The 60,948-nt window shown below is 36.3% G+C and overlaps 4 protein-coding genes across 7 annotated transcripts; 2 read left to right on the forward strand and 2 right to left on the reverse strand.

The window, feature by feature from the left end:
* Positions 1-2,196: 2,196 nt before the first annotated feature.
* On the forward strand, positions 2,197-3,767 carry LOC147299755 (uncharacterized). Its single transcript, XM_086229286.1, has 2 exons — positions 2,197-2,347; positions 3,036-3,767. The coding sequence occupies exons 1-2, from the start codon at positions 2,333-2,335 to the stop codon at positions 3,510-3,512; spliced, it is 492 nt and encodes a 163-aa protein (XP_086085412.1). The 5' UTR covers positions 2,197-2,332; the 3' UTR covers positions 3,513-3,767.
* Positions 3,768-5,042: 1,275 nt separating this feature from the next.
* Positions 5,043-12,637, reverse strand: UPL5 (ubiquitin protein ligase 5). 2 transcript variants are annotated; one of them, XM_086228879.1, is made up of 4 exons: positions 10,508-12,637; positions 9,890-9,919; positions 8,940-9,532; positions 5,043-5,754 (listed from the first exon to the last, which is right to left on the reverse strand). In XM_086228879.1, the coding sequence occupies exons 1-4, from the start codon at positions 12,390-12,392 to the stop codon at positions 5,491-5,493; spliced, it is 2,772 nt and encodes a 923-aa protein (XP_086085005.1). In that variant the 5' UTR covers positions 12,393-12,637; the 3' UTR covers positions 5,043-5,490. The 2 variants fall into 2 exon arrangements, with proteins under 2 accessions (XP_086085005.1, XP_086085006.1); XM_086228880.1 differs by lacking the exon at positions 9,890-9,919.
* Positions 12,638-34,582: 21,945 nt separating this feature from the next.
* Positions 34,583-36,800, reverse strand: LOC147299757 (F-box protein CPR1-like). 3 transcript variants are annotated; one of them, XR_015119879.1, is made up of 3 exons: positions 35,546-36,800; positions 35,151-35,250; positions 34,583-34,970 (listed from the first exon to the last, which is right to left on the reverse strand). XR_015119879.1 is itself a non-coding variant. In XM_086229154.1 (3 exons), the coding sequence occupies exons 1-2, from the start codon at positions 36,733-36,735 to the stop codon at positions 35,211-35,213; spliced, it is 1,230 nt and encodes a 409-aa protein (XP_086085280.1). In that variant the 5' UTR covers positions 36,736-36,800; the 3' UTR covers positions 34,583-34,970; positions 35,174-35,210. The 3 variants fall into 3 exon arrangements, 2 of the variants coding, with proteins under 2 accessions (XP_086085280.1, XP_086085279.1); XM_086229154.1 differs by having other exon boundaries at positions 35,174-35,250; XM_086229153.1 differs by having other exon boundaries at positions 34,583-35,250.
* A 20,097-nt stretch (positions 36,801-56,897) lies between these two features.
* Positions 56,898-60,197, forward strand: LOC147299758 (tonoplast dicarboxylate transporter-like). The gene is made up of 6 exons (XM_086246113.1): positions 56,898-57,410; positions 58,295-58,772; positions 58,939-58,982; positions 59,073-59,168; positions 59,317-59,830; positions 59,935-60,197. The coding sequence occupies exons 1-6, from the start codon at positions 56,985-56,987 to the stop codon at positions 59,979-59,981; spliced, it is 1,605 nt and encodes a 534-aa protein (XP_086102239.1). The 5' UTR covers positions 56,898-56,984; the 3' UTR covers positions 59,982-60,197.
* Positions 60,198-60,948: the final 751 nt, after the last annotated feature.

Below are 60,948 nucleotides of genomic sequence, written 5' to 3' on the forward strand. Positions count from 1 at the left end.
ACAAATAACGAAATGAAATTTCTCTACCACAAATGTATTATTTTTACAGCAATCATACAAGGATGAATTTGATCACACGCAAGTCGAGGCATCATTTGGTTTGTTTACTTACTTCCAAAATTTGAGTTAAATCTGTAATATCATAGGGATCTACAATAACATACTAAATTATTGATGGGATCTCTCGTTGACGAATTTGCCCTTCACCTGGGTACGTTTTGTATGGTGTGCCTCAGTTCAAAATCATTATTTTTTAGCAAATTAGCATTCAACCCGATGTAGATTTTACAATTTAATCCGATACAATCTGCAATTAGAATTCTATCAAATTTCATTAACATTGGATTAGATTGGGTGATATGTTTTGTATTAAAAGATAAAATTATCATGTGATAACAAATTTTAATAGAAATATGTATAATTAATATGCCTTCCAAAATTTTATCAAAGAATTAAAATTATTTATTATTTTTCTGCTTTAAATGCCTACAAGATCAAAGAATTATAAAATCAAGTTACATTGGATTAGATTAAATTTTTTTGAATTTTCACGAGTAAATCTGTTATCCAATCAAATCATGTCGGCTTTAAATTAAGAGATTCAATTTAACCGGGCAAAATAATTAAACTAAACAAATTAATTTAAAATGGATTAAACCAATCGTTTTGAACCGATTGAATTAGATTTTAAACACACCTAATTATATAGTTTGGCACACTCAAAATTAAAATCAGAAAGGGTAGTAGGGTACATGCCCTTGAGGATACGATCAGAGCAATGAGTGTAATCCAGCAGGGCAAATCGGACGGCTGCAAGTGGGTCCAGAGTCACGAGCATCCGACCTGGAAAGCATCAACAGCATGGCCCACTGGGCCCACGCAGCCCTCATCTTTAGTAAGGGCGGTTCCCAAAGCCAAGCGCAATGGGCTGAAACTTGAAAGGATGCAAAAGTTTGCCACGGCACCGTTTTAAACTTTTTTGGTGTGGGCCCGATCAGATGGAATGGGATGATCGTAGTTAGTGATGGGTGGGTCCCACCTGAGGCACCGGCCTAGAGACGTTGTTTTCTTTTGTTTGGCTCACGTCCATTGATGGATGATCGACCGATCAATCAACTTGTTTTTTTATTTTGGGTTCAAATTTAAGTAATTATGATTATGAATGAAACCTTAAAATTCGTACACAATTTGACTATAATAGTAAAAGTTGCCTCCCTCTTTTTAACCACTCAACAACAATGTCATCAAGCTTAAACCCTTTTCTTTTTTACTAATATAAAGCATAGCATTGTATATTTGTATGTGAACATTTTTTTACCCTTAAAATGTTGATGAGTTTATTTTTAATTATTAAGACACAGATTTTTTATCATTGTATATTTGTATGTGTTTGAATACAATACGTGTATATTCTATCAAAGACTGACTCCTAATTATTTTGATTTTATATAAATTAATTTTATATATCTCTAGTAATATAATTGAATTATATTGCAGATTCCGTGCATGGACCATGCCTTGCTTTTTAGGCATTGAGTAGAAAAATAAATAAAAAGCCAAGACAGGTATACTGTTATTCATTGATGGTTGCTCAAATTAAAATTATATTCATGAGGTGGGGTTCATTTTTGTTTAAGAAGAAGAATACTTTTGAATCCAACTTTTTTTCTTAATACAAGAAAGTTGGAATACTCAAACTATATTGAATTTTCAAAAAAATTTACCTAAATTTTTTATGCAAAGAGAAAAACTTTTAACCCAAATTAAGTTAAATTTATTTCTACTAGGGCCTACTAACACAAAAATTAGTGGCAAAACAAATGGAGTTACAAGAACATGAGTGCATGATGGCCAGTCCCCTACATGCCCTACTGCACAAAACACAGAAAAACCCACTCAAAAGATACATATGATGCTGATATGAGAAATGGCCTCCACCATTTGGCATTCTAATTCATTGTCTACAAATTAAAGCTAGCCATTTGCATTAGAAAAATCTTATACAAATATACTTTAATTCTTAAAAAGAAAAAAACAAACCAAAAACATTTACAACTAGACAAGTTAATGTCCTTTAATTTGTGTCAGTGACATGAGGTGTCAAATTGCATGCTAAAAGATTCTTCAAGTGCTCACACTTACACAGTTACACTCCCCCTCTTGCTTTCTCCTATTCTTTTAAATAGATTGAAGCACTCACACATCTATATATAGCTCTCACATTGATCATTTCTTCACTCACTAGCAATTGCTCTTTACTCCTTCCATCTCTAATCTTGAAGCATCTATTTTCCCAATTTTCTGTTCATTTTCACTACCCTTTGCTCTAGAAATGGCCACTGTTGAGGTAATTAGAGCCATATTGGTATTGTTTTTGTTTTGGTGGTCTTTGGTTTTAAAACAACCTTTCTGTATTTAGGTGGTGACAGTTCATAGTTCAGTCCACCATTATACTGGTGGTGATCTAATTAAGCAGTGTAGAAACTTACTTGCTTTAATTGTCATTTGATATATCAGTTCTGTTCTTGTTTATACAATTTAAATCTGGTCTGCTTCAATTGATAAATCAGTGTCTTCTTCATGCTTGTGATATGTGATCTGCCTGTTTAAGGCTCATGCAGTGCCACCTGTCATTGTTCGCTTAGCTGGTGATCCATCCATATGAGAATAGTGATCATTCAATTTGTAATTAATTCTTTCTTAACTTCACCGTGATTGAGGAACAATCAAATTAGTACATCAATAACCAGGAGCATCAATAATTAAGCAGCATGTGGGGTGGTGCTGAATTTTGTGACGAACTTTTGCATATATCAAACTCACTTTGGACCTTTCAATCAATCTACCACCACTATTGTTAACATTATGTTATATGATCTAAGCTAGCTATGATGTATATGAATGTCAGATCATCTTAAAAACTACTAGCTTAATTCTGTAACTTTTTTTTTTTTTTTTTTTTTTCTTGTGGTGAGTTAGCTAACCAATTAAGATTATGACTGATCATTGTTTGACAAAACTTGGTGGGGTTGAAGGTTGCACCAGCACCAGCTCTACAAGAGAATGAGGCACAGACAGTTGAGGTGACCAAGACTCATGAGGAGACTGAGACAACCGTAGAAGAGCCTGTGGCTGCACCAGCTGCCCCTGAGTCTGAGACACCAACCACCCAAGAGCCAAAGGAAACAACACCAGCAGAGCCAGAGGCTGAACCAGAGACAGAGGCAGAGAAAGCCGCTGCCCCCAAAGCCGAAGCTCCACCTGCTGAAGTTGAGACCAAGGAGGTGGCAGAGGAAGCCAAGGCTGAGACAGAGGAGGAGGCAGCAACAGAAGCAGAGAAAACAGTGGAAGAAGAGGTGAAAGCAGAGGCTGCTGTTGCAGAGGCTGAGACCAAAGAAAAGACCACTGAAACTGATGAGGCACCAGGAGCAGCCCCAGTTGAGGAAGAGAAACCAGTTGAAGCAGAGGAGGAGGCTACCACAGAAGTTCCAGTTAAGAAGACTGAGGAGTAGAAGAGAATTTATATTATATGATCAGAGATTCAGACATGTTTGTGGGGGGTTCTCCTTTTTGAGGTTGCATGTGTCAAAGTTGGTCGGCTTTTTAGTTACATTTCTATTTATTTTTTATTTTATAATTATGGTAAGGCTTTAAATTTAAATGAATGGTGTTTTGGCATTTGGAATCTACACTTGTAGCAAGCACCTTGGTCTATCTATAGGTCTGTATACATGCTATAAGGTTAATAATGATATGTTTGAGGATGTCTAAGAGGGTCTGATGAGCTGTAATTGATATGGTGTGAAAGGGGTGTGATTTATGTTAGTTTTGAATAATATTATTGCTCTTATATATTCTTGTTTTGGTATAGACCACTACATTTCCTATGTTAAAAACTTTTCTGACTCTCGCTCTTGTTGGCATTTTCTAAAATCCAGTCACGGCTCATATAAGCTTTGGGCATAATACCAAACATGCAGTTTTGTTGGATGAGGTTTGACATGTTCCTTTTTCATTGTTCATAATACCATCTATATTTAGTGTTCCAACAATGGAAACCCAGGACTCATACAATGTGGTGGTTCCTAATCCCAAGTTTTCAATTTACTTCTTACATGCATAAATTGTAGGGTAGACCTAATTGGCCATTTCATAAGCAATCTAGACAATTCATTGAGAAAATGGTGTAGAAGAAACACAAATATGTTCAAGCCCTAGGAATTAATCAAAGTGACGAGGATGAGTGGGATAAAGGTTAGGTTAGGATTAGAATAAATATAGGGTTCGATTCCCTCCTAAATAGCTGAAAAATGAAACACAAATCTGGTCCAAAACACACCAGGATTAATAGATCATTGCACGTTAAGGACTGCTCCTACAACATTTCTCAAAAGAAAATGCAAACAATAGAAGGAACCCACAACATATTATGAACTCCAGCTGCTCCAGAAAAAGCTGCTTGAATAGTTGAATTGATTATAATAATATCAAAGCATATGATAATACAATCATAGTATATTACTATTTCATGTCAGAGACCTAACAAAGGAGAAAACAGGGGGTGAAGGCCAGGGGGGATTTCTGGGATCTTCAGCTTTTGGAGATAACATCCATATAATGTGATGATAATCCCTATAATGATTGAAGGCCTTGGTAATGCCTATGCTACCCATGGCCCAAGCCACAATTTCACATACGGATACATGGAATTAAAAAAAAAAAAAAAAAGTGGGAATAACAAAGTCGGAAGGTATTTATCCATAAATTGTGTAAATATTTTATCCAACATATGTTTCTCCCAATAAAATCCTTGAATAAATCTAAAAATTCAAAATGAGGTAACAGTACCACTGTTGTGAATCTGTGTTTTTAAGAAGCATGTAGGATCCTGTATATGCATGCATGCTGTAAAACCTGTAATTGTAAGGGCAATGGGGTCCCAAAAGCATTGGATTCAACTGTCGCACAGGAAAAATGTGATGCCACTCGGACAAAGAGCATGCATTCGATACACAAAATGACATACATATATTACAGCAACATTTGCAGACAAACTTAAAAAAGATAATTCATATATATAAATAGCCAGAGACTAGAAAGTACATCAATGAGGGAAATAATTACCATAGCATAATATAGTAGGGCAGAGATGGGTAAATCTTTGTATAGATTTGCTATTGGCATGTCATTGCATGATCTGTGTGTACTAAACATGTCATGAAAAGCAACATCCGTTGAGCAGAGAAATTTTTCTTATTTCCTGCCTCCTGATTTATTTATACTATACCTATATAAACAGTTGACAAAAAGGGCAATGACATTGCAAACCATCAACAAAGAAAACACAACTACAGCACCTTCTAACATAATCCAATGTCAAGAAAAGTCGATGACAGTATCCTACAATCTGTACAAGCTGAGTACGAACGAGTCTTTCTATGTGCAGTCAAATCCCCCTTTTTACCCCAAAATGCAGATGCAACTAATATATTACCATGTGCCAAAGCTACTGCCAACATGCTCTTGGGTGATGATGTTAAGGCGACCCTGCATCACAGCCATAGATGGATAAGGTGGGAAACACAACCGGTAAAAGCATGTGTGAGATGAAGGCAGGCGACTGAAAGGCTCTGAGGACTTGTAAATGTAAAGCCGAGAAGCTAAACCACGGAAACCCTCAACTGGAAGATACTTCACAGAGGTCCAAAAGAAGAGAAGAACCTTTCTCTGCTCTGCAGACATTTCCCCAACAATCTGCACAATGAAGGAGATAATTTTAATTCAACCACAAAAACAAAGAGGTGACAACTAATGGATTCATATTACTATCAGCTGATAATAGAGCATCCAACTACTGCCACATCAACAGCGCCAATTGTATTAGTTCTACACTCAAAGCTTTACTAAAACAAAGCAAGTTTTGGCTTGCTTTTGCTGTCTTTCTATCACGCTTATATCAACATCGTAGTATAAAATGATGACCAGTGCAAAAAGATGCTGAGACCCTGATCTTCTGATCAGCCAGATCCATATTTCCAATGTGGAGTGTGGGAGTTCAGGTCATGCTTTCTTATAAACCCTGTACCTTCCTGGAAAACATACTAGGGAAGAGAGATAGAACAGATCAGGCCAGATAAAGCTTGAATGTTTGCCAGCTCAAGGAACTTTAACCAAAACCTTACAACTTCAGTGGGCATATAATGTTGTGTCATCTCCATTCTATTTTACTTTGTTCAACCTTATCAAATTTGAACAATTGAAAAAAATTAAGGTTGTGGACCTGATACTAGAATATCTAAAAGCAGTGTTGAATACCTAAGTGAGTCAAGTATGAAAACTTGATTCAGAAAGCTTACATAAAATCTAATGTCCAAGCACTAGCAGAAGGAACAATAAGACAATTCATCGTGTCCGCACATTGTGAGTTGAATTTTGATTTTCTTGCATGAATGATGTATTTCGTTGTGCCTTCTCACATTCCATGATATTACCTCTATGAAGACTTAGAAATCTAGATATCAGAGACAAAAGAGGAAGGGAGAAAATATGCAGAACAAAGGCGATCTTCCAACTCCAGGCAAAAGAAAATAAAATTACACTATGCCTATATATACACGTGTATATATACACAATGATTATGTGACCCCTGAATAATGCCTACCCAACATGGCCTGACAGAAACAAAAATTTACCTTACAAGTTCCTCAAATGAGAATTAAAAAAAATTGGCTTCATAACTTCCTTGTAAAACTGTAATATTTAGAAAGTACATTTCTGACCATCTAAACAAGTATAAAGATGCAGTCTATATGTCTGTTGTATTTGAAAACTAACTCCTATCCCCTCAAGTCCCCAGCCAACTAAAGTAACACAGTTTCAGCAGAAACGTAATAAACAAACTAGACTTATTAGTTACCCCACCGTTATTAAGTTGAAAATCACATCAAGCATACAAGCAAAAGCTTCCGTGTTCAATTTCTATCATTAATGATTAAACCAAACTAGTTCGCTAAGACTATTTTCTGTGAATAAAGATGCTTGTCAGTCTGTCTTCAAAATTCTAGTGTGATTAATATCTATGTATGAATACTAGATAGCTGGACAATGTCAATAAATAATAAAATGATACATAGATAAATTAATGAGAGAAACAAGAAACAAGACACAAGTTCTATTTCTTTATTGGATAGTAGTTGGTTGATTCAACTAATAAAGCCAAAAAAGCCAACCACCATCCTGAATAACATATACACATCGACATCATAACCCAAATACCACTAGGTCAACAAACTTTCAGCCCCAAAAGTTTCACATACACACACTAACCAACCTCCTTCAGAACTTAATTTTGTAAACCATGACTTTCATCATTCAGCATTCATCGTACTAAAAAAGAAACCCTCAAACTCTTCTTTACCAACAAAGGGGTACTCATCCTTGTTCAGGCTATGCCATATTGAAGGTATAAGAGGCAATATACAGACAACCAAGTAGAAAAGATAACATTTAAGTTTCATTTGGAATGTGAGATTTCAATCTAGGAATTTTAGTTAATTCTTATAGTTAAATTGCTTGAATATAATGTTATCAATAAATTAAATATATTATTTGTATGAGAACAAATGAAAGATATGCATGGATTTCAAATGATTCATTATAACTAGTCATTTCAAGTTCACAATATTGTATTATATTATATCATATCATATCTAGTCATTTCAAATCCAATTCAAATACATTGTATCTTGTATTTTTATGGTTCTTCCAATCAATATCAGCTTATTGTCAAAATCCAAACCCATTATTTAAAGCCTTACATTGTGATTTGTAAGAAACTTCGTCTATCTGAAATATGCAGCATCTGACATCCAAGGACACAAGTTAAACAACAGTCTGATACAGTAGCTACAGCTTGGTTAGAAAAGGAGTATCCTCTTTGGAAGCCCAAGACTAAGCTCATTGGTCCAACTCTAAAACTAAAGCCTTTTTGGTCGAAAAAGAAAGTGTCCATGGTAGTTTAAGAGTCGGATATCAAAAACACATAAATAAACAAATAAATCAAGAGTCACTCTAGAGTTAATGTCAAGTTGTATTACAGCTATTTATTTGATTCTAGTGTTATTAAGAGTATTTATTTGGGTCTTAGGAAAACACAATATTTTTTAGTATTAATGAGTCTTTTCATATTTCTATAATATTTAATGAGTCTTTAGTGTTTTAATAAGCCTTTTAGTATTTTAGGAGTCTTTGGGAAATGTATTTGAAGCCTATAAATAAGGCTATTTGATGTAAACCTAATCAGATTTGAATGATTGAAAATTAAGTGCTGTTGAAGGCTTGGTGCCTTGGTATCTCCTCTAACTTCTCCTCTCTTTCCCTTCTACATTCTTCTCCATCTCTCTTATTTCTCTAAACTTCCAGCAGCCATAAACCCTCTTTGTTCTCTATACCTATTCTATTTCTTAAAATCTCTATCATCCTAACACCCACATTGTGTTGTCCAACATCACAGTCATGTCTACTCATGTTCTGTACTTGTTATAATGCTTAGAAGGAGCTAACTGTTCATTTAGCTTAGAAAGGTGCATAATTATAAAGGTGTTATGCATTGGAAAAACTCTTACATGGTTCTTTATTTTTTTTCTATTGATTGATAAGTAAACACCCCAAACAAAAATAATAATGCATGCTAATATAATAAATTCACTGTCACATACATATATAGCTGTTTCCTCATATCTAGATTTTGAATGGCATAGATGTTTAACATCAAAGATGATGCCAACAATACAAAAATTCATATGGTAAAAGAAAGAAGGTAAGTAGCATGCTAATGTGTGCAGCAGGTACGTAGCGAAAGAAACTGAAGAGAAAGAAGGTAAAAGCTAAGACAAGACAATCATATTTGGTGCTAATAAAACCAGAATCCAAAAGCGTACCTTCCAGAACCAAAATATTTGAGGATCGGTCTCTTTGTAGCCATTGTACTCAGTATGTGCCTTCCAATCTTCAACACTAATAGGACTTTCACTTCCATACAACATCCAATCAAGATCTTCTAGCTCTAAACTTCGGAAAAAGAAACACTGGAGCCTTGGGTTACAAAGAATATCAGCGAATCCTTGTGCAAATTGCGACACCTGTTCAGAGATAGATGTGACAAAGCGATGCTGAATAAGAAGATTAACATATTCCGCCCTGTTGTTGCTGGTCACAACAATGCATTTTCCACCAGGGCAAAGCTCCACTGTTTTCCTGGATCCTAACTCCTCAACTTCTCTAACAAATGTCAACCCTAAAGCATCTGAATCAATAAACTCGGAATCCATTTCCAGTATCTGCTTGCAACTACTATACAAGCATGGATCTGCATCCCGTATGTCTTCCAAAGATAAAAATAAAGTTCCAGCCAGTTGCTGGAAAAACACACGATCAAAGACTATGCCCACTTGCACTTTATGCATCAAAGCTAACGCAATTACCCGGCCAGCAAAGGTGAAATACTCAAGGTGCAGAGGATCCACCTTAGATGCTGCAAGCAGAAAAGACTATGTCAGAATTGCATTGTAGCAATTGTCCTCCCAGAAAACAGAAGCATAACTTGCAAAGTCGATGCAGGAAAAATACTACAAGGTGATACAAATTTTTATAAAACTGAGTAATGCTATCACAAGTAGCAAAGTCCATGCAATTAAATTAGTAGTCAACATTTTGAGCAGAATTAGGTGGCCTCCCTTTTTGTGCCTACAGCACAACCAACAATAACACTAATATTGATAACCAAGATTTTGGTTATTGATAACACTAACACTAACAGGCCTTGTTATATGTTTTCCATTCCTTAACATCAATATTTCTAAAATCAAGACACAAGCTACTCAAAACTAACCTGTCTGTATTCTCCAATGTCCATTTAATTCTGAAAAAAATAAAGCAAATAAAAAATCTTGTAGTCAAGTTACCAAAACATATTCATAGAATACCACCTCATCACTCTACTGGTCATAGTCTCAACCTCGACATAAATTAACTGCACATGGCACACACACACAGTGATTTAAATAATTCTAGCACTCAGTCTCAACATTTAGTAGAGATATCTAATAGTTCAGCTGCTGCATCATTGAGGGAGAACCAATGAAAAGTAAAACATGCATGTAATCATATATCATCTCTCTCTCTCTCTCTCTCTCTCTCTCTCTCTCTCTCTCTCTCTCTCTCTCTCTCTCTCTCTCTCTCTCTCACACACACACACACACACCTACATGCATGTTTTTTAGTGTATTTCATAATGCTTGATCCATTGAAAATTTGAATTCATATGCCAAAATCTTGGGTCAATACCAATATTATATTTCATATATATGAATGCTATGTAAGATTTAGTCAATCAATTGTCATCGCAGAAGGAAGAAATTATATTTTTTTATCAATACAAGCAAAAGTGGAAAGCAAAATATACATGTTGTTCAAGAACACCATACATAAAAGGCCAAAGGAAGCGCACCTGGATTAGGATAGAACCTCCTACGATCATTAGGGCATGCCACAAAAAGGGCATTTTGCGGATTAAATATGGCCTGGCACACCAAAAAGAACCACTCCCGCAGTACACCTGGACCTGTAGCTTCCTCATTTTTGAATTCCATAAATAAACCACCGTGCAGTGACTCAGGATCTGCACGTCCTATGTACTCAAATGATTCTGCCAACAATTGAGACCTATCAATGAGCATCTCATGCAGCTCCTCATAGTCTTCTTTAACATCAGGGAACATCATCATTGCCAAATGCCTCCGAGACTCAAAATCAAGCACATCTTTGTGCTCAAGAACCCACTGATGATCGTCGCTTCGCTTTGCAAATTTAACAATTAGTGCACATAATGAAGTCCTCCTAAGCCTCAAAACCGTCCAAAGTTGTTCTTCCCCGCCCTGATAGAGTTTACAAATGTCATTCAATTCTTTCAAAATGGCAAGATACTGAGACCATCCAGAATGAGCAACATCACCCTCCCCCTTTCCTTTCCCTCCAACCAAACACTCTCCCACTTTGCCAAGGCAGTCAGCCATTCTTTTCAGCAAATCAGCAAGTATAACACGGAGAAGCTCAATCTCTTCCCCGTACAACGGATGCTTACAAGCCTTCCCTTTGACAGACGCAGAAATGGGACCCTTAAAACACATTTGCTCGGCAATTGCAGTACGCAAAGGGATCAGGAAGGCCTTAAAATCACGCACATCATCCGCTAAAGGCCTGCCACTCGCAGGCGACTCCAAACTCAAAACCAAATCCCTAGACAAACTACTTGCCAGCTCACTAACAAATGGAGAAATCTCCTTCAACCCAACCAATCCCTCAACAGTCTCAGACTCCTGCAAATGTCCATTGTTTTCAAAAAACGAACCGAGTGCACCGCGGCACAAGACGTACAAAGGGTCCTCGAGCCCTACTTGCCTAAGGAACTTACAAAACTCCAACACTATAGGCGCGCAGTGATTATGCAAGTGTCTGGGCAACAAAGTAGGGTACGAATTCAAGAAATACCTGATCGAATTTTCAGCAATGACTTTGTTACCTTCAACCGGCGAAACGTAGAGCATGAGCAACGCCAATGGGGCCGACGACGGCACGAAGACCTGGAGATGGCTAATCCCGGAGTCGTTCTTCTCCTTCTGAGTCATGGTCAAGTACTGGCTTATGCGGCTCTTGATGTGCTTCAACGGGTCCTGGACCGGAGCCAAGGCTTCGCGGCGGCATAGCCGGAAAGCGGTGGAGACAATGTCCTCGAGGACTTGCCAAGCCTGAGGGTGGTCGGTGCTTCGCAAACGGCCGACCAATTGCAAACTGGCGTCGTTTTGGATGGAGCAGTCGGCGAGCGACTGCTCCCACTGCAGCTGTTTCCCTCTGTATATAAGCCTCTGCTCGAAAACCGGAATGCCGGTGATCGTTTGTATGCGCTCGTGGAGCGATTTCACCGTGTCGTCCGCGTAGGCCTGGATTACCAGATTGTTGCCCTCGGAGATCGTTCGGATGAAAAATTGGAGCATGGCTTTGGACCGGGTCGACTCGGCACGAGTGGACTCGGCGTGAGAGGTCGATCGGGCATCGGGGACTCGGGAATTGAGATGGGAGGAGTGAGGTTGGTTGTTGTTGTTGGTGGTGGTGGTGGTGGTGGTGGTGGCGGCTGTGTTGGATGACGTGTCGACAGCGTTGGGCTCGTCCTTCCTCATTCTGACGTGGACTAGGTCGGACAGAACGGCGTCGTCCTCGTCGTCGGAGAAGGTGGGCCCACCATATTCGTCGAGTTTGCGTTTGGACGACAGGCGCTGGTGAAGTTGATCCACCGCGGCGGCAACGGCGGCGAGGGCTGTGCTGCTGGTGGAGGACATTTACAGGTGGGGGAGGGGCCCACCCCGCCTGCCAACCGGTTTCTGTGAATGGTTTCAAGCGCACCGTGGGTGTGAGTACATGGAATCGCAGCCCACCACCGGAACAAAATTAATTGATTTATAAATTATTAGAAGAAAATGAAGAAAATCTCCGGTGAGAAGGGAATTGGGGAAGAGGAGAATGATCGGGAAGTGGTCGTCGTCTCACGTCTGGGCTTCACAGCCGTCATCTGCAAAAAGACTAGTGTAAATTGTAATCCTACGCTACGCTATTATTTATTTATTTCTTTATATATTTTTATTTTTATTTTTATTTTCGACTAATTTAACTTAACCCCTTGTTTGTGTAAAATTCTAATTCAAAATTACCAAAGTATCCTCCCCTACTGCTTTCCGAGTTCGTGTTGGTGGTACGGTTAGGTGTGAGGGGACGCACCCAAGTTTCGTCGGGTGTTTCTGAAACTTTAACGGCTCTGATGGGCTCTATATTGGTTTCGACTTTCGAGGAATTGGATGAGCACAGGCTGTGTGTAAATATTAAATTATAGATATTTGTCAGTTGTCATTTGCTTTGTTTATAACTCATAGTAGTGTAATCGACGAGTGTATATGCAATTACGCGTAAATTATAATTTAATAACTTAATTTTACCTTAAATTTTAAATTAGTACCTCAAATTTAAAAAGTTGCTTCAATTTTTATTTTGTTTCAAGTTAGCACCTCCGTTATATTTTTTATTAGTGAGCCGTTATCTTTGATGACGTGGCATAGATATTTTTGTTTTTTCACCTTAATTTCATCCATTTGAACTCTAATTAACCACCTAAACAGCCACATGTAAAAAAATATATTTTTATATTAAAAAAAACAAAAAATCATGTGCAAAAAAAAAAAATTCTTTTTCTTTTTTTTCCGTCAAAAACACAACCTTCATCCCTTCCCCTCCCCCTAGCCCAACCCACCCCTTCCCCCTCCCCCTCCTCCTCCCCCCCATGCCCCTCCCCGCAACCCAGCCCCTCCTCGCAACCCAACCCCTCCCCTGCAACCCAGCCCCTCCCCGCAAACCAGCCCTTCCCCTGCAACCCAGGCCATCCCCCTCCCCACAACCCAGCCCCTCCCTCGTCGCCGCTGCCACGTTCGAGATCTCTCTCCCTCTCAGAGTCGTTGGGCAACATCTGAGATCTCCCTCCTTTTCAGATCTACTCCAGCCAAAACGATGACTTGAGACAAATACCAGGTGGGTAGCTGTAGGGTCGGCGGCAGGCTGGGTGGCTGTCGGATTGGATCTCAGCGTGGGGTCGGCGGCGAAGTGTGTATTTAGGAGGGAGGGGAGGGTTGTGGGTTGGTTTGGGTTCTTTTTGGTTTATCAACTGTCCCCACAAACACCAACAGCCAACAAATGAAGAGTTAGGTTTGGGTTTTGGTGTGGATGCTTCTTGTTTCCAATTGAGTTGAATTGTGTTTAATTACGTGTGTGGAATGTGAATTAAGATTGTTCAGGTTTAAAGCTATGGCATTTTTAAGTCTCAACTCTGTATGGGGAGTGAGACAGGGGCGGCGAAGGAGGGAGACATTTGAGGGTTAGGTTATGTGGGGGGGTGCAACAAGGCCGGGACTGGGTGGGGGGGTGGCCGACAAGGGGAGGTAGAGGGAGGTGGACGCGGGGAGGGGTACAGAGGATGAGGGTTTGGAGGCGGGAGAGATGGGGAAGGAAGACAGCTGGGGAGAGAAGGTTGCAGAGAGAGTGAGGGAGTTGGGGAGAGAGATGGTGGGTTTGAAGATTTTTGTTTTGACAAAAAAAAATTTGTTTAAATGATTTGAAATTTTTTTAAATATTAAAATTTTTTTTTTACATGTGGCAGCTTAGGTGGCTAATTAGAGTTTAAGTTGACAAAATTGAGGTAAAAAGACAAATATATCTCTGCCACATCATCAAAGATAACGGCCGATTGACAGAAAATTTAATAGAGGTATTAACTTGAAATAAATGAAAGTTGAGGCATGACATTGCAACTTTTTGAAGTTGTGATACTAACTTAAAATCCAAGGTAAAATTGAAGTATTAAATTGTAATTTACCCTATTTACACAAAAAAAAAGTAACAAATGCAAGGTGGTTTTATTTAGGGTCTGCTTTCCTATGACCAAATTAGTAAGTATGTCACACACTAAACAATATAATAAATCGGTCCAATTTTAAAATGAATGTTCGAATTGTGACTCAATCGCAAATTTAATCTATAATTACGTCAAAAATAGTCACTTACAAGTTACAAGTTACAAGGTTGTTTTAAATGTTATTTGTGAAATATTAATACACTACTATAAAAAAGTAATACACATGAATTTAAAGAAAAAATCTATTTAAAAATAAAAATTCAATTGGAACTATTAGAGAATTACAAGGGGCTATGCCTAATAAAGAACGCTCAAAACTTGTTAAAAAAAATGAAAGGAACTATTTTACAATTACAAGGAACGCCCAATAAGGCTATGTCTAATACAATTGGAACTTACTCTTATAATTGAAAGGTGTACACTTATTAAAAATGAAAAATGTATTGTGAGTATCTTGATTTTTTTTTTTCTTTTTGTTAGGCGTAGGGGTGTTCGGGCTAGCTTGTGCGCACCTCGACTAATCCCTTCTCCTGTCTGGTCAAAAGCAAACTATTTACACTGAAAGTGTTTTGATTATTATCTATTTTATTTGTGGTAATATGATAAATATGTAAACTTATCACTCAAGAAAAAAAGTGTAAATCTGTTTCTTTACTTTCATACTGTAACCATTTTATCTCATTTATTTATAATTTTATTCTTTTAGCTAATAAAAATAGAAATTAATCAATCCACCACTTCATCTGTGACCAATGATTGTAGCATGAAGCCACCTCTCTAGTCATTCGCTACTTCTCCTACCCTCTCATCGCACTATTGTCATTGAACAGAGCGTGAAGCCGCAACCTCTCTCAGGTCATTGGCTAACCTCCGAGAGAAGGGGAAGAGAGTGAGAGGGTCACATCCCATTTCTAGTGCTCGTGCCATAGCCCAACCTCCAAAGAATCAGGAATAGGAGGCCAATGTTTTTTTTTTTAATATATATTGAATGATAAATGATAAAATGAAGATTATGAATTTTTCCTTTTTTTTTTTTCTTTTTTTGATACGATGAGAATATTAAAGATACAAATAAAAGAGAAACTTTTCTAGAGTAAAGATAAGGCTGATTTGGTATTCAAATTCAATAACATGATAATAATTATTCTTTTATACTACAGATACATTACCTAAAAACTAAATTTTAATACTAAAGAAATTAATTATTTTGTGATCGGTTTTCGTAACGTATATAATTTGTTTTTAGTAAATGATTATAAAGTCCACTTTTGGACTATTAATTTCACATTAATATGTTGAGTGTTTTTTGTCTTAAATTAGCCCACTGAATACAAGACCGGTCCACATTTTAATTTTGTTGGTTAGGTTTTCATTTTTTATTTATGTTTTTGCCCTATCTGTTAAAACTGGTTATTTTCCCTTATCCAATTTATTAGGTCTTAAACATTTTAGAGGTAAGTTCTTTCTCACCTCATCATTCATTCTTTCTCTGTTGTTCGCTCTCTTTATTATTCTCTACTTGATCTCTCTTTCTAGCATTCTTTAATTGATGTTCTCTCTCTTCTAAAATTTTTTTAAAATGTTCTTTTTTATCTTTTTAGCTCTCTCTCTCTCACGCTTTTGTCATTCTCTATTCTTTTTCTATTAATATGTATGGTGGATCTAGATTCACACTTTGTTGCTGAGATTTAGAGGTGTCAAACGGGCCGGCCCGTAAAGTTAAGACCTAGGCCCGGCATGGCCCGTGGGCCATACGTGCTCGTGTTGTGCCTTAAATGGGCCGGCCCACAGGTGTTTTTTTTTAGAGTGAGAAAGCTAATCTTATGATATATTTTCTTCTTTATAATTAAATATTAATATTTTTTTAATGAAAATTGAATATTCTTGTTGAAAAATTCTGTAAAAATAGAAAAAATAATGTTAAAAGAGTTGTGCCTAATTTGGGTCCATTTCCTGCTCGTGTCGTGCTTAGCCTGTATCATGCGCGTGTCATGTCGTACCTGTTGAGCTAAAAACTTCGGCCCGGCCCATCTACTCGTGTCATGTCGTGCCATGCCGATTTTGTCTAACTTTGTTGAGGTTCAACTTTCTTGCAGGATATTGGAATGATTAATAGATAGAAGAAGAACAGTTAAAACCAGCCTACCCACCAAATATTCAGTTTTTTTTTGGCGTTTTAGATCTCATTTAGATTTGGTGTTCTTGCCTTTTTGTTTGTTTATTTCTTGAAATGTACAACACTACCAGAATTAAATTGACTGATTTAGAAACACAATTTTGTTGACACTTTGTTGATGTCAGCAATGGTGGCATGTCCGTAATTAAATGATTCTTAGGTCCAGTTAGATTAAACATTATTAGTTTGTTAATGACAGTTAGTGTAACACCCTGAATTTTCAGCTTTTGTTAATTTCGTTACTTAAGCTTTTTAACCTTGTTCTTAAGGTTTGTTTAAAGGAATTGAAGTTCTCCTTAACTTTGTTTTAACTAACTTAGACCTTTAGTTGTGGTTTTGGAGTTTAGTTGCTTAATAGTAAATTTTGGAGAAAGGAAATTCAAGAGTTTGGTGATTATTAAGTTTATTTTCATTTTTCAGAATTAAATTATGAGAGGAGAATTTTTTGTAATTTTTCTGGAAGTGACTTAACTATTTTGAGGGTATCGAAAATTATTACTCATCGTTACAAGTTCGTAAGATTTTTCGGAGAATTATTTAGAGTCCTGAGCTATTTTTAGTGAATTTCTGAAATTTGGAGAAATTAGAAAATAAGAAATTCAAAAATTAATTGGAGCTGCTGATGTGGACGCTAACTGGATTGACGCGCACCAACGTGGCGCAAGGCGATTGGTCCAAACCAGCTGACAGAGCGCCTAGTGGCGCTGACACACGCACATGCACGGAAGCCGGATATGCTGCTTTACACGAAATGAAGTCTCATGTTTTAGTCTAGGCCATTGAGCATCATTAAAGCAAAGAGATCCCAGCCATTGATCTGATGTGAGGAATGGTCACTGTAGCAACCGGATCCCCTTGACCCGTGCCTCTCTCAGTCGGATGACCCGACCCATTTTGTCTCTACAAAAGGGCGACCCGCCGGTTTATTTAAGACCAAATTCGATTTTTAGTGTGTTTTTGACATTTTTGAACATCATATCCCACATTGGAGAATTAGAGAAACTTCTCACCCCCTTGTGCATATAAATAGAGACTCTTGTACTTCATTTTCACTTGCACCACTAAGTGAAGTTTAAGATACTCATTCCTTGGTTCTTTGGGAGTCTTTCTAAGAACAGACATACCAAAATAAAAGAAAATTCTTATAGTTTAAAAGTTTTCTTTTGGAGAGCTTGCCAAGGAGAAGGAGCCCTTATGAGTGAAGTCTAGATTTAGAAGTCTACAACCAAGTAAGTCTTTTATTTATTTTTCTGCTTTATTTATTTTTCTTAGGCTTTAATATTAGGTTGCATGTTTACATTAATTAAGTAGGATTTATTTATTAATTAATCATGCCTAGATTATTTTAGAGATTTAATTGCTTAATTTATTTGGTTAATTAAGTATGATTAGTTGCAAGGAATAAAATTTTGGGTTTCGAGGAAATTTCAATGGAAATTTCAACGGAAATTTCGAAGATTTTAAATTTCAACAGAAATTAGACGGAAACGATAGAAATTACTATCAAAATACGGAAATTTTGAATGAAACTTTACAATATGTTTATTTAACATATTATCTACTACATTGATAAAAAAACATTCAAGAAACCAAATTATATAGTAAGTTTCATGTGATAAGATGAATATAATGCGCGCTGAAGGTAAATACTGTGAAATAAAATTAATATATTCTTTATACTCTATAATATATACACTAAATTATATATACTTTATAATTTATACTCTATATTGTTTAAGATATCGTATAGGATATTAGGGTTTAGGTGACAGGACCGCCCCCGGATTCCACCCTGAAACCCGGAGAGATCCTGCGGGAATCCAAAATCAAGGAAAATCCTACCGAAAATTCGGCAGAACCTCCCCTGAAAATGGACTAACTCAAAAATTTCAAACCTGTTAAAAAGCACTTCTAATACAGCAACCACCTCTACCACAACCAAAAAGGGTCTCAGATCCAACAATTTCAAAGAAATCCAACTTAAAATTGTAGAGTGGTTATCAGAGCTGCTATTCTATTACAAAGAATTTTTACACCGAAAAATAAATGACGCCTACTGGTCCGAGTAGGAATATGGACGCAAATGCCTCGACGTTATTGGCTCAACCTCCACCAAAGCTACTACCTGGGGGGACAATTTAAGACAAAACAAAATAAACCGTGAGACAAACTCAGTGAGTGGACAGTTTAATAAAAACGAAAACAAAAATAAACTTTCTGTTTCAAAAAATCCTTCAAAACCACGTTTAGCTCTAAGACCTCACGTCACTCTTTGAAATCCCCCAGTTTTAAAACCATTTCCAAGCTTTAAGAATGTTATAAAACTAATGGAACTCAAGGAAAAGATAACTCAAAACATATTTCTCAATAACCAGCCATCTAAATTAACAAAGTCATAAAAATAATAATAAAATCGAAATCATTATAAAACTCAAAAGATATTTCTCACTTAAAATCCATACTTAAACTCTGAAGATACCAATTTCATTTTCCACCATGCTATATACCTTGAATAATCCTGGCCATACACCTATGCGAAATTCCTGCATCGCACAGGCAGGCAATATCCTGGCCATACACACGCGTGGAGTAAATCCAACACGTGCAGGCAATATCCTGGCCATACACACGTGTGAATAAAATCAGCACGTGCAGGCAATCCTGGTCATACGTGCACGCAGAGCAGCCCCCAAAGGGCGAAGCATCCCGACACACGGCCCAAAGCCTATATGTGTGCCGTGATGGGTCCCAAAGACCTATTTATCTGATAACCTGGAGGGTACTGCAAGGGTGGTTTGAAAACCATTTTTCCATAACCAAATCGGAAAATCTTTAAAATACAATCCAACATCCTTTAAAAAAAATCTCTTAAAACATAAATAAAAATTTAAATTTCTAGTGAAAATTTGGGTCGGGTTGTTACATTAGGTCTTTTAGGATATTTTTAATTATTTTTTATATAAAAATGTATTAGAGTTTATTGGTTTAAGGTTTAAAAACAATTAAACGAAACCCCAAAACAGCCAAACGAAATCTCAAATCATTTTTTTTTTCAATTGCCCAAAAACCTCAAACTAGGATATGGTATATGATATTAGGGTTTAGGCCATTTAGAGTATTTTAAATTATTTTTTATATAAAAATATATTATAGTGTACAAATTTAGGGTTTAAAAACAACTAAACGAAACTCCAAAAAGGTCAAACGAAAACCCAAATTATTTTTTTTCATTACAATTGCCCAAAGGCCCCAAACCCCAATCAACCCTAAACCTTTTAATTTTTTTTTCTTTTTTTTTCTTCTTCTTTTTCTTTCCTTCTTTTTCTTTTTTTCCTTTCTTTTTTTTTTCTTCTTTTTCTTTCCTTCCTTCCCTTTCCTTTCTTTTCCCCTCGAGTCTCCAGCACGCCTCCATTGTTTTTCTTCTTCATCCTCTCTCTCTTTCTCTCTCTCTCTCTCTCTCTCTCTCTCTCTCTCTCTCTCTCTCTCTCTCTCTCTCTCCCCAATCCATCACCAACCCACCCTCACCCTCACCACTTTCTCCCTCATCTCCCCCTGTTGTCGCCCCCCCTGCCGCGCCCCCCTGCACGCCCCACTGCCGCCGCCCCGTCCTCTTTCTCCCTCGATCTCCCCCCTGCCACTGCCCCATTTTTCTCCCAAAACCATCTTTTTCTTCCAAAACCCTCTTTTTCTCCCAAAACCCAGCCTCTTCTCCAAAAACCCAAAAGTCCAAAACCAGATCACCGGCAAAATTTCAAAAATTTCAAAATTTCACCGAAATTATCCAAAAAATTTAACAAAACTAGGTTTCGATTTCGACCCCTCCTCAAATCGAAAATTTCGCCAAAATTTTTGAAATTTAAATCCTTGATTAGTTGTAACCTTAATTTAAAGATTTAATTAAAGGTTATTAACTTGTAGAGATTAAATTGGATTTAAGCTATTATTCAAGTTTGATTAATTAGTGGAATATTTTGGAGAAATACTAATTAATTCACTACTTAGGTTTGATTTATTCTAACATAAATTAATTTGTGGAATTGCTTTAAACCAAGGCAATTAGTCAAGTGGTTTAATTTTAGGGATTAATACCATTTTGCTCCCCCGACTATTACACTTGTATCAGTTTGCTCCCCAGACTTCTAATTTGGAAAATTAAGGACTCTGACTTTTTCAATTTTGCCAATTGAGGTTCTTTTGTCAATTTACACATTTTTTATCCAAATCTTTGAGGGCAAAATGGTCCCTTCCAATTAGATCTTATCATTTTTTCCTCATGCATCATTTTTCCTCTTTTATTTCTTGCTAAATTTTGCTTGATCATTTCGACATTTTAGATGAAAAATGTATAAATTGACGGAATAACCTTAATTGGCAAAATTAAAAAAGTCAGGGTCCTTAATTTTCCAAATTAGAAGTCTGGAGAGCAAACTGATACATGTGTAATAGTCCGGGAAGCAAAATGACATTAATCCCTTAATTTTAAAATTAACTTGAAACTTAGAAGCCCTAAAGAGTAGAGTTTAGTCCATTTAGGACTTGAGTCTTTAGGAACGTGTGACCTAAAAGGATGGGTCATGACGAGATTGTGTTAAACTTAACTTTTGACTAAATTGTCCTATTGTCGGATACTAGGAATACCAGTTACCAAAGGATTTCTTTGTGACGTGACAATAAAGCGATGGATTCAAGACGAATGGAGATGCATAAGCTATGTAAGAGAATACATGAAGAGCATTGGATTTCAGGTAGGGGGATTTATCCTACATTCCTGACTATGAACTTTATGTGTATTTGTGTTTTTAAATTGTTATAACATGTTATGATCTATGAGTATGGGTAGCATTGTTCCCACATAACCCTAGATACAGGTCCCTAAACCTTCAGAAGTGATCAGTCAAAGTTATGGGGTGCCTACCCAAGCTAATACGTGTGACGTGTGCTTGTGCGAAGCCAAAGCTTATAACCGATCAATGGCAGATGGTACGGTTCTCAAATTCCTACTTCTGTGGTTTTTGTATTCTCACTATGAATGATTATTGTGAATTTGCATGTTTATAATCATAATTGCTCTATAACCGAGTCATAAATGTTTTTGAAAGAATTTCAAAGAAAATGTTGAAAGAATTTCAAAGAAAATATTTGAAGAATTTGTTTTGGATGATTTAAGAATTCAACGGAAAAGAATTTTTACTATGTTTTTCACTGGGAATGGTTTTGTGGTTTTAAAACCTTGTAGGGTCCCCTAAGGGGAGCTATAATCTTATGAGATGCTTACCCCCTATATTGTTTTTTTTTTTTTGTTCCTTGTTTATTGGATATTTTTATAGGTACGAGCATGGTAAAGAGACGAACTTGGACGAAGGTCGAGCAGAATAGCATCTTGAGACTTGTCAACTTTCTGGATTTGATTGGTGATGTCATTTAATTGTTTTCTCGTATCGAGTATGTCTTGAATGATTTTATCTCTATTATTTGGAGATGGTTTTGAGTTATTTACTTTGATTATACGTTTGCGTAATTTTGAAACCTTTATTCTATGCTTGCTATGTATTTCAAATTTATGTAATTCTTCAAGCTTGAAATGAACTACCGTAACTTTGGGGGTTGACTTTATAAAGAAGTTTTATTTTTACTTCACATGTTTTCCGCTATTTATTATCTCTTATCCAACCCGGTCTATTTCATTCAAAATGCTCAACATTTCTTGAGTGTCTTAGGGGATTAATGTTTCATTAGTGACATTAACCTCTTAAGATATTTAAGGAGGGTGCATCTATTGCGTACCCAAGATTCGGGGTGTGACAGTTAGTTAGTTAGTTAAGTTAATTTTTCATGTGTCAGAATAGAATGAATTGAATTCTGTGACTATGACTGTGAGATAGGTTTTGGCCTTTTTATATTTTTTTTGAAATTTTTCAGACGTTAGTGATGTTAGGAACGTTGGGCCAGTGGCAATGACAGTGACTGTAATCTCTAATATTTGTTATGTCATTTTTTGTAAAGTGTATAATTGTCTTTAATTCATTAGTCAATGGTGATTGTTATTGTAACACCCTGATTTTTCGGCTTACGTTAATTTTGTTACTTAAGTTTTCTTACTTTGTTCTTAAAATTTGTTTAAAGCAATTGAAGTTTTCCTTAACTAACTTAGACTTTTGGTTGTGGTTCTAGAGTTTACTTGTATGAAGCGAATTTTAGTAAAAGGAAATTCAAGAGTTTTGTGATTATTTTATTTATTTTCAATTTTCAGAATTAAATTATGAGAGAAGGATTTTTCATAATTTTTTTTATAGTGATTCAACTATTTTGATGCAATAGGAAATTAGTCTTCATCTCTACGAGTCCGTAGAATTTTTCCGAGCTATTTTTGATGAACATTTGAAGTTTTGAGAAATTAGAAAATATGAAACCAAAAGAAATGGAAAAGGTGGTTGACATGGCACTAAGTGGGGTGACAATCGGCAACGTGGCGCGCATTGACAAGGCAACTGACGCAGCCAGCTCACAGGAGCCACATGTGTCACATCTAGGGCTGCCAATTGGTTTGGTATTTACCGAACCGACCGATTACCGACCGAAATTTTTTGGTTTGGTAAATCGATTTTAACAAGTCGAAAATCCGAAATCAAAAAATACCGAAAAAGTTGGTTTGGTTTTGGTAAAAACCGAAAAAAGTTGGTAAACCGACCGATTACCGAAAGCAACCAAATCGATTATTACCGAAAAAATTGAAATATATACCGAAAAAATTGAAATATATACCGAAACAATTACCGAATTTTAGTTATATATATTTATATGTAATATTATTACATTAATTTGCTTAGTATATAGTTTATAGTTTATAATTTATAATTTATATAGTATATAGTTTATAATATCATATAGTTTATATATATAGTTTATAACTTTATATAGTTTGTAAACTTTGTATAGTATATAGTATAAACTATATATACTAAAAGTCTAAAACTATATTTTATAGTTATAACTTATAAGGTATATCCGTATATGGTATAGGCTGTATAGCTGTATAGGGTATAGACTATAGACTTATGGAGTATATTAGTATAGACTATAGGGTATATAGTATACTTGCATAGAATATAGGGAATACTGGTATACTGGTATACTATAGACTTATGGAGTATACTAGTATAGGATTAGAGTATACTAAATTACTAATATATATGGTATATGGTATATGAGTATAGGACTATAGAGTATAGGGTATGGTATATGGTATAGTGGCTATAGCCATATAGGGTATAGGGTTTAGGGTTTAGGGTATTTTTAATTAGTTTTTATATGAAATCTATTAAGATTATTATAGGGTCAATATATATCTAATTATCTATATAAATTATATATATTTTTTATATAAATTATAAAACACATAATAATTAAAAGTTTAAAACATATGTAAATAACTAAATATGTAAGTGATGTATAAGGTTTTTATTAAACTAGTTAATATTTAATACCCTAAAGTTCTAAACAATTTGAAATTTCAAAACTAAAACAGAAAATCACTTTGGCCAAAAAAAAAAAAAAAATGAAAATCACTAAAACACTAAAAGTCTAAAACACAAATCAGTGAATCACACTCTCGAAGTCTCGATTCAAAAGAAATACCCTAGCCTCACCCGGACTCTCTCTCGCCGCCTTCGCCCTCGCCCTCGCCCTCTCAATCTTTTCTCTCACTGATTCCTCGTCCTCTCGCCACCCTCGATCTCTTCATCCTCTCCCCGAAAACTCAGAAACCCAGAAAGTTCAGACTCTCTCTCGCCGTCCTCGCCCTCTCGCTGAATCATCGTCCTCTCGCCACTCTTGATCTCACCACCCTCGATCTCGTCATCCTCTCCCCGAAAACTCAGAAACCCAGAAAGTTCAAACTCTCTCTCGCCGTCCTCGCTCTCTTGCTGAATCCTCGTCCTCTCGCCACCCTCGATCTCGCCATCCTCTCACTGAAAACTCAGAAACCCATAAAGTTCAGACTTTCTCTCGCCATCCTCGCCTTCTCGCCACCCTTTCGCCATCCTCTCACCAAAAACGCAGAAAACTCAGAAACCCATCCTAGCACGTCCATCGCCCATCATCCCAGAAAAATCAGACCGTCTCTCAATGAGTTTCGAAACCTAGAAACCCAGAAAACTCACTCAAACTCTCTCTCTCACCGAGTTTCGATCTCCCAGAAACCATAGACTCTGTCTCTATCACCCAGGTTAGGGCTTTGATATGTTTACATTTGATTTTGTAGTTTTATTCATATATCAATCTCTTTCTCTCTTTCATGAACTGAATATTTGGATTTTGGACTAATTTACGCAGGCTCAGAAACAGGCACTTGCAGCAATTTAACCTGAAGCCAAGACATGTTGAAGTTTGGTTTGAGAACATGAGCTTGGTTTCAGAACAGGAGCAAGGTAAGATTTCGATATATCATATATGCAGATATGCTTATATTTGTTTTTGGGATTTAAAAAACAAATAATAAATAAATCACTTACATAGCCTATTAGAAAGCTAATTTTTTCTAAACGAATTTAGTAAACTAAGTTATGAGTTTGGTTGCTTAATTTTATGGATTTGATTTCTGGCAGGTTGATACATTGCTAACTTGTGAGTAATTTAGTAAACTACATTGTTATTGGTTGCTATACCTGGTTGCTGCCTGTTATTGATTAGGAATTTTTAAAATTTATTGTTAATGTCAACAATGGATGAGAGTTCTAGAGCTGAAGTAGTCCCAGAAGGGGCTGCGGCGTCTGCCCCTCCACAATCTAGTACAGAAGTTACTCAAAAGAAGCAAAAAGTGGGGAAGAAATCTGGGTTACCGGGAAACCATGGTCCTTCCGGGGCTTGGGTTCATTTTAATAAACACTTGGTTAAGGGAACAAAAAAGTATGATGGGACATGTGATTGTGTCTATTGTGGGGAAGCATTTAAAGCACCCTCAAGTGGTGGAACCACAAAACTTTGGAACCATCTTAAGAAGTGTAAAAAATATTCCGGTTCCGAAGTGGATAAGCAACAACTAGTCTTGTCTACTTTAGGAGGTCAACCTAGTAATTGGAGTTTGATCAAGATAGAAGCCGTAAAGCTCTAACTGTTATGATCATCCTTTGTGAACTCCCTTTTAATTTTGTTGAGAAAGAGAGCTATAGGTGGTTTTGTGAAGAAATACAACCAAAGTTTCATGTGGTCCATAGAAGTACCTTGACAAGGATTGTATTCTTATGTTTGAGATTCTTTTGTTTGAAGAAGAAAAGTTGAAGTTGAAAGAAACTTTCAAATTGTTATGTTCACGAGTATCCATCACTAACGGATATGTGGACATCCATCCAAAATCTTCCATATATGGTTATTACGGCTCATTTTATTGACAAAAATTGGAAGACACAAAAGAAGATCATCAATTCCAAGTGGTTCCACATCCACACACGGGTGAGGCTATTGCAAAGGCCTTGGAAAGTTGTTTGTTGGAATGGAGATTAGATAGACTCTTCACAATCACACTTGACAATGCCAAGACTAATGATTTATGTGTGGTTGATATGATGAAAAGATTTAACAAAAGAGGTGGGTTATTATTGGGAGGTGAATTCTTTCATGTTAGATGCTTTGCACATGTATTAAATCTTGTTGTTAGGGCGGGGCTTGAAGAGGTTCAACAAACTATCAAACACCTTCGTAGAAGTGTCAAGTATGTGAGGAGTTCTCCTTCCCGTTTGCAAGCATTTAAAAAATGTGCAGAAGAGGAAAGTATAACATCAAAAAAGTGGCTGCGTTTAGATGTGAAAACTAGATGGAATTCTAGTTATGAAATGATAAATGCGGCAATAGGGTTTAGGAAGGCATTTGATAGGTTAGAAGATCAAGACTCTTTCTATAAAAATCAGATTATACATGTAATAGATAGTGATTGGAACAAATTAAAAAGTTTGCACACTTTTTTGGAAGATTTTTATGATATCACTTTACGTGCATCGGGTTCCAAATATGTCACTTTTATGGGTTACATGGATGAATTAACACAAGTGAAAGACTTGCTTGAGTTTCATCAAGATAGTGAGGATGATGATTTTCGTGATATGGCAAAGTTGATGAATGATAAGTTTGAAAAGTATTGTAAGGTTGAAGATGTCAACCAAATCTTAGTTGTTGTAGTGGTCTTGGATCCTCAAAATAAATTGCAATATATAACATGGATGTTGGGTAAGTATTTTGATGATGAGGAAGTGGGAAAAAAAATTGAAAAGGTGAAAAGCTTCATGTCAAAGATTTATCATCAATATAAATTGGAAAGTGCAAACACATCCGATTTTGATGCATCAAGGAGTTACCTTAGTGATACCGTTAGGGCTGATCCAAAAGAAAACAAGCGTGCGATGAAGAGACAAGAATTTCAATTGCATTTGAAGACAAAGGTTAATGTGGAAGCTTTAAATGATTTGGAAAAGTATTTTAATGATGGTGTGGAGCCTGATGAGGCTAACTTTGATGTCTTGGCTTCGTGGCAAGGGAAAACAGCAACTTACCATGCACTTTCAGCAATGGCACGCGATGTATTGGCAATTCCAATTACATCAGTTGCTTCAAAATGTGCATTTAGTTCAGCAAAGAGGGTGTTAGATCCTTTCCAAAGCTCTTTGACACCATCTATCACCGAGGCATTAGTATGCACCCAAGATTGGCTTAGAAGTGGTGCATCGGTCACTAGTGAAGAGAAACTTGAGGATCTTGAGGATCTTGAGGCAATTGAAAAAGGTAAGATTTTGTTTTAAATAAATTCATCATTACTTTTATTTTATATTACAACTTCTAATATAAATATGTTTTATATGCAGATGTCCTTAAAGATTTATAAGCTTTAGCCATAGGAGGTAATTCTTCGTCTATTACATGAAGGTTAGTTGAGTTTCTTTTTATAAATTAGATCTTCATTTGACTTATGGATCAAAATTTCACATTGTTAGTTTGTTACCCCATAAAGATGAGTGGATGACCCAACAACACACTCTTTTTTACACTCTTGCTGTTTTTAATTGAATTGCACCTGCTGTCCTACATATGCATAATCTACCAAAAAAATAATAATAATAATGAATTACATTTCCTATTCTTCTTAGATTGTGGAAGTTGATATGCTGCAGTCTGCAGGTCTTGAAGCCTTGAAGTTTAGAGAGTGATCTTCAATATTTTATGTAGTAGTTTATTTTCTGGATTGTAAACTTTGTTCTTATTAATTTGGGTTTATTGTAATTTCTGGATTATTCTAGTTAATTTGGGTTTTTTGAATAGTTTATAATTTCAATAGTTGATATTTAATAATTTGATCTTTGGATATGTGATAATTTGATCTTTGGATATGCTGATATACTTGATAATTTGATCTTTGGATATGCTGATATGCTTGCTGGTTGTTTGATCTTTGGATTCTTAATGCTGATCTTTGAAAGATGCTTGCTGATATGACTGGGTAGCCTTGCTGGTTGTTTAATCTTTGGATTCGTAATGCTTATCTTTGAAAGATGTTTGCTGATATGACTGGGTAGCCTTGCTGGTTGTTTGATCTTTGGATTCTTAATGCTGATCTTTGAAAGATGCTTGCTGATGGGTAGCCTCGCAAGGTTGTTTGGACTTTGGCATAGATATTTGCCTCTCTATGACAGGAGCTCTAAAGCCTCTCTAATTGTAATCTAATTGTAATATTAACATATAGGGATTAATGTCATTTTGCTCCCCAGACTATTACACATATATCAGTTTGCTCCCCAGACTTCTAATTTAGAAAATTAAGGACCCTGACTTTTTCAATTTTGCCAATTAAGGTTATTCCGTCAATTTATACATTTTTCATCTAAAATGTCGAGATGATCTAGCAAAATTTAGCAAGAAATAAAAGAGGAAAAATGATGCATGAGGAAAAAATGATAAGATCTAATTGGAAGGGACCATTTTGCCCTCAAAGATTTGGATAAAAAATGTGTAAATTGACAAAAGAACCTCAATTGGCAAAATTAAAAAAGTCAGAGTCCTTAATTTTCCAAATTAGAAGTCTGGGGAGCAAACTGATACAAGTGTAATAGTCGGGGGAGCAAAATGGTATTAATCCCTAACATATATATATGTGTGTGTGTGCAGGGAAAAGGCCCAAAAGGCTTTTTTTTTATAATTTTTTTTTTTTGCTGTAAGCTTGTGAACATTGTTTACCAAATACCGAAAATTGAAGGATCCGAAAATTACCGATTACCAAAAAAATCGATTTGGTAATCGGCATCCAAATTGAATTACCGAAAATGTTGGTAATCGAATCGGTAAGGCCATTTACCGATTCGATCCGGCCGATGGGCAGCCCTAATCACGTCGTACTTGATCTCTCCCCCTTGTTTTAATCTCAATCATTCAGCTTCATTAAATCCCTTCGATCTGAGCCGCTTCTTCCTCATGGAACACGTCACTGTAGTACCGGGTCAGTCTTGACCTGCGTGTCTCTAAGTGGAGCGACCCGGCTCCATTTTGTTTCTACAAACAGGCAGCCCTCTGGTTATTCCCTGACTCAATTCGGATTTCTTCATTGTTTTTGTACTTTTAGTGCATTTTGTCCCACATTAGAGAATTAGATAAACTTTCCACCCTTAAGTGCCTATAAATAAAGACCTTTGTACCTCATTTTCACTTGCACCATCAAGTGAAGTTAGAGTTACTCACTCTTTGGTTTTTTGAGAGTCTTTCTAAGAAGAGACATACCAAAAGAAAAGAAAATTCTTATAGTTTAAAAGTTTTGTTTTGGAGAGCTTGTCAAGGAGGAGGAGTCCTTATGAATGGAATCTTGCTTTGGAGGTCTACAATCGGGTAAATTTTATTTATTTTTCTTAATCTTTAATTAAAAGTTGCATGCTTAGTTTAATTAAATAAGATTTATTTATTAATTAAACATGATTAGTTGTACCCTTAATTTGGAGATTTAATTAAAGGTTATTAACTTGTTAGGTTTAACAAGTCCTATTGTAGAGATTAAAATGGATTTAAACTATTATTCAAGCTTGATTAATTAGTAAAATATTTTAGAGAAATACTAATTAATTAAATACTTAGATAATACTTAGGTTTGATTTATTCTAACATAAATTAATTTGTGAAATTGCTTTAAACCAAGGTAATTAGTCAAATAGTTTGACTTTAACTTGAAACTTGAAATTTAGAAACCCTAAAGAATATAATTTAGTCTACTGAGCATGTACAATGGCTTTTTGCTATATGCTATGCTATATGCTATATTTAGCATGATTTTTAGCATTTAGCAATAGATTTTGTGTTTTTTGCTCCAATGGTACAAAAGTTATAGCTATATGTTAGTATGTTTATATTTTTAATATATTCATATATATCCTTATAAATTAAATTTAATATATTAATTTATTTTAATTATTATATCATTGTAAATATTTTAATGAGATCTTTAATATAAGCCTAATATTAAATATATTTAAATATTAATATTTCAATACTCAAATTAATATTTTATTATTTTTCATATCAAAGTCAAATTTAGGAATTGTAAAATTTGAATACATGGTCAATCAACGCATGACAACTGCCCATCCTCATGCCTCTTGTTGCAATATTTTCTACCCACGTGAATATCTTTTCATCTCTCTCTCACCGTGGGACCCAACATTTTTTCAACCAATCACTTTATTTCACTTGGTTTTTTTATTCTTTCTCTACCTATACTTTTCAGATGGTGGGTCCACTTTTTTGTTGAGTTCCTCAATAGCAATTGCTAAATTTTCTGCTATATATAGTGAAAATTTAGCAATAACATAACAAATGCTAAATTTAGCTATGCCATTGTAGTGAACTTTTCAATTTTGGTATATTTAGCATATAGCATAGCATTTAGCCATGTTATTGTACATGCTCTTAAGGCTAGAGTCTTTAGGAACATGTGACCTAAAATGATGGGTCATAACAAGATTGTGTTGAACTTAACTTTTGACTAAATTGTCATATTGTCGGACACTAGGAACACCAATTGTTATATTGTCATATTGGAAGATGGTATGGTTCTCAAATCCTTACCTATGTGGTTATTGTATTCTCACTATGAATGATTATTGTGAATTTGCATATTTATAATCATAATTGTTGTACAGGCAAGTCATAAATGTTTGAAAGGATTTCACAGAAAATGTTTGAAGAACTTATTTTGGATGATTTAAGAATCTAACGGAAAAGGATTTACACTATATTTTTCACTTGTTTATTGGATATTTTTATAGGTACGAGTATGGTAAAGAGACGAACTTGAACGAGGGTCGAGCAGAGCAGCATCTTGAGACTTGTCAACTTCCTGCATTCAATTGATGCTGTTATTTAATTGATATCTCGTGTCAAGTATGTTTTGTTGATTTTTCTTCCATTGATTAGAGATGGTTTTGAGTTATTTATTTTGATTATGTGTTTGCGTAGTTTTAAACCTTTATTCTATGTTTGCCTTATATTTCAAATTTATTTAATTCTTCGAAGTTGCAATGAACTACCGTAATCTTAAGGGTTGGTTTTATAAAGAAGTTTCATTTTTACTTTACATATTTCCTCTATTTATTATCTCTGATTCAAATCGTACTAAACCCAAACGACCCGCCTTGAGTCTATTAGGAGATTAATACTTGATTTAGTTGTATTAATTTCTTAGGACATTCAAGATAGGTGCATATGTTGCATATTCGGGATTTTGGGTCTGACAATTATGAGATTTAAGAATAGTTAATTATAGTGAGTTGTGTTGTGTTTGGCATATTGAGTCAATATGTATGAACTGAAGATACATCCATCTTCCATTACCCCATTAATGGTTTTGGGAAATGGCTTTTACCAAAAGAAAGGCAGAGGGGCAAAAGAAGAAAACAGAAAGAAAACAGAAAGCTGGAATAATAAAGAGGTGGGAGGGAAAAGGCCTCTACTATATATATATATATATATATATATATATATAGAGGTGCGTGTGGACTGTAAAGGAGTCGTGGGGTTGTTCACTGGGCTATTTCTCCGTGGCTTCCATTTCTTTTCCTACGTAGCTGAGTCGGTTGTGGACTGTATATATACTCAATGACTCATGCTCTATAATTTCAACTTTCAACTTTGAGATTTTATTTCTTTTACCTTATCCCAAACAAACAGCCAAGTACGACAATAATTTTATGGTCTTTCTCTAATAGAAGATAAGATCACCGCATTATTTCCCCCAATTATCTATTTTACATGCATGCCTTTGCATGATTTGAAATTAAAGGTTATCTTTGGCAAAAAGGTGCGTCGGAGCATAACATTATTGTAGCTTTTACTACCTTAAGTATTCCAAGCCTAGAAAGTAACACATCCTGCAATGGCCATTGTCTTTGTGAGAACCACAGCATATATATATATATATATATATATATATAATCTTTGTTTTTTTTGTCCCAACAGTATATATAAAATAGGCTTTTATCACAGGTAGTTTCTTAACTTTCACTTAAATATCAATTTAATTCTTAAAGCACATTTTCAATCAATGTGGTCCTCTATCTTTATTACCGCACATCAATGTTATCCTTATATTGTATTTAGTCCGAATTTTTATAAAAAATTGTCATGTGCACGTGACCTTTTTTCAGGGCCAAAATAGTCTTCAAGCGTCCAATAACCATCCAAAAAAACCCTATAAATTCTTTAATTCCAAGTTTACCCTTAAAAATATTAAAAATAAAATAATAATAAAACACAAAAAAAAAAAAATTAATCCCCAACCCGAGTCTTAACACACCCTTTCTATGTGTTAAGCCATTTTTATTCCTAAAAAAAAGTTTTGTGCAATGTACGTAACCATTTTTTACAACAATTCAAATGGAATTGAATAGAATGACAATATTGATGTATGATGGTAAATATGAAGGACCACGTCGAGTGAAAATGCACTTAAGAACCAAATTAATAATTTGGTCAAAATTGAGGGACTATTTGTGATAAAAAGCCTATAAAATACAAGTTGGTCAAATAAACACTTAGAAGTCTGAATCACTATTTTATACTTATTGTGGATAATTCTGTTATACAGTCACCGCCCATGACATACAACTACTTTCTTACCCTCAAATTTTAATGGGTTTATTTTTCCACTACTAAAATATAGATTTTTTACCATCCGATATGATTATATGTAATACATCCACTGTACCAAAAAAGACCTCATACTTAATCTTGGAAATCAAGGGAATTCTTTCTACATTTCTTTACCCATAAAAATAAAATAAATGATGATGAGTTGGGCACCTTCAAGCCTAGAGTCATCTATAATTCTATATGGCCAATTGGTGAGGTTGCCCTTTGGACAGGAAAATCACTCAACACTCCAGATAACAAACAGTCACCAAAGCCTGCAAGAAAATCCAGTAAGAACCAACAACAATACAGCAGAAGACCAGTTGGACAACACCCTGCTAAACGCATGGAAATTTTGCAACAAGAATACCATTTCATGAGATAAAGGGATAATGATCTCCCAATGAATATTTTTCACCAGAAATCAATCAATGTAAAGCACCTCCAGAACATTGCATTTGAAATTTTAAATAAAAGTCCCAAGATCATTCCTATGAAGTTCTGGATCTTCTTTTTTTTTTTTTTTTTTTGTGTTATATTGGAGGGGAATCGAACTTTGGCTCTAATACAATCCTAACCCATTTCCCCACCCACCCACCCTCACCACTTGGTTGGATCCTTTTCCATGAGTTGGAGTTAAGACTATAAGCCTAGAACTTACACTTCAGAACTCAGATTAGGCACTCAAAGAGAGAGGCTGTGGAGGAAATATTCATCAACTTGTGACTTAATGAAGCTTGCGAGGAGAATTGGTTTTATTAGAACATTGGTGATGCACTTTGATGAAGTGTGGATCATTTGTTGTAGAATCCCAGATGAATTGAATGAAGGATGTCAAAGGTTGGCATGCCATGAACAGTGGCTTCTGAGTCTGCTGACTGCAGATGTTGGTTTGTTTACTTTCTTTGAGTGACTGTTGGATGAAAATGAAAACCCACAATGGATTGATGGAATAGTGCTTCGAATGGACATGGAATACGAATTGAAATCCTAATGAAATATGGAAAATGGCTTTATTTAGCCTCCAAGGGGCTTCTTCTTCAGTCTTCGCCTCTTGGAGGCCCAAAGATATTATTAAAACAAAATGACTTCATTTTCAACTCTGCAATTGTATAAAAAGTAACAAGTAACAAGAAGCTATTTAATTGAGCTTGCGCCTAAAAACAAAATCATATCGCATCTAAATATTATGTTCATTCAGTGACTCAGGCACATAATCCAATATTCCACAAGGAAAGTGATTTGTTTCAAGTGGACGTGTAAAACTCATTATTTTTCTTTTTTTATTATTTACATTACAAGGAATTGAACAATTGAACTATGACCTATCCTAATTATAAACCATAAAACTCATTCATTGGTCCATAATATCAATCTAGCATAGTCTAGACTAGCAGACTAAGGCTGACCAATATAGAGTGTTGTCTTTTTCTTCCAAACTGTTTTGAAGATAGAGAGGAGCCTGTGAATGAGAGTTAGACTAGACAAAATGAATTAAATATAAGAAAAAAGTGGATAGTACCCACATCCACTAAAGAACTTTCATGATCCCTCATGTAGGAACCCAGCAAGATGACTGAGATGTTCACACTTGTGGTTTATGTGCATTCAAAGTGAATTACAAAAGTCTAATCCTAATGTAAAAATGCTTATGCTCATACACAATTGCCAAAGATCATTTCAGTTCATCAGTTGAACAGTGTCACAAACTAGTAACAATTAAACTGAACCAAGATAATTTACACAAAAAATAAACAAAAACTCAACCAAAATTAACTATAATTGCAGGTTAGAAGGTTGAAGTTCCAACATAGTACATACTCATTTATGGTACATACAAACTTTGAAAGCACAGAGACTATTACATTCAAAAGTGTTGTGACTATTAAATTTAACAGCACAGTGACTATCAGAAAGTACAGTGATTATTGCATTCAAGATACATAACAAAAGGAGCCTCCTTATTCTTGGTTAGCAGCTGTGGAAGAAATGTGCACCTGAGATGGTGATCAGACAAAACTTGACCAAGGATCTTCGTATAAACAAATTTCAAGTATTGTTAGGTAACTATGCTCCAATTGTTTAGCACACTCTGATGATCCGCTCAAGCACGGCCCCATTCCTTCATTTTCAGCCCTGAGAGAAACAAATGAGCCAACGACCAAAGTGGGTAAGTGAGACACTGATGTATTCCTATTGATCCTACTTTTTGATAACTCCCAAGTTCTAATTGTTAAAATCATGCTGCATTCCTATCTCATTTTGTGCAAACAAATTAATTTTATCAGTGCAAACAACTAAAAAACATTATCGTACAAGTAAAAATTCAGAAAATTAACTCTTCCACAATGTTGCTCTTCCTTTTTTTCTGATTGCCTATAGCACCAATTTGAAGCCTTCTGCCAGGAAATCATCCCTGAAAAATACAAGGACCAACTCATGAGGTATTGACTACTGATTCACATCATACCATACAGCAATATTGCAGTCAAACATACAACGCTTTAAAAAATCACATTTAAGCATTAATTGATGAATTAAGTAAAAACTCAAGCACTCTAAGTCAAGAGAAGAAACTAATGACAGACAGAGAACAGATATCCTATTATTATGTTACCAATGAATCAAAATTATGTCTTCAATGAAAATGATACCAAAACAAATATATCAATCTCCATGGGTGTAATGAAATAGAAAATCATGTCATTTACCTCTTCTTACTCTTCTTTTCATCTCCCAATTCATGCTTCTTCCTATCATCTCGTCTACTAGGATTAACCGAAACAAGGCTTTCCGTACAAACTACAGCCTCAAACAAGTCTGGCAAACCGCGAATTTTAACACTCTTGACCCTCTGGCTTTTCAAGTCAAACCAAACCAGATTTTCGTGGTCCTGTTCCAACAAAACTTGGCGGCCATTCTTGGAATAAACCAAAGGCCTAACAGTCTTACACCCTCTAACCCCTTGAGCCTGCGCAACGGTAAACAATTTACTCCAAGACTCCTTAACCCCATATTCCTTCATCGTCCAAACATCAACACCCACATCATCATATTTAGCCACAATACAAAGGCACCCTCCCAAGTACGCCACGTCAATCTGACACTTCCTGTTCATGCTCTCCGGCATCGGAACCTCACGAAAAGTCTCTTCCACAATATCAAAGGCAATGACCAATTCGCTAGCGAGTTGATCCAATTCAAGCTGCCGGGTCACCACCCAATGCACACAACCACTGACAAGAATCCCCATTTTTCGTGTATAACAAAGCACATAAGGCATGTCTTCCACTTTCTTCCACGCATTCATTTTAAGACTATAAACCTTAACCTCAGACTCAAACGAAAGACAATCCCATCCTATAAACTGTGAAATCCTAATCAACTTATAATCATCATGAACGACGTCGTATCCGAACCCATAAACCCTAGCACCACACAAACACATACCTGAGTCGCGCTTTCGATCGGTGGGCAAAGAGGGCAAGATCCTGTACTTTTTCGTCCATGGGTTCCAGAAAGCGATGTCCTCGGCCACATTACAGATGCACAAGAGGCCGTTGCAAGAACCCAGAACGCGAATTCGATTGCTGTAACACATGAGAGGGTGGTTGAGCTCAACGACGTCGTCTAAGGAATCGAAATTGATGTAATAGAGGTCAGAGTCCTTACGGAGGATCAAGCTGAGATGGGATTTGGTTTCTGTGGATTTATGAAGGTGGAGATGGATGAAATAAGAGCTGTCGATGAGGTACCGCCATGGTTTCGAAATAGACCTAAGGCAGAGGAGGCGACCAACGTGTAAACGAGAGAGTATGTTGATGATCACCTCGTGTGGGAGTTCCGCCAGGGTTGCTTGGATTTGAAGCTGTGCTTCAATGGTTGATTTTGCAGTTTTCATTTCTTCTCTGAGAGGGTTTCGCAGTGCTGTTGGAGTAGGGGAGAAAGTGTGTGAGCGGAGAAAACTGAGTGAGAGAGACGTAAAGCTGATACGAGCACTCGTTTTACTCAATTATCCTTTTCAATTAAAAATTGTTTACTTAGAATAATTATTGTGCTTAACGTAACGCTTTATTAATTTACTTGTACAAATTTTAAGGTTATTATTTTGAATTTAACGTTTTAAATATGAATTAGGTGAGATTAATAACACTGCGTGTTAATATGTTAGGTAGTGTTAACAACTTAACACTACGACAATACATAATACTAATTTATTTATTTGATAAAGAAAACGGTGGTTTTGACTTTCGTTGGGAAAGGTAATGCTTTGGTGGAAGTGTATGGAAAGTGGGGGCCACGTGAAATGCTTAGAAAAGGAGAGGTGGACATCCACTGAGGCAACTGTAAGGTTAATGTGGAGCGATCATATCACCAACAGACAACCTATCTAGTATTTGCTTTTGATGAGTTCAGGTCCACAAAACGTGTTACACGTCAGCACCGATAAAATATTATATATTAGAGGAAACGACATAGAAATTACAGGACAGAAATAGAAATCACAAGAGATAACGGAAAAGCCATTGAGGGCCGTTTGCTTCACGGCCTCGCGGAAAATTAGTTACTTTGCCTTTTTCGGAAGAAAAGAAATGTGAAATTTTCTTTACTTTACTATGTTATGTTATGTTTGATAATTTTGAAGAAGTAAATCAGAAATTACTTTTTTATTTTTATTCTCATATTTGGCTTGTGTAGGAATTAGAAATATAAAATGTTAGTTTTTTAATTATATCCACATTTACTATTTATTTAAAGATGATAATAGAGATAACATTTTAAAATAATAGCAGGGTTAATTTTATCCCAAAAAAAGCAATAAATATTTTCCTAAGAGGGGAAAAACAAAACTCAAGCTGGAGCAAGGGTTTTATTTTTCCCTTGATAAGGGCATCAGATTTCTTTAGGTCAAGAATTGATTTCACTTCCCTATACTTATCAAACGTGGAAATGTAATTGATTTCTCATTCTCAAACCTCTAAAACTTAAATTAAATGTAACACCCTAAATTTTTCATCTTTTGTTAATTTTGTTACTTAAGCCTCTAATCATGTTCTAAAGGTTTAATTAACAGAATTGAAATTTTCCTTAACTTTGTTTTAACTAACCTGGACCTTTGGTCGTGGTTTTGGAATTTAGTTGTGTGAAAGTGAATTCTTGAAAAGAAATTCAAGAGTTTGGTGATTATTTTATTTAATTTTATTTTTTGAAATTAAATTATGAAATGAGGATTTTTCATAATTTTTCTAAAAGTGATTTGACTATTTTGAGGCTATGAGAAATTAGTACTCATCAATACGAGTTCGTAGGATTTTTCGGGAAATTATTTAAAATCCTAAGCTATTTTTGGTGAATTTTCGAATTTGGAGAAATTAGAAACAAAAAAGAAAATTCAAAAAATTAAAAGAAAGGAAAAGATGTTGACTGGATGCCACGTGGCATGCTCCGGTTGGAGGAGATGCACTGAAGAGGCGCCAGTGGCGCTAACGCGGGAGTGCACACGAGAAGGTCGGTGTGTTGCTTTACACTTAAGTCTTCCCTCTTTTTTAATCTCCACCGTTAGAGATCATTTAACCAAAGAGATCTGGGCTATTGATTCCACTCAAGACCCCGTCAACCTAGCCCAGCCCCCTTTGACCCACGCGTACTGTAGCCAGGCTACTCAGCCAGTTTTGTGTATGTTTTTCCCTTATTTTTGACAATTTTGAAAATTAGAGAAACTTCTCACCCCTTGTACCTATAAAATAGAGACCTTTATACCTCATTTTCACTTGCACCATCAAGTGAAGTTTAAGATACTCACTCCTTAGTTTTTTGGGAGTCTCTCTAAGAGCAAACATACCAAAAGGAAAGAAAATTCTCATAGTTTAAAAGTTTTCTTTTGAAGAGCTTGCCAAGGAGGAGGAGCCCTTAGGAGTGGAGTCTAACTTTGGCGGTCTATAATTGGGTAAGTTTTTTATTTATTTTTCTGCTTTATTTATTTTGTCTTAGGCTTTAATATTATGTTGCATGCTTAGATTAATTAAGTAGGATTTATTTATTAATTAAGCATGTTTATGTTTATTTTAGAGATTTAATTGCTTAATTTATTGGGTTAATTAAATATGATTAGTTGTAACCTTAATTTAGAGATTTAATTAAAAGTTGTTAACTTGTAGAGATTAAATTGGATTTAAACTATTATTCAAGCTTGATTAATTAGTGGAATATTTTGGAGAAATACTAATTAATTAAATAGATAATACATAGGTTTAATTTATTCTAACTTAAATTAATTTGTGGAATTGCTGTAAACCAACGCAATTAGTCAAGTAGTTTGACTTTAAGATTATCTTGAAACTTAGAAACCCTAAAGAGTAGAGTTTAGTTCACTTAGAACTAGAGTATTTAGGAATGGGTGACCTAAAACGATGAGTCATAATGAGATTGTGATGAACTTAACTTTTGACAAAATTGTCATATTGTCGGACACTAGGATTACCAGTTACCGAAAGATTTTTTTTGTGATGTGACAAGAAGACAATGGATTCGAGACGGATGTGGATGCATAGGTTATTTAAGAGAATACGTGAAGAGCATTGGATTTCAGGTAGGGAGATTTATCCCACATTCCTGACTATGAACTTTGTATGTGTTCGTATTTTTAAATTATTATAATATGCTATATTTGTATGATGGGTTTGAGAGTTTGGGTAGCGTAGGACGTGACCTTGAGTTCAAATCCCTAAACCATCTAGAAAAATTGATCAGTACATTATGGGGAGTTTAGTCAAGCTAATACGTGGCTACGTGGGCTTGTGCGAAATGGGGACCCATGATTGATCAAGTGGCAGTAAATAAGGTTTCTCAACTACGATTTCCTATTTCTGTTTACCATGACACTCTCACTATGAATGCTATTTCTTTTAATAGCTGGCCATAGTCATACCTAACGTGTATTGACCAGCAAATATGAATGATTTGTTATGAAATTGCATGTTTATAATCATATTGCTGTACAGTCGAGTCATAAATGTTTTGAAAAATGATTGAAAAGGAAATGTTTGAAGAACTTGTTTTTAATGATTTAAGAATCCGATGGAAAAGGATTTTCACTATGTTTTTCACTGAGAATGGTTTTGTGGTTTTCAAACCTAGCAGGGTCCCATGAGGGAAGCTATGATCGTATGAGATGCTTACCCCTTACATTGTTTTTGTGTTCCTTGTTTATTGGATGTTTTTATAGGTACGAGTATGATAAAGAGACGAACTTGGACGATGGTCGAGTAGAGCAACATTTTGAGACTTGTCAACTTCCTGGATTTAATTGGTGATGTCATTTGATTGTTTTCTTGTATCAAATATGTCTTGAATGATTTTACCTCCATTGTTTGGAGATGGTTTTTGAGTCATTTACTTTGATTATACGTTTGCATAGTTTTGAAACCTTTATTCTATGCTTGCTATGTATTTCGAATTTATATAATTCTTCAAAGTTACAATGAATTACCGTAACATTGGGGGTTGATTTTATAAATAAGTTTTATTTTTACTTCACATGTTTTCCATTTAATTTAAAATGCTCAACCTGCCTTAGGTGTCTTGGGAAATTAATGCTTGATTAGTGGCATTAATTTCTTGGGATATTCAAAGTGGGTGCATCTGTTGCATATCCGGAGTTCGTTTTGGATTCTTTATACTCTCTACTCTCTACTTTCTACTCTCTCTCTTTCTCTCTAGATTCTTTCTCTGTCACTCTTTCTCCAATCAGATGCAGGGGCCCACAATCTTGTCGACCTCCATATCGGTGGAAGGCCAGTGACAATGGTCGGGGGTGGATTAGTTAGGTTTTAGTTTTTATTTTGTGTAAATGAGGGTATTTTGAATATTTTTGGAGTGTGTTTTGAGAAATTAAAGAAATAAAAAAGAAAAAGGAGTGTGAGGTGAAAAATGGGTACGTAGTGAGAAGAAAATGACCATGGATATAGCAGCCCTTTTCAAAAATAGACTGTGACATGCTAAAACATGGCTTAAAACAACCATTTATCACAGAACTGCCACCGGGTCTTCAGCTGGCCCAAAATCATTCCATTGTGGGCCCAACAAACAAAACTATGCAACCCCAAGCCCATTACGTTACAAAATACAAAGAGCCCAAACTCAAAAGTGATCAAATAAGCTACACTCTAGCCCAAATAAAAAAGGGAGCAATCAAAGACATTAATTAAAGATATAGGAACTTCCTAAAAAAAAAAAAATATATATATATATATATTAAAGATATAGGAACCCATGTCCATTGAGATAGGAACTCACTTACCCACTGAGACAAAAATAGTTGAACCACCACAAAAGTAAAACAAAAAACAAAAAGAAGGTTGAAAAAAGAAAGGTTTTTTTTTTTTTTCCTAAAAGTTAAAATCAATATTAGGCTATCAAAATATTAGTTTAAGATCATGGGGTAGTAATCAAGTGTTGAGAGAGATTTTATGGGTTAGCTTAAAATTCAGAAACAGCCTGAAAATACTAGAATAATTCGGGCCTCTTTTACCAGCTGTTTTATTTCTTTCAATATCCAATTTTTTTTTACTGCAAGTGTTTACTGTGTAGATAACCTTTTAAGCAATTGACAGTGAATTTTGATAAAATAAAGTAAAAAAACAATATGATTACAGCAATAATTGGTGTCACTAAATTTATGATAACTGTGGCAAAAGCCAAAAAGACAACAAGGACAATTAGAAAACACAACAGAATGTTCAAATGCTGATATTTTCTTCCCACACAAATCAGTAGTTTGGATTTAAGCATTTATTCTTTGGTGAAAAATATAAAAGTCTAATTCAAATACTTGAAAATTCATTTTGTATCTGCTATAATTTTTTTTTTTTTTTTCTTTCTAAATCTGTATCATACTTAATTGAGCCGCCTACTGACTCCGATGTTTCACTATTGATCGTCTTGCAAATTTTGACTCTCTTTGTTTGACCAAGTTTGGGGGTAATCCATTAGATCATCCATCCTATGCAAACCATATTAAGTGGAAGATTTGATCATATTCAGATTGCATACAAAAAAACAGAGAAGGAAGCTTCCCAGGTCACTCGTATTCATAGTCTGACAAAGACTATCCACACTCTCAATGGTAACCAGTACTATTCCTGTGATTTCACATGGCTGGTGAATGTGAGAGTGAAATTTGAAGCATAAATGAACGAATGAAGTTGTTCTTCTTTTTGGGTTCGGAGATTTCTTGGAAAGCCATCTCTAAAGACAAATTTCCTAAAAATTAAACTGACAAGAGAATGGTGTACAAAATAATTTATACTTAATATATACTTGTATTTCATTTGTATTTATCATCTCAAAAAAATTGTATTTGATATATTTATTGGTTAAAAATATTAATAAATTACTCATAAACTCAGTTTTTAAAAGATTTTAACTACAAACCCAGCTAATTAGAAAATTAAGTTACAACTCAATCTGTCCATGATTACAAATGCGTGGGCAGAGACAAAATAATATATGCACTATCGAGAGCTCGGTAGTTTGTAGATGTATCTTTTTAGCTTACAAATGCCTTTTTTAGTTGCAGATGCATGTTTTTAGCTTGCATAATATATATTTTAGGTTGTAGTTGCATGTTTTAGCTTGTAGATGCACTTGCTGATGCAAGTTATAGATGTATTTGCCGAGCGCTCGGTGGACAGTTTGAGTTTCTACTTAAATTCTGGGTCGGCTAGAGTTTGGTTTAACTTTCTTTCTCATTTTGAGATTCTAATTAAAGCACCCTAATATATATATATATATATATACACACACATAAATAATCACTCGCTCACCACAAGCGGGAAATTCCCCGCTCACCATAGAGCGGGAAATTCCCCGCTCACCTAATCACCCAGCAACGAATTTCAATGATTGGAACCGTCCATATTTTAGAGCATTATTCAAAGATCACCCTTGCAAAAAATTAGCCAAATCGAAAACTGTTTAGCCAATGTATTACTATCAACATCATTTCAACCTTATCTGACGAACTGTATTTGTCTGCAAAGTTTGAAGGACCAAACAATTATCGATTTGTCAGATTTTTTACAGGGACGAATCTTAAGGATGGACCTAAAAAATGGACGGTTCCGATCATTGAATTTCCCACTCTATAGTGAGCGGGTGGTTAGGTGAGTGGGGAATTCCATGCTCTATGGTGAGCGAGTGATTATTTATGTATATATATATTTGTGTGTGTGTGTGTGTGTGTGTGTGTGTGTGTGTGTGTGTGTATTCCTTACAAAAAGATTATCTAAGAGTGGCTACCACTTATTCTTGAAACGAATGGTTAACTTTTCAAGCCTCTTTACTTAGTCCCGGTTTGAAGATAAAATATGGTCAAGGGCCGTTGAGGCTTGATCTTGATCAACATTTGACCACAAGGTGTGTCCCGTAGTAAGTGTTCTTTAGCTTTGATGGTGAGGGAGTCAATATGTCTGTATGGTGCTTGATGTTTGCCTTAACAGAGAATTAGTTTGTTTTGACCCCAGGTCTGGAGGTCCCTTCTTCTAAACCACGAGCCCGTATTTATAGTAAGAGTGAGATTTTTATTTTAGAATCCTTAATATTAAATCCCTTGATTTATGAGATTAAGTTTTGATTTATGGAATTTAGGTTGATTGATTTAATTTAACAAATTGATTCGATTTAGCTTTTAAATCAATCTACTTGATTGAGAAGATTTAGCTAATTAATATCATTAATTTAGGCAATCAACTAATTAAGGATCATTATCCTTTAATTTAGTCATTGATTTGATTTAATTGATTAGCTTGTTAGATGCCGCCACATGTTTTCTTTACTTGCCAGCTTTTTTTTTTTTTTTGGGTACAAAGGAGGGCTAAAGCCCAGAAAAGAAAACTAGTCTAACACAGCTCTAGCACATTTAGGGCCCGTTTGAGATTGCTTATAGAATTGTCAAAAGCGCTTTCAACTTAATAGAAGCATTTTTAGTAGCGTTTGGAGAAAATAATAAAAGTGCTTCTAAGTTATAAAAACACTTTTAAAGGTTTTTTGAGAAGTACATAACAAGTGCATTTGCATGAACTACTTAAAATTTTTATAAAAATATGTTTGTGCTTCTTAGCATAAGCGCTTCCAGTAAAAGTGTTTCCAAGAAGCAGTGCTAAATGGGCCCTTAGTTGCCAACTTTGTATTAATTGATGAGTCACGTGCCCCATATATATATATCTTGTGTGGGACTAAGGCTGCCATTTGGATTGGTTTTTATCAAACCAATCAATTACCGACCAAATTTTTTGGTTTGGTAAACCAATTTTTTTTTTTAATTTGAATAACAAAACACAAAAAATTTATTTTAGTTTTGGTAAATTTCTACAAAAAATATAGGATTGTACCAATTATTGAAAAAATCGAATCGATTATTACAAAAAAAAAATCAAATATTTACCAAAATCTATTGAAATTACGGATTTATTAGTAGTTATATCTGTGACGCCCCGAAACTGGGAACACCACAGCGGAACCCGTCTTAAAGATCTTGAGACTATAATACCCCTTACCCCGAGTATTATATTCCCAAGCTCTCTAAAACGAGTTAAGCCTTTTTTATTGAAGAACCCGGGTTGGATCAGAGTAGTAAAAATACAACGGAAGAAATTACTGAAAATGCCTCATATTATAAATAATAGTAAAGAGTACCAACCCGTGAGGGTTATGTGTTTCAAATACACTAACTCTAATGCTACATAATAAAACAGTAGATAAACAGATATGTCAGGATAGTCCAACCCACGCCAGAGTGATTCAGTCTTCAACAAAGTGGTGCAACAAATTGGACTCATGGATAGCCATTGGGATATGCCACCTATGAGGATGAAAGAGAAACACCACCACGGATCCAAAGAAAGGATCTAAACCAGATAGCAAGACTGAAACTGACAAGCTGCAAGTGCCACACCAACGACCTCAATCTTGGTCTCCAACAACTGGATTATTTGCACTTACAAGAGTACAATAGGGGGTAAGCGTCACATACGTTCATCGCTTCCCCTCGAGGGAAAATCCTGGTTAGGTTTGAAGCAATACTCGAAAATATAGGATTTCTAGGAAAACAGTTTAAAGGCAATGCACACCCAAAAACAGGGTATCATTATCAATAATATTATAACCAAAGCCAGTAATGATAAAGATAATTATGCCAATAATCAGTGAGTAAAGCCTTTGCATGCTCATACATCTTTTTCAGTGAAAATTCTTCCTGTCACGTGACATAGTTCAGAAACATACCTGCGACCGATCACATACAGGCCAACCGCCAGTATCGGAAATTCAACCACCACCTCGATACTGTGGTGAGAGTATCCATTTACCTGGTAATACCACATTGGTTAGCCTCCCCAGAAGGACATTCGACTAACCAGTCCGTACTTACCCCTCCGGAGGTTTAGGGGATCGAAACCCAAGGTCACAACACGTGCCCGTTACTCTCAGGTCGTCTAAGGTATCACACAGAAAATCACACAAATATGCCATACAAAAATCATGCACATTCTCTGTGAAAGACATTTTCATATACATATAGTACGAAAATAGGCAGGAAATCCAATAACCGGGATATGGTACCTTCCCCCTACCTGCTTTACCAAAGTGTGTCCCTTGCCTGATCCCTTTCCTGTGTCTGGGTCCCACTTGTACCTGTTGGGAAACTGGAGATCCGAATCCGACGACAGCTATTAGGAACGTACTAAACGTACTCTCGGCCTTGTCTGTTAAGACCAGGTAAAAATTTAGAGGTTTGGCACTAGCGTAACTTGCTAGGCTTCTCTAAATTATTGATCCGGCATGACCCTGCTCCCCGAGGCAGACAGTCATGTCAGATCGTGTGGTTTCTAAGTTTATTTTAATTTATTGTCGAGGAGGTTGATCAGATATGAACCTTACAACGTGACCAGGTCAGTGCATGGGGAAACTGAGGGAGCTCTGGCTCAGTACCCAACGCTTGTATGCTCATGGACTGACCTTAGTCATCACGTTATTTGATTACCACTGATATGGCCTCAATATTTATTAAGTTCATTTAATAACAACAGTTAAACGGTGTTTCGTCTATAACCACCACTTAAACAACAGCAAATCAAATAAGCTGGGTTAAGGGTATACCTATTGAAGACTTCCCACGAGCAGAGTCTCGGTACTACTAGACTTGCTAAATAATAAGATTAAAATAGCCTAATTAACAAGAGATTTATTTAACAAGATTTTAGCAGAAATTTGACAGGGATCAAGAAATTACCTATGGAGCTCAGAAATGATTTTTTTTTAAAACGTCACCAAAACATAGCCTTCCAACTACTAGAATTGAAGAGCTCGTCGCCACGATCGTGTAGGCGAAATCGGATCGTCGATCGGAGCTCCAGAACTCAAGATAAACTCAAAACAAGATTGAAGAAGAGAGAGAAAGGAGGAGAGAGGAGAGAGAATCTCTCTTGGGAAGCGTGCGGCTGAAATGGGTGAAGAACCAGCAAGGGTGCGGCACTATTTATAGGAAGGCTTGACTGAGTCAACTCGGTCAACTCGTTGACTCAGTGGGTGGACTCACCACCAACCGTCGCCACGTGTCAAGTGGAGAGGCTGCCACATGTCGCGGGCCATGCAGCTGGTTGTACATGCAGCCGTCGGATCAGATGGGCCATGCGAGATCCAACGGCCCAGATCGTGCCACGTGGCGCGATATGGTATTTCCTATTTTATTTTCTTTTTCCTATATTCCCCAACTTCAAAAATTAATTAAAAATAGCTCGGGACTCAGAAAAATACCCCGAAAAATACTACGGACTCGTATCGACTAGTACTAATTAACTATGAGGTCAAATTACCAATTTGCCCTTTAGAAAAATTTCGAAAATTTCAAGCTCCACAAACTAAGATAAAATGCTTTAAAGAAAAAGAAATTTTTGAGAAATTCATAAAATAATCTCCCGGACTCGGAATAATACGAGACTTGCTCCGTTGGGTTCGTGAGTAAAAGTACCACCTTTTAAAGGTCTAACTTGGGTCAAAACTCTAGTCAAAGTTGGTCAAACAATTAAAGCTTAAGGTGAAAAATATGATTTTCCGCCCAACTTGAAATTCCAAAGGCTTCCTCCTTCGATCAGCGTACGATTTCTGCCTACTCTAGGCGGTTTCTAGTCGTTTCTTGACTATCTTGACCTTTTCGGTCGTTTCTTTAATCACTTCAGGACCCAGAACAACTCGGTCCTCAACATCGGCCCAACAGAGTGGCGAACGACACGGCCTTCCGTAAAGTGCTTCGTACGGTGCCATCTTGATACTGCTTTGATAACTATTGTTATATACGAACTCGGCGAGCGGTAAGTACTCACTCCACTTACCTCTGAAATCTAGAACATAAGCTCGCAACATATCTTCTAGTATCTGGATAACTCTTTCAGATTGCCCATCCGTCTGCGGATGATAGGCACTGCAAGATTCAACTGAGTACCTAATTCAGATTGTAACTTCCGCCACAATCGAGACGTAAATCGGGGATCTCGATCGGAAACAATCGTCTTCGGAATACCATGCAATCGAACAATCCATTCAACATAGAGATCAGCAAAATAATCAACGGCTGAGTTCATCTTGACCGACAAGAAATGAGCTGACTTCGTGAGTCTGTCCACGATAACCCAAATACCATTGTGCCCTTTTGTATTTCTCGGCAGATCGGTGATGAAATCCATAGTAACACAATCTCACTTCCACTCTGGAGTAGGTAACGGTTGTAACAATCCAGACGGCTTCTGGTGTTCGGCTTTCACTTGTTGGCAGGTCACACAGTGATTAACAAAATCAGCCACGTCTCTTTTCATACCTTTCCACCAGTACCTTCGTTTCAAATCTTGATACATTTTCGTTCCTCCAGGGTGCATAGCAAAATTGGTAGAATGAGCTTCGTTCAGAATCCGTTGTCTTGTTTCTTTCCTGTTTGGCACAACTATTCGGCCTCTGTATCTCAAACTTCCATCAGAATGTACCTTCCATTCCCCAGGTGCATCTCCTGAGTATACCTCATTCTTTTTCTGTTGTATCTCTAGATCCCCTTCTTGTTCTTGAACTAATTCTTGCTCCAATTGGGGCTCAATCTGCATACTTGCAATCCTTCCATCATGAAGTACGTTGACTTTGTACTGATCCAAAGTCTGTAGGATCTCCCGTTCAGCCATCATTAAACTGGCTAGAGTGTTTTTCTTTCTGCTCAGTGCATGAGCTACTTTGTTGGCTTTTCCTGGATGATATTGTAATTCAAAATCATAATCTTTAAGATACTCCATCCAGCGTCGTTGTCGCAAATTCAGATCTCTCTGAGTGAATATATGCTTGAGGCTCTTGTGATCTGAGAAAACAGTGAATCGACCTCCATACAAGTAGCATCTCCAGATTTTTAGAGCGTGTACAACAGCGGCTAACTCCAAATCATGAGTTGGATAATTCTTTTCATATTCCTTCAACTGTCTTGAGGCATAGGCTATCACTCGCCCATTCTGCATCAGTACACATCCGACTCCTATTATGGACGCGTCAGTGTAGACTTCATAAGGATCTTCATTGTTGGGTAAGACTAACACTGGGGCAGTTGTCAGTCGTTTCTTGAGCTCTTGGAATGCTTCTTCACACTTCTCGTTCCATTCAAACTTGAATCCTTTTCTGAGTAATCGAGTCATCGGGGTAGCAATCTTGGAAAAACCTTCTACGAACCTTCTGTAATAACCTGCTAATCCAAGAAAACTACGGACTTCTGTCATGCTCTTCGGTTGTTCCCAATTCAGAACTGCTTCGATCTTCTTGGGATCAGGAGATAATCCTTTTTCTGAGATGATGTGGCCAAGGAACTGTACCTCTTTCAGCCAAAATTCACATTTTGACTTCTTGGCGTAAAGTTGCTTTTGAAGTAATGTCTGTAGAAAAATTCTCAGATGCTCTTCATGCTCTTCCTTACTCTTGGAGTAAATCAGGATGTCGTCGATGAAGACAATAACAAATTTGTCCAAGTATGGACGAAATGCTCGGTTCATCAGGTCCATAAATGCGGCAGGTGCATTTGTCAATCCAAACGGCATCACAACGAACTCATAATGTCCGTATCTAGTACGAAAAGCAGTCTTTGGGACGTCTTCGTCTCGAACTCTAAGTTGATGGTAGCCGGATCTGAGATCAATCTTTGAGAAGTACCTCGCTCCACTAAGTTGATCAAATAGCTCGTCAATTCTAGGCAATGGATACTTGTTCTTTATTGTGACTTGGTTCAGCTTCCGGTAGTCTATGCAGAGTCGCAATGTCCCATCATGCTTTTTGGCAAATAGAACAGGGGCTCCCCATGGTGATATACTTTCTCTGATAAAGCCCTTCTCCTTCAAGTCGTCTGATTGCTTCTTCAGCTCCACCATCTCGGCTGGTGCCATGCGGTAGAGCGGGATTGAAATACGTTGAGTGCCGGTACAAGTTCAATCTTGAATTCTACTTCTCTTGTTGGTGGGATTCCGGGCAGATCTTCTGGAAAAACGTCTGGGTATTCGTCTACCACTGGTATTGGTTTATCTTCCTTCTGCTTGGCTTGTGTGGAAATGATGAGTGAATAGCATAGCATAACTCTCTTGCTTTTAAAACAAACTCTCAGAAATGGGTTGATGGGTTGTAGCGGTTTGTGCAATCGGATGATCACCTCTTCTCTGTTACTCGTGACTACCTTCACTTTTCTTTTCTCACAATCGATCTGTGCCTGATTTTCTTGTAACCAATTCATTCCTAGAATAAGGTCGTAGTAATCCATGTTCAAAGGGTATAGGTTTGCTGTCAAGACTCGGCCTTGGACTACTAGTTGGCAAGATTGGTAAATTATATCTACCTCGGTTGTTGTTCCAATGGGTGTACTCATGTGGATGGTTTCAGCTAAAGGTTCAGCATGCAATCCTAATTTCTCAGTAAAGCTAACAGAGACAAATGAATGTGAAGCACCCGTATCAAACAAAATTCTAACTTCAGTATTAAAGAGCAGTATAGTATCGTCAAGTGGGGCTTCTTCCTGGTTAGCTCTTACTGCAAAAACTCATCCTCCTCTAGCTGGTTGTGGTCTTCCTCCGCCACCTTTTCCTTGTCCTCCACGATTGTTGGGTTGTGGTGGTGCATGTTGCAATGGTTGAGCTCTAAATGGTTGTGGTATAGCCTGTATCTGTGGTTGTGGCCTGGGGGCATTCTGCTGTGTTCTAGTAGGACAATCATTTCTGTAGTGGCCTTCACCTCCACACTAGAAACAAATTTGAAGTCTAGTCTTCTTCCAGTTTCTTTGGTTTCGAGAGGGTCCTCCCCTCTGAAAATTTCTTCTTTTTCCTAGTCTTGTTCCCTCAGACCTCGCAATTTCCCCTTTCTGTCTAGTTGCAAGGAAATCCTGCTCCTGAGCATAAGCAGCATTGACCACATCTTTGAAAACTGTAAACCTTTGACTTGCCAAGTATTGGCGAATCCCGTTCTTCAGACCTTGCAGAAATCTGACAGTCTTTGCCTTCTCATCATTCATGGTAGATGGGACGAAACGTCCAAGTTCAGTAAACTTTCCCACGTATTCAGAAACAGTCATGTTTCCCTGCTCTAGATCCATGAATTCCTTCATCTTTGTCATCTGCAGTGGCTCAAGAAAATATCTGTCGTAGAACAATTCCCTAAATCCTTCCCAAGTCATAGTGTTAATATTTTCTCGGTGCCTAATGCATCTCCACCATCCGTCAGCTTCGCCTTCAAACACATGTGTAGCTAGCCAGATCTTGTACTCATCTGGTGCGTTAATCGACTCGAGCTTCTTCTCGATGTGCGTAACCCAATTCTCAGCTAAATCGGGTTCGAAACTTCCGTGAAACTTCATCGGCTTAGTCCTAAGGAAACGATCTAAGTACTCGCCTCGTCGCTTATCTTCACGTTCAGCGGGAGTGAGACGGTTACCAGCTTGTTGAGCAAAGAAAGCCTGCATAAATTCAGCCATTTGTTGTGGGTCGAACCGATTATTGGCATTACTGTTAGTTCGATCGAAACGGGGCTGCATCTTGTCAGCAAGACTGAAAACAAATAAGGGAATGATTGACACAAATAATACAAGGAACAAAAGTGTTTCAAGGGAAAGACTTATCGAAGAATGTGTTTGGTTGGAAACTTCGAAGGAATCTGCTGAATCGGCTCTGGGTTGGCATATCCTGCATATTAGTAAAAATAATCTACTAACAATCTTACAAAGTTATCTATTTATTTATTATTATTATTATTATTTTAGGTCGTACCGCTTTGATACCACTTTTTACTGTGACGCCCCGAAACTGGGAACACCACAGCGGCACCCGTCTTAAAGATCTTGAGACTATAATACCCCTTACCCCGAGTATTATATTCCCAAGCTCTCTAAAACGAGTTAAGCCCTTTTTATTGAAGAACCCGGGTTGGATCAGAGTAGTAAAAATACAACGGAAGAAATTACTGAAAATGCCTCATATTATAAATAATAGTAAAGAGTACCAACCCGTGAGGGTTATGTGTTTCAAATACACTAACCCTAATGCTACATAATAAAACAGTAGATAAACAGATATGTCAGGATAGTCCAACCCACGCCAGAGTGATTCAGTCTTCAAAAAAGTGGTGCAACAAATTGGACTCATGGATAGCCATTGGGATATGCCACCTACGAGGATGAAAGAGAAACACCACCACGGATCCAAAGAAAGGATCTAAACCAGATAGCAAGACTGAAACTGACAAGCTGCAAGTGCCACACCCACGACCTCAATCTTGGTCTCCAACAACTGGATTATCTGCACTTACAAGAGTACAGTAGGGGGTAAGCGTCACATACGTTCATCGCTTCCCCTCGAGGGAAAATCCTGGTTAGGTTTGAAGCAATACTCGAAAATATAGGATTTCAAGGAAAACAGTTTAAAAGCAATGCACACCCAAAAACAGGGTATCATTATCAATAATATTATAACCAAAACCAGTAATGATAAAGATAATTATGCCAATAATCAGTGAGTAAAGCCTTTGCATGCTCATACATCTTTTTCAGTGAAAATTCTTCCTGTCACGTGACATAGTTCAGAAACATACCTGCGACCGATCACATACAGGCCAACCGCCAGTATCGGAAATTCAACCACCACCTCGATACTGTGGTGAGAGTATCCATTTACCTGGTAATACCACATTGGTTAGCCTCCCCAGAAGGACATTCGACTAACCAGTCCGTACTTACCCCTCCGGAGGTTTAGGGGATCGAAACCCAAGGTCACAACACGTGCCCGTTACTCTCAGGTCGTCTAAGGTATCACACAGAAAATCACACAAATATGCCATACAAAAATCATGCACATTCTCTGTGAAAGACATTTTCATATACATATAGTACGAAAATAGGCAGGAAATCCAATAACCGGGATATGGTACCTTCCCCCTACCTGCTTTACCAAAGTGTGTCCCTTGCCTGATCCCTTTCCTGTGTCTGGGTCCCACTTGTACCTGTTGGGAAACTGGAGATCCGAATCCGACGACAGCTATTAGGAACGTACTAAACGTACTCTCGGCCTTGTCTGTTAAGACCAGGTAAAAATTTAGAGGTTTGGCACTAGCGTAACTTGCTAGGCTTCTCTAAATTATTGATCCGGCATGACCCTGCTCCCCGAGGTAGACAGTCATGTCAGATCGTGTGGTTTCTAAGTTTATTTTAATTTATTGTCGAGGAGGTTGATCAGATATGAACCTTACAACGTGACCAGGTCAGTGCATGGGGAAACTGAGGGAGCTCTGGCTAAGTACCCAACGCTTGTATGCTCATGGACTGACCTTAGTCATCACGTTATTTGGTTACCACTGATATGGCCTCAATATTTATTAAGTTCATTTAATAACAACAGTTAAACGGTGTTTCGTCTATAACCACCACTTAAACAACAGTAAATCAAATAAGCTGGGTTAAGGGTATACTTGTTGAAGACTTCCCACGAGCAGAGTCTCGGTACTACTAGACTTGCTAAATAATAAGATTAAAATAGCCTAATTAACAAGAGATTTATTTAACAAAATTTTAGCAGAAATTTGACAGGGATCAAGAAATTACCTATGGAGCTCAGAAATGATTTTTTTTAAAACTTTACCAAAACATAGTCTTCACACTACTAGAATTGAAGAGCTCGTCGGCACGATCGCGTAGGCGAAATCGGATCGTCGATCAGAGCTCTAGAACTCAAGATAAACTCAAAACAAGATTGAAGAAGAGAGAGAAAGGAGGAGAGAGGAGAGAGAATCTCTCTCTTGGGAAGGGTGCGGCACTATTTATAGGAAGGTTTGACTGAGTCAACTCGGTCAACTCGTTGACTCAGTGGGTGGACTCACCACCAACCGTCGCCACGTGTCAAGTGGAGAGGCTGCCACGTGTCGCGGGCCATGCAGCTGGTTGTACATGCAGCCGTCGGATTAGATGGGCCATGCGAGATCCAACGGCCCAGATCGTGCCACGTGGCGCGATCTGGTATTTTCTATTTTATTTTATTTTTCCTATATTCCCCAACTTCAAAAATTAATTAAAAATAGCTCGGGACTTAGAAAAATACCCCGAAAAATACTACGGACTCGTATCGACTAGTACTAATTAACTATGAGGTCAAATTACCAATTTGCCCTTTAGAAAAGTTTCGAAAATTTCAAGCTCCACAAACTAAGATAAAATGCTTTAAAGAAAAAGAAATTTTTGGGAAATTCATAAAATAATCTCCCAGACTCGGAATAATACGAGACTTGCTCCGTTGGGTTCGTGAGTAAAAGCACCACCTTTTAAAGGTCTAACTTGGGTCAAAACTCTAGTCAATGTTGGTCAAACAATTAAAGCTTAAGGTGAAAAATATGATTTTCCGCCCAACAATTTCTAGAAAAATTCTAGAAATTAAAGAAAAATTCCAAAATAAATTTGGAAAATTTTGGGTCTTACAATATCTATATTGTACATATATTCATATATTACTAAATTAAGAAATACTTAATTAATATGATGGGTACTAACATATATTACTAAACTATTTGTACAAAAATGTATTCTTTAAAATCATATTATTAAAGGTTCATTGATTTTAACTACTAAATTTCAATAACTTTTTAATTTAGATATCAAAATTAAATAGTATTTTAGATTAGGTACTAGTTGAAAAGTCAAACAAAATAATAAAGTAAAAGGTATTAAAATTTGCAAATATTACATTACATGCCACTATAATAAAACAATAAAAATAATATTACATCACAAATATCATTAATTTATACTATATTGTATTAAAAAAAATATATCAATTCAGTCACAACTTAACTGTGACTGTTTTGGTAAATTGAAATAGACAACTCACACCACTATACTATGTATTATTTTGAGTAAAAGTATTGTTTTGACCTCTATTTATATTATATTATAGTATAATTTTTTTTAAAAAAAATTCAATTAAGTCATAACTTAATTGTGACTGTCTCACAACTTAGATGTGAGTGTCGTTCAGTCACAACTAAATTTGAAGTTGTGGGTGTCGTACAGTCACAACTAAATGTGAAGTTGAGACTACATTAACAAATTTTCAAGAAAATATAAAAAGCTTCAAGGGCAATTTTGTCAAAATCTTATAAATTTTAACTAACACCCATTATATGTGGGTCAAAGGACAAAAATGTCAAATAGAAAAGACTCAAATCAAAGGGGTCAACATATTTGTGACTTAATCTAAAAAACTACATTTAAATTTAGTAGTTTAATTAAAATATTATATGGTCTTCATGCTATACCAAAAAATTATTAAAATTTGATATTTAATCCTAATTTTCTATAATATTTATACTATTCTCTAAATTAAATTGTAATTTATAGTAATTAAATCGAAAATATTAGATATCGACATTACCAAAAGTTCAAAACCAAACCGAAAATTGCCAAGCTAAAACAAATACCGTAATAAAAAAAATAAAATTTTTGGTTTGGTTTGGTTTTGGTAAGTCCCGTCACTGATTCGATCTAACCGAGTGGCAACCCTATGTGGGACCCATAACTTACACTTGTCAACTTTTAACTAAACAAATAATCGAACTTGAATTGATCAATTTAAATGATTTTTTATTTTATCGAAATTTCGGTCTCTACACTGTTAATTTTGTATCCAATATATAATGCAGACTCATTGAAAGTCTCTCTAGCTAGGTAGTGTTGATTCACTTATGAATTTCTCTGTAGCATGCAGCACCTGTTAGGCTGTTACTATTACCACAACTACTAGTATTTGTATCAAAATAAATGATTGCGAAAATAACAATTAATAAATAACAATGCTCCAAGGCATCACATGAATCAGGATTGTTGAATTGATGGGTGCCATATATACCCCATTACACCCTGTAACTTGGAGAAGAATTATGAATATCGCTGAGTGATGCGTGTCGTGCATCACTTCCATCCACAGAACCTGCATTATTGAGATGGGCTTGGCTTAATTGATGGTGATCTTGTTTTTAGTCCCACACGTTTTGCTCTTTTTATCTTTCAAACCTTAATTTGATTGGCCAACCAAACTTGAGGGTCATAGTAATTGACAAAAGATCTTAATTTGAGTTGTTTATTTTTCTCTATCTTGGAAGAATTTGTAAAAATACAATAATACTTAACTTTTCCACAGTAAAATCAAATTATATTTAATAATACAATAATTACAATAATTTTTAATTATATTTAAATCAAATTATAATCGTATAAATCATAAATTAATTATTATTTATATTTTCCTAAACTTTTTCCACAGTAATATACCCACCAACCATGACACAAACGAAAAGGGAGTCATAACTCATAACTACCAAACCATAGAGATTGTCTCTCATTGAACATTATTGCTCTGCATAAGCCTTAACATACATAGCCTGCAAAATGTGGGCAGAAAATTATGGCAAAAGAAAAGAGTTGCATGCAAAATAATACAAAAGGATGTTCATTAAATTTGATGTCTAAAATAAAAATGAGTGGCTTCCTAGCTACTTTCTTCAGAATGGGGTCTATATTCATGAATATTTCTTAATGGCTTATAAGAATTATTTCGACATACGTCCCAATCAGACAGGAACCAAAATTAACAGATTTTACTTCAATGCTTACATGTAAGCTCCGTCTCCAACACGACAATAAAACTAAATATGCCACTGGTACAGACACCTCATTTTGAAGTTAACATGCGCTTGTTTGGAAGTGCTTATATAGGAATTGCTTTTACTAAAATCGTTTTTGTTAGAAATTCATAGATTTTTTTTTGAAAAAAATTGAAGTGTTTTTTATTAATATATTTTGAAGCACTTCTTAAGAAAATACCTACCTGGAAGCACTTCTAAATGCTTTTAGAATCCAAAAACACTTCTTATTTTTTTTGCTAAACATAAACAAAAACTCTTTTAAACTTTCTAAAAGCACTGCCAAACAAGCTTATAACAATTATAGCAGTAAAACTGAAAGTATATACTATATGTGACTAGCTTATTGGCCTTCTCTATCCTTCACCAACTGCCAATTGGATCCCCAGTGGGCCCATACCAATGATCTTCTTACATGATACAACCATATCCAAATTCCAAGTAGCCAAAAAAAAAAAAAACCATATCCAAATTCCACGCCTCTTCATTTTTATTAAAAACAAAAAAGAAAAATGAATTTTTTTTGTTGACAGATTCCAAACTACATGGTACAACAATAATATAGCCTAACATGATTATCCAGTTCATGGGCAACCTGTTGTCTTTTTGTGGACAGGTGGCGAATTGTCTATATTGGCCCCATTAAATTGGAGTAAGAAACTGTCCAAGAGAAAATGTCATACTTGGCAATTTCCCTGGACATCAATTAAGTTGATAACTCCAAGCAAATAAATGACATTGATTAGTAGCAACATCCAAATCAATTAATAAAAATACAGAATAATGGGACATTATAAAAAAGGACAAGCGAATTTGTCTACCACTTTCTACCCAAAACCAGCAATACAAGCACCATTTTTCTCTCATTTGCTCTCACACACCAAAAACCAAAATCAACAAGACTGAAAGACTGATCACATGGAGAATCATAATTCCATTTCTGATGACCCCAAAACCCCACTTCTCCCACTCCAAGATCCAATCCAAAGGTCCCAGAGCTTCTATTCAACTCTGAAATCCATTGCAACAACCAAGAACTTGTTCATCCTCTTGGGGCCTCTTTTGTGCACCATTATATGCCTTTGTGTGAAGCTAGATGGGCCTGTGAGTAGCAGGAACATGTTGGCAGTGCTTGCTTGGGTGTTTGCTTGGTGGCTCACAGAGGCTGTGCCTATGCCAATTACCTCCATGTCCCCACTCTTCCTCTTCCCTCTCTTTGGAATTGCCTCTGCTGATGATGTTGCCCAGTCTTACATGGATGATGTTATTGCCCTTGTTCTTGGAAGCTTCATATTGGCTCTTGCTGTTGAGCATTATAACATTCACAGAAGATTGGCCTTGAATGTGAGTTTGTTTCTCCAACTCTGTTTTTCAAAATCTCTTTTTGGGTTTCTCTAAATTAACCCATATGATCCAATCAGTCTAATCAGAATGCTTGCTTTTTCTGATTTTTGCTTTCATTTTTCTCATAGCATTCTGAAAATTATGAGCAGAGAACTCTATTTTTCAACTTTTATTTTATATTTTTAATATGATCCAATCACCCTAATCAGAATGCTATCTTTTTCTTTTAAAGAAAAAAAAAATCGGTTATGAAATTTGTCTCATACCATTTTATCATTGTAGTCTTTCAAATTAGACATTGTTGTTTATGGATCCTATCATTTTCAATAACCCATGTTTTAAATAAGCTTACTTGTCTTTTATTTATTCTATTACAGTCATTATCTTAATTAGCATAAAGCATCTTAGTTTTTTTTTTTTTTTGGTCGAAGCATAACGCATCTTAGTTAAATATGAGATCTTGTGAATTATTTGAGTGAGTCATGCAGTCATTCCAAATTTGTTAAAAAAAAAAAAAAAAAAAAAAAAAAAAGGGAGGCTCTTGTTAATTTCTGCACTCTGTTTTTTCAACGACTCGTTTCAGGGTTTTCATAATCCATATGGTCCAATCAGGCTAGTCAGAATTCTAGCTTTTTCTGATTTGGGTTTTCATTTTTCTTGAAAAAAAATTATATATTATTGTTTATTGATCCTCCCGTTTTCAATAACCCATGCTTTAAACACGTTTACTTGTCATGCATATCATACTAACAATTCACATGCCATTAGGCTATTAGCCTATTACAGTAATTATCTTAATTAGCATATAAGAGAAGCCTAAAGAGTGTTAATTATTGTACTAATTAAAAAACGAGATTATGTGACACGTGGAGCACACCACACAGATCACCATGCTCTTTTGCGGAGACCCCTTGAATCCACCATTACTCCTGCTTGGCATATGCGGCACCACAGCCTTCATGAGCATGTGGATGCACAACGTGGCAACGGCGGTGATGATGATGCCCGTTGCCACCGGCATCCTTCAACACTTCCCAACGGGTCCCGACCAGTCCATCGTTGTGGGCAACTTCTGCAGAGCTGTGATTCTGGGGGTCATATACTCCACCATCATAGGAGGGATGAGCACTCTCACCGGGACAGGTGTCAACCTCATATTGGTTGGAATGTGGAAGAGCTATTTCCCTGAAGAACCTCCCATCACCTTCAGCACCTGGTTCTTTTTCGCCTTCCCTTTGGCTTTGTTCATGTTCTTGGCTTTGTGGGCTATACTCTGCTACTTGTATTGCTCACGGAGTTCGGGGGAGATTCTCTCTGTTCATTTCGACAAAGCCCATTTGAAGAGAGAGCTTGAAGTGTTAGGTAAGAGCCCTCAATTACTCAATTTCTCATTTTGGGTCTCTTTTGAATTGGTTTTCATAATTGTGAAAAACAACCCATATGCCAAAATAGGCAACAAATTGCATGATGTTCATATTCTATTTTCGTTTTGGCCTAATGTTTCCCAAGTTTGATGTGGCACGGGCAGGTCCAATGGCTTTTGCTGAGAAGATGGTATTGGCTTTGTTTTCGGTGCGTTCCCAAGTACTTGGTTTTGCATAGTAATGAGTGTGTCAGGTGGATATTGCTTCCAGTTATTTATGTGACAAGAGTTTTGTGTAGATGCTGATAGTTTTGTGGATGACAAGAAGCATAACACAGGATATTCCTGGCTGGGGAGTCCTTTTCAATGGGCGTGCCGGTGATGGAACTGTCAGTGTGAGTAATGGCCCTTCAGTACTGTCTTCACAATTAAAAAGAAGAAAGAGTACTTTTTATCTTATAACCAACAAACATGAAAGACCTAAACTGAGCTTTCCTTTTGTAGTTGGATCAAATTTTGAACTGTGACTTGAAACCCATGTAGGTTATGATTGCAACTTTGCTGTTTATAGTTCCAAACAAGAAGAAAGAGGGTGAGAAGTTGATGGATTGGAACAAATGCAAGAAGCTACCCTGGAACATCATATTGTTACTAGGTGCTGGTTTAGCCATAGCTGACGGAGTTCGGTCGAGTGGCCTTGCAGATAAATTGTCAGAAACCTTAGATTTCTTAGAGGCAGTCCCATATTTAGCCATGACACCTGCTGTATTGATCATAACTAGTACCATCACTGAGTTGATTACATCAAACAATGCCACTACCACACTTGTTGTCCCTCTCCTAATTCAGATAGCAAAAAGTATGAAAGTGCATCCACTCCTTCTTATGGTTCCAGGAGGCATTGGGGCTCAATTTGCTTTCTTGCTTCCAACAGCGACCCCTTCTAATACAGTTGGATTTGCCACCGGCCACTTTGAAATCCGAGATATGATTAAGACTGGGTTGCCCTTAAAGATTTCTGGAATTGCCGTGCTCACCTTTTTGATGCCTTCACTTGGTAATATTAATTCCTTATCTCTTATCAGCCAACTCTTTCACCATTTTTCATTCTCTGTACATGATTTTCTATTCATATTTGATGCTGAATTTTGGATGTTGCAGGAGCTTATGTATTTGGGACAAATGAACAAGTCCAATTAATGACTTGAAAATTCGAAATGTTACCATGTCTTGCAAAATCTAAGGGCATATATTTCAGCAGCAATAGTCCTATAATCTCATTCATCTGTGAGACAATTGTATGAAGCATTGGTTCTTATTGTAGAGGAGCTTGATTCATGTATTGAAAAAACCTGTGAATTATCTCTAAATTAAGGTTTGAGCCTTTTCCTATTTCACAATGTATTGAAAAATTAATGAAACCTTTGTTTGGTTGTATCTCATTATTTCTAGTTATGTTGCTCGCTTCATGCATAGTAGAATAATGGGACAATCCGTAAAACTTCCAATCATGAACTTGAACAGAAAAAGGTCTAGGTTTAGGGTTTTCAATATGATTTATGCTTAATTGAATAAAACCACAAAATGTGGTTTATATACATGGGCCTATAACTAAAATACAGGAATTAATAAATCACCTAATTAATTCTAATAATTACACAATAATCACACGTGTTGACTCACACCAACACTCCCCCTCAAGTTGGTGCATATATATCGCACATGCCCAACTTGTCTAGTGAGTCCAAAAACACCCGATTTGCCACAGCCTTGGTCAACACATCTGCAAGCTGATCTTCGGACTTCACAAATGGAAAGTTAATAATCTTCGCTTCAAGTTTCTCTTTGATGAAGTGTCGATCAATCTCAATGTGTTTTGTTCTATCATGCTGAACAGGATTATGTGCTATATCAATAGCAGATTTGTTATCACAAAACAAGTCCATAGGTTTGGTAGGTGGACATCCTAAATCAGTCAATAAATGTCTCAACCACAAAAGTTCGACTACTCCAAGTGCCATACCTCTATATTCAGCCTCTGCACTCGACCTAGATACAACTGATTGCTTCTTACTTCTCCAAGTCACCAAATTTCCTCCTACAAAGGTAAAGTAGCCTGAGGTAGACCTTCTATCATCTGCTGAACCACCCCAGTCTGCATCAGAAAACCCTTCA

This window comes from Dryas octopetala, chromosome 1 (genome assembly GCF_963921425.1).
Source record: "Dryas octopetala chromosome 1, drDryOcto1.1, whole genome shotgun sequence".
Classification (NCBI taxonomy): Eukaryota; Viridiplantae; Streptophyta; class Magnoliopsida; order Rosales; family Rosaceae; genus Dryas; species Dryas octopetala.

Coding starts and splice junctions, on each gene's coding strand:
- UPL5 (XM_086228879.1), bottom strand. CDS start 12,392: ATGTCCTCCACCAGCAGCACAGCCCTCGCCGCCGTTGCCGCCGCGGTG. Junction 9,533..9,889: donor ACATTGGAGAATACAGACAG/GTTAGTTTTGAG, acceptor TTCTGCTTGCAG/CATCTAAGGTGGATCCTCTG. Junction 5,755..8,939: donor AAATATTTTGGTTCTGGAAG/GTACGCTTTTGG, acceptor TTCATTGTGCAG/ATTGTTGGGGAAATGTCTGC.
- LOC147299757 (XM_086229154.1), bottom strand. CDS start 36,735: ATGAAAACTGCAAAATCAACCATTGAAGCACAGCTTCAAATCCAAGCA. Junction 35,251..35,545: donor GAAAAGAAGAGTAAGAAGAG/GTAAATGACATG, acceptor TGTATTTTTCAG/GGATGATTTCCTGGCAGAAG.
- LOC147299758 (XM_086246113.1), top strand. CDS start 56,985: ATGGAGAATCATAATTCCATTTCTGATGACCCCAAAACCCCACTTCTC. Junction 57,411..58,294: donor ACAGAAGATTGGCCTTGAAT/GTGAGTTTGTTT, acceptor CACACCACACAG/ATCACCATGCTCTTTTGCGG. Junction 58,983..59,072: donor TGGTATTGGCTTTGTTTTCG/GTGCGTTCCCAA, acceptor AGTTTTGTGTAG/ATGCTGATAGTTTTGTGGAT.